Source organism: Grammomys surdaster, unplaced genomic scaffold (genome assembly GCF_004785775.1).
Source record: "Grammomys surdaster isolate TR1022 unplaced genomic scaffold, NIH_TR_1.0 188, whole genome shotgun sequence".
In the NCBI taxonomy this organism is placed as follows: Eukaryota; Metazoa; Chordata; class Mammalia; order Rodentia; family Muridae; genus Grammomys; species Grammomys surdaster.
Window position 1 is genome coordinate 10889043 of NW_021604633.1, and position 65348 is coordinate 10954390.

General features: G+C 40.3%; 1 protein-coding gene and 1 non-coding gene across 2 annotated transcripts; one reads left to right on the plus strand and one right to left on the minus strand.

Moving 5' to 3' along the window:
- Nucleotides 1-39028: 39028 nt before the first annotated feature.
- On the plus strand, nucleotides 39029-43227 carry Sostdc1 (sclerostin domain containing 1). The gene is made up of 2 exons (XM_028768890.1): nucleotides 39029-39287; nucleotides 41810-43227. The coding sequence occupies exons 1-2, from the start codon at nucleotides 39083-39085 to the stop codon at nucleotides 42223-42225; spliced, it is 621 nt and encodes a 206-aa protein (XP_028624723.1). The 5' UTR covers nucleotides 39029-39082; the 3' UTR covers nucleotides 42226-43227.
- An 11238-nt stretch (nucleotides 43228-54465) lies between these two features.
- LOC114622476 lies at nucleotides 54466-54608 on the minus strand. Its single transcript, XR_003711601.1, has one exon. It is a non-coding gene; the product is annotated as a small nucleolar RNA SNORA48 (small nucleolar RNA).
- Between the last annotated feature and the right edge of the window lie 10740 nt (nucleotides 54609-65348).

The window sequence follows — 65348 nt, forward strand, 5'->3', positions numbered from 1 at the left end:
CCTCTTCTCCACTCAGGAGTCTTTGTCTCTGCTCTGCGGCTCCATTCAGAGGCTTTTCCAAGAGTGTGATATCGTTTCTCTGTTATCTCTAGTGAGACTCCCTGAAAAGTCTGTAGCCGAGGCCAGATTTCTCCGGTACTCCTTATGGTGACTTCCCCAGGGACTTTTTGTTTAGTGAATCCAAGAAATGAGTCACCAGAGCCCTCCACGGTTAAAGAAAGCTCCTCCTTGTCTCAGGAGGCAGGAAGGGTGGGGGAAGCTTACCCTAAGCCCGCAGTCTGCACATTCCAGTGGAAAGTCTCATTATTTTTTCTCCTTCATATTCTTGCTTTGGCTGCCCTAGACCAGTTCCTTGTTCTACCTGCTTGGGTAGACAACAGACTGAACCAAGAATCTGTCTGAGCATGAGATCCTTGACGCCTCATTGTCTATTGCTTGTCAGTGGGAAAATGGCATGGCTGTATCTAGTGGAGTTTGATGGTGACACGCACATTTGTTTATATTTCTTATCTTTTGATGCCTCAAGACTCTCGGCTCCTCGGCGGTGGTTGCTAACCCTCCCACGCCCAATTAAATGACGATGGTCATTTTAATGTTAGGGACCGAGTGGGAAAGAGAAAATAAAAAACCTCTGAATCTCTGCCTGTGGGAAATACTTTGAAAATGATTGGCACTATGTTAAGCTATAACATATTTTAAAATAAGGCGAAGTCTGTTTCCTTCTTTACAATTTTTGAATATTACTTTTCTCATGAGCAAATATCTGATAAGAAGCAGCTAGAGGAGGCAAAAGTTTACTGTGGCTTGGTTCAAGGGCTACAGTCCGTCAATGCGAGAAAAGCGTGGTGGGGAAAGCATTGCGGCGCAGAGGAGACAGAAGCAGCGGCAACAGGAACATGCGCACACCCTAGGAGGATCAGGAAGCAGGAAAAGAGCAAGCTGGTACTCAAGTCTTTGTCCTCCTTCGTTTTAAATTCCGTCCAGAATCACTATCTTTGGGATAATGATGTCATCATTCCCTGCTCGGTTGTCTTGGGAAACACCTCGACACATTATACCCAAAGGTCTGCTTCCTTTATGCCTTTGCATTTCTCAATTCAATCCAACTCATAGTCAAAATCAAGTGCCAAAGTTACGTTTCAGTTGCTTCATAACAGTTCATTGTGAATATCTTTAAAGTGACCCATTTTTCTCAAAATAAGATTATCTTATTGCTTAATGTTAACTTCCTTTCTAGAGCAATATTTATTACAAAATAAACGATTGATTCCTTATCAGCCTGTTAAATACAGTACAACTCCAATATAATTTTCTGACATATTCCCTGTGTACTGTGTTATTTAAGGACAGCCCCTATTCTATGGCTATGAAGACGTTCCGAGTACTCCCACAATTTGTTGAGGTGAAGGGAGTATTGGCTGTGTTCTTCCTTGCCAGGTAATTTTCTAATCAGCATGATGCCTCAAGGCATGCCCTCATTATAAATTTAATACAAATTTCATATATGCATAAATATACAGGGAATAGTATTTTATTAATCTTGTATCTACTCTCTCCAATTTTTTCTGAAGGTCTTAAAAATAAATCCCAAATGTCATATCATTCCCTCCATAAGGAAGGAAAGTAAATGAAAACAGATTGAAATAGATATAAACCCATTATGCAAATCCTAATTTCATCTGTATTTTCTGTATACTGTCAGGTAAACTTGAGAGATGTCTTAGTTCAGGTTTGTATTGCTGCAACAAAATACCATGAACATATAGCAAGCTGAAGAGGAAAGGGTTTATTCAGCTTCTGCTTCATCATTGCTGTTCATCATTGAAAGAAGTCAGGACAGGAACTCAAACAGGACAGGAACTGGGAGGCAGGAGCTGTATGCAGAGGCCGTGGAGGAGTGCTGCTTACTGGCTTGCTCAGCCTGCTTTCTTATAGAACCCAGAACCTCCGGCCCAGAGATAGTAGCACCAACAATGGGCTGTCCCCCTGCCCCACACTGATCACTAATGGAGAAAATGCCTTACAGCTGGATCTCATGGAGACATTTCTCCAACTGAGGCTCATTTTTCTCTGATGTCTCTAGCTTGTGTCAAGTTGATCTAAAAACAACCAGCATAAAAGGTTTGATATACATTCTACCCAGAAACATGATTTACAGATGGCATCTGCCCTCGTTGAGCTATCATTCAGGAAACCCACCATCTCATCTCTTGCTCTTTTGGTGGTGCTGAAATTGATCTGTAATTTCCAGGGACATCAACCTGACTTCCTATCACCATGTTCTCCATGGAAATTTCTCCTAGACCCTTAAGTAATCTTTGATGCTTGTCTATTTTAATCTATTAATAATTGTAAAATAGAGATGTGGGGGTGTATTTTCTGTGCATTTACTAACTGCTATTCTTTTGTAAGTTACTTTTTTCTTGTCAGTCAGTGGCTTATCTACCCTCATGAACAGCTTTAGTAGGAAATGGAACAGGCTTTATTTTTCCCCCTCTGTCACTTCTTCCTCCTCCTCCTCTTTCTTCTTCTTCTTCCTCTTCCTCTTCCTCTTCCTCTTCCTCCTCCTCCTCCTCCTCTTCCTCCTCTTCCTCCTCTTCCTCCTCTTCCTCCTCTTCTTCTTTCTCCTTCTCCTCCTCCTTCTCCTCTTCCTCTTCTTCTTCTCTCTTCTTCTTAATTTTTATTGACTCTTTGTGAATTTCACATCATGCACCCTAATCCTACTTCTCACCTCATCCCTCCATATCCACCCTCCACCATTGCAACCTGCTCTCCCAAAAGAAAAGAAAAAAATAGTAAAATAAAATAAAATAAAATAAAATAAAATAAAATAAACCCTTCACCCTGGAAGTTGTAGTGTATCATGGTATGTCACACAGTTACACCCTATACAGCTTTACTTACAAATGTTCATTACAGTGAATCATTGGCCTGAGTTGAGGCCTTTGGCTTCTGCTATACTGTTAATATCAGATCCTTACCAGGACTTCTCTTAGATATCCTATTGTTGCCCTGTGTCGTGGAGATCCTACAGCTTTAAGTCTATAGGTTCTACAGCCCCTTCATGAGGTCCAATAGTTCATAAATGGGTTAGATGTTGGGGTGGGGCAATTCAGAGTTCTGGATCTGGGCCTGGATGGTAGCCAAGTTGGTCAGCCCACCAGCTCTCTGCTTCTCATGCCATTGCAGTCTGCTTTCCTGGACTGCCCAGGATGAAGCAAGGCCAGCTTTTCAGATCTCTTGTCTTCAGGTCCAGCTCTCTATCACCCACTGTCACCTGGGACAGCTCTACTGGTGAAATGTGGGGTCTGCTCTCCAGAGGGCTGCAGCATGTGAGCGGCAAGGCCAGCTCTCCCATCCTGCCCAGTTGGGGGTGGCAGTGGGCATAGAGTCAAGTCTCCTGAGTGCTGCAGCCAGTGAGGGACAGGGACAGTTCTGGATAACCTTAGGGCATCAACATGGCCCCAAGCAGCAGAAATGTTCAATAGCCTTTGGTGACAACTTGGGTCACATACATCAACACAGACCCCTGCTGATGCAGGGCTACAGACTCAGACATGGCCCTCATTGGCAGCAGGAGCCATGTAACTCACCATGGCCTTAGGAGGCAGTGCAGGCTACTCACGCCAGGCTCTTCCTCACTCCTGTGAGTCTATTTCTTTTTGTCTCCTATCACTCCACCACTTACTTGCTCATCTTGCTGGCACCTGGGCAGTCTGGGTGTGCTCTGTCCTGCCCAGACCATTTGCTGGTAGGTGGGGGTGGGGTCCTGTCAGTTCTTCTTAAGAAGGTTGAGCTGGCATGATGGCTCAGATGGTGCAAGTGCTACTGCTGAGTCAGGCAATGACAGTTTGATCCCTAGAACCTGCATGATGGAAAATAAAACCAATTCCTACTGTTGTTCTCTGACTTCCGTGGGCACCCCGCCCACCACCACCACCACATGCACAGTATTGGTCTGAGTTTTATTGCGACCACCTTTGCTCGGGATTAGTCTTGCCACCAGCTCCTTCTGGCTTCCCATTTGTTCTACCTGCCTTTAGTTCTGGGGGGTGACCGAGCTACCAGTCTTCTCCCAGTTTTCCTGAATCTGATGATAAAAGACACACACACACACACACACACACACACACGCACACACACACGCACACAGAAAGAGAGAGAGAGACAGAGACAGAGACAGAGAGAGACACAGAGAGAGATACAGAGAGAGACAGAGACACAGAGAGAGAAACAGAGACACACACACACATACAGAGAGAGAGGGGGATTGAGAGAGAGAGAGAGAGACAGAGACAGAGAGACAGAGAGAGACAGAGACAGAGAGAGACACAGAGAGAGATACAGAGAGAGACAGAGACACAGAGAGAGAAACAGAGACACACACACACATACAGAGAGAGAGGGGATTGAGAGAGAGAGAGAGAGAGAGAGAGAGAGAGAGAGAGAGAGAGAGAGTTTTACTTTACAACTTGCCTTATAGGCACAATAGCTGGGCGTTACTATCTCCTGCCTGGAAGATAGTATAACCAATGTATTATCTCTATCTCTCCATTTGCCTGAAACTTCAGTGGCTAGTCTCACCTAGCCCCTGCCAAACATCCTTGACCACCTGCCTGTATTGAAGGTCACTGCTCCCAGCTTCCCCTTGCAACATCACACAGTTGCTGCATTCTTCTTCCTCCAAATCATGGCAGAAAAACTTCCTCTCTCCTCCCTGGAGTCTCCCTTTTTTTTTCCTCCTGGGACCTGGAAGTTCCACCTATATCTTCTCCCAGCAATTGGCCTCTGACAAATCAAGAACCAACTGGGGAACAGGACATTAGCATCAAAACCTCCCCTTAACTGCACATACACAAACAGAATAAACAAAATGTAAACTAAAAGAAAGATGAGTTGGAACCATGTGTCTCCAGTAGCAAGTGTTTTTGTTTAAGTCTATTATGAATTTATAGATTCTTACTTGTTTGATACATTATACACCCATGCTTGTCATCATTATTTTTATCTATTATTATACTATAAAGCAAAATATAAACCTTTTTCAAATTTTTATGTCTTTTGGTAATACAAAGCTACTTGGTAGAAATTCTCAAGACAGTTCTTGTGTGAAGCTGTGGGGATAAGGGCTGGAAGTTTTATGGTGATCAAACAGGCCTGGTGTGGTACAATCACAAGGGTACATTATAGTCAAGGTAGTGTGTAATAAGCATTCATTCATCATCAACCCGTCATGAAAAGGCAGGGGGGAAATGGACACTTGGTTCTAAAAACTGAAACTCACTGAGTGAACACTTTGAAAACCACAGTACCTCAAAGGGAAAGGGAGACAAAGCTTATTTAGATTCCATATCTAAAGGTAAAATTTATCTAATCTTTCCATTAGAACCATAACATTTTCAAAATGGTGCACTCAACTACATTTTCTGTTGACCTCTGGCATTTTTCTCAAGTGAAATCAAGATGATTTAACTATGGAAGGATAAAACGGTCTTGATTTGTTTGAGAAACACATTTGGAAACATTATGATGAACTTTAATGGGAAACACACTTGTGTAGAGGCCAGGGCATGAGATTGAAATTGGTCATCTCATTGTTTGTTTAGAAAAGAAAACATAACATTCACAGACTATGTTAGAAGCATTGGGTTTCTTCACATAGAGAACACACACATCGTCAATGACAAGGCTTGGAGCAAGCATCAGTTACAGACTTTCTTCCTCTTTTTTCTCTAAGAGTGTTGAAGTTTAAAAACATACGTATATTATTGCATACACTAAAAGTTAATTAGGACATTTTTCATGGGGAATGCTTTTGTAAAAAAAAAAAAAATCCAAAGTAATAGAAACTCTTTTTTAAAAAGTACAAATGACCAGGCTTTGCAAATAATTCTACAAAACGAAACAATGAAGATGACAGACAATTCACAGCAGGGCACATATGTAGATTTTAGGTGGCAGCCTATCATTGCTCTTTGTGGGTGGTCTCCCACTTCCCAGAAGAGGGGATCACTGAGCTTTGAGATATGGTCACCAAATATTCTGTACCTAAGGGCCTTTGTCGGGGTGGTGAGAGTCAATGGGTAAGTTTTTAAATAGTCATGGAAGGGTGTCAAAAAAGCATACAGGAAACTCTGTGAAGTTATATAAACCAATTCACTTGCCCCCGAGAAAAACCACACCTAAATTCTTCCAGACAGATTAGAATCTATCCTGTTTCGAAGGACCTCCTGAGAAGGATTTTCCATTTCCCCCAGTCTGTATTTAACAAACTTCACTCTTCTGCCGGTTAAATCCTTCCTGATTCTGCCAACAGCTTTATTTTTTTTCTAATCCTGTCAAGGAAGGTCAGCACAGTGAGTTCATTTCCAGCACTGTCTCTTTGCTCACCCCCCCAACCCCAATCCCAGAGCTCACTTCTTTAAAGGAGGCACTGAAAGTACCTTTGGGGAACAGTTAGATACTATACAATTGGTAGGATTTAAGACTGCAGGAAAACACAAAAAATTAAGATATGTTAATACAAGAAAAAAAGGCTGGGATGTGGTGGCACAGTGAGACCCCTGCTCTTCTGAAGGCGTCTACCTGTGCTACTAAATGCATTGATTAGGATATGCTAACAGGGCTTGGATAGAATCCTGCCTGAGAGCCACTCCCAGGCACCATGGCTTCACTTTTCTTCTCAATGCAAGAGGCTTGGCAGGAAGATCGAATTTGCCTACAAGTCCGAAGTAAAAACGTAGGTTTAATCCAGTTTTTACAAAAGGTGGTTCTTGCCTGTGTTCCGTAGTTCAGACAGCAATACTGCAGCATGACTTCTGATGCTAGGACATTGAAACTTTGTCTTTAAGCTGCTTGTTTCACAGGACCATGCTGTGAAGGTCCTCAAGTAGCTCTTGGCAGCAGATCTGGAGCCTTCATTCAAGAGCTAGCACACTCATTTGCCAGTCCAGTCAGACAGCCACCTTACGGTGGAGTCTCCACATGCAGTCAAGACTTCACATGACATACTAAGGGCAGCTGACATGACTCCAGGAACTCCAGGGGCTCCAGGTGAGGACAGGCCCTTCCGCTGTTCCCAGCCAAGAGGAATTTGATTTAGAATGTGTTTATCATCATTTTAATCTGCCATATTTCAGGAGCAAACAGTTCGGCAGCAACACATGATGAACAGATTTGGCAGCCTTCCAGCTAGCTATGCGCCCACAGCTGCAGGCATCTACCAGTTAAAATGAGCAGTCTGTTCAGTCCTAGTCAGCTGCTTCTTTTGGGAGTCTTGGAAGTGGGGAAGTAAAGTGGACTGGGAGAATTATTAGAAAGCAGGTGGTTTTACATGAATATACACCAAGTCCACTTTTAATTGAAGGTCAGCAATAGCTCATATTAAGTGAAGCTGTACTGTGTGGTGGTGCTGTGCTGTGGGCTGTGCCTAAGTAAGTAGCACCTATTGTAACGGTTACCTGTTTCTTACATGAAAACTATAAGGAGCTGTTGAAATAAACTCATGTCCAAGAAGCTGTTCTCACAAAGCACAGCTCTCATCTAAACAGGAATAAAACTTTATTCTGGAACCAAAAGTGAGTGACTAGGACCTTAGATATGGATTCTGGTTGCCCAAAGTATCATGTTCCAACGTGGTATCAGGTTCATGAAGTTTCTGTAGTTACAAAGTATGGTGGCTTGAATAAGAACACCCCTTGTGGGCTGATATAGTTGAGTGCTTAATCATTAGGGAGTAATACTGCCTGAGAATTGTTAGGAGGTGTGGCATTGTTGTAGGTGTGGTCTTGTTGGAAGAAGTATGCTACTGGGGGTGAGCTTTGAAACAAGGCCTGGCCAATGAGTGTCAATCTGTTTCTGCTACTTGGGGATCTGGATGTAGAACTCTCAGCTCCTTCTCCAGCATCATATCTGCCTGCAAGCTGCCATGCTTCCAGCCACGATGATAATGGGCTAAACCTCTGAAACTGTAAGCAAGCCCCTAATTAAATGTTTTCTTTCATAAGAGTTGCTTTGGCCCAACTCTTCCATAAGACTCCCCAAGCTCCATCTAATACTTGGGTGTGAGTCTCTGCATTTCTTTCCATTGGCTGCTGTGTGGAATATCTCAGAGGACAGTTATGTTAGGTTCCTGTTTGTAAACACGAGAGTATCAATAATACTGTTAGAGATTGGTTCTGCCCATGGGATGGGTCTCAATTTGGGGCAGTCATTGGTTGGCCATTCTCTCATTCTCTTCTGTATCTTTGTTTCTGCATATCCTATAGGCAGGACTCATTTTGGGTCAAAAGTTTTGTGGGTGGGTTGCTGTCCTTATCCCTCCAATGGGAGTCCTGCCTGGCTACAGGAAGTGGACACTTCAGTATCCATATCTCCCACTGGAAGAGTCTCAGTTAGAGTCACTCCCATAGATTCTCTGGGGCTTCTTCCCATTCCAGGTCTCTGGCACATCCGAGAGATTGACACCACCCCCTTTCTGGTCTCTCTTCCCTCTCTCCTGCTCTGCCTACAAACTATCTCCCCTCCCTCCCCTTCCCCATCTCTCTGCCACCAAGTTCCCTCCTTCCATTGACCTCTGACATCTATTTTGTTTCCTTTTCTGAGAAAAATTCATCCATTCTCTCTTGGGCCCTCCTTGTTACTTGGTTTCTTTGGGTCTGGTATAGCATGGTTATCCTGTACTTTATGGCTAATATCAACTCATCAGTGGGTATATACCATGAATGTCTTTTTGGGTCTAGGTTACCATATTCAAGACAATATTTTTTAGTTCCATTAGCCTGTGAGATTCATGATGTCTTTGTTTTTAAGGGCTGAGTAGTATTCCTTTGTGTAGATATACTAAATCTACTGTATTCATTCTTCAGTTAAGACACATCTAGGTTGTTTTCCTTTTCTGGTTATTATGAATAAAGCTGCTTATGAACAAGCACATGGTCTTGTGGGATAGTGGGGCATCTTTTGGATATTTGGGAAGAGTTAGGAGAAGGATTGAGGGACCTGAAGAAGAAGACCAACAGAGTCAACTAACATGGACCCTTGGGGGTTCCTAGAGACTGAATCATCAACCAAAGCACCAGCATGGGCTGGATCTAGGTACCCAGCACCAATGTAACAGATGAGCAGTTTGGTATTCATGCAAGTCCCAAACACAGTGGAAGAGGATGTAACTAGTCCTGCAGTGACTTGATGTGCTGGTTGGGGTCATGCAGTAATATCCAGAGGGGAGAACTTGCGTGAGAGAGTACTGAGAAGAGAGGAAGGGTTGATATTGGGTTCTAAAGTGAATAAATAAATAAATAAATTTTAAAAAGAGTTGCTTTGATCATGATATCTCTTCACAGAAACAGTGACCAAGACACAGAGACATGACAAAAGATCAGCTAGGCAGTACAACAAAGCTGGGAGATTTCTATAGGTTTTAGATGTTATCTCGTTACATTCTTGGGTTTTAGGTTGGTGGAAACTAGTGGCTTGTTAATTCATCTTAAACACTCTCACACATTTACAAGGGCATAGGCACGAGCAATAAGTGGCTATTAAGGGAGGCAACGATAGCCCAAGTTAATTTGGCTCTGGAACAGCAATATTACAGTTCTCCACAGTTAGAAAGTTATAGTGTTGTCCAGTTAGACTTGTGGAATCTTTAACTCAAGTGAAGCCCCTCCCATCCCTGTACCTTCAGTTCACACAGTGATTTGGGGGAAAAAAAAAACTGGTGCAAAATTATCTCTGTTTAAAACATCTCAGCAAACCCGAGTTCTCACATTTACTTAAATTTCATGAATATTCTCACATTTACCTACATTTCATGAAGAATTCTCACATTTACTGAAATTTCACCAATAGCAGCCTCAAGTATTTTCAAAATTAATTTCTGTCTTAGTCTGTGCTGTATTGCTGTGAAGAGACACCATGACCAAGTCAACTTTTATAAAAGAAAGCATGTCATTGGAAGCTTGCTTACAGTTTCAGAGGCTTAATCCATTATTATTGTGGTGGGAAGCAGACAGGCATGGCACTGGAGCAGTAGCTGAGCGCTTTGCATCCTGATCCACTGGCAGCAAGAAGAGAGGGACACTGGGCCTGGTTTGGGCTTCTGAAGCCTCAAAGCTCACTCCCAGTGAAATTAGATGAGAGCTAATCTGATATCAAATTCATCATTTTTGTAGTATCTATGGGTGATAATAAACATAGTAATTAATTGTCTGTATGATTAATTATACAATGTTAACATATGCCAAATCATTAGACTGTACACCTAGAACTGCACATTTGCTAATTAACTATTTTAAGACAAATCCACAAATGGTCTCTTAGTCACCGCCACCTGTCTTTTTTGGATGCTTCTCCCATCATTGGTCTTTTTAGGCTCTTCCCCAGTTCTCCCCTCCATGTTTCTTACCAGTGTTATTGCTCCTAATATGTCTCACACACAAGCCAGCTGTGATCTGGCCTCTGCTTCTCAGAGTGCCTGAACCAACTTGTGTGAAACAGCCAGAACAGCATTGTGACACAGAAACAGAAAAGTAGGGGGCCTGAGAAGCCTCAGAAGATGTAAACTGTTGTCTAATTTGATAAAGTAGAGCTGTGCTGTACAGAGTCAAAGGGCTATGAGGTGGTAGGACACTGCTATCAACAGTAACAGGAATACCGAGTACAAAACAGTGCTGCCTGATAGTGAATCTGGTGATCTGAATGGCAAGAGAAGTTGAATTGGTCTTCATTTAAAGCAATAATAACGTGAAAAAGGAAAGCATGGAGAGCAAGAGTCTTTCAAGGCCTTCTAGCACTTTCTATTGACCATATAGACATTCTAGGAAGCTGAAGGAATAGGAAAATAATTTCTTTGTTTTATTGAAAATAGACTTCCCATACAATATATCCTGATCACAGTTTCCCCTCCCTTTTCTCCTCCCAGATACTTCCCACTTCCTCTCCCATTTGCTCCACCCTTTTTCTTATTAGGAAACAGACATGCTTCTGAGGGATTATAATAACATAATATAATAGTATGCTATAGGATGCAATAAACAAAACCTAACACATTGGAATAGTACAAAACAAGCACACAAAAGAAAAAGAGTCCAAGAAAAGGCATAAGAAACAAATATAGATATAGACACCCACTTGTTCACACACTCAGAAATCCCATAAAAACACAAACCAAAAACCTTAACATATTTGCAAAGAACCTGGGGATTAAAAAACAGATGAAAAATATCAAGAAATAAACAAATTAAATAGAAAAGAAATAAGAATGGAAAAGTAAAGACCTGAGATGACATTATCAGACAATGACTCTCTAAAGATGATACTGAGTTTGTTTTCTGTATTCCACCCAGGTTTCTAAGATCCTTTGATTCTAGAGGAGTCCAGAGCAAAGAGAGAAACAAGTAAACTAAATATATCCAGCAGATTGGACCTGGCCTGACTGGACCAGTACTGTCTGTGAGAGAGGGAAGAGTAGAAGAAGACAGAGTATAGAGCAAAAATAGCTAGAGAAGCAGGGGCAGAGCAGAGAGAGAACAGTAAGATTAGCAAGGGAGGAAGTCTGTGTGCAGGGGGGAAGCTTTAGGCAGGGGAGGAGGTGAGAAGGGCAGGATGCTAGCCTGGACTTCTAAATGTGCCACAGGTACTTGTGATACTGAGGGAACCTGGAGGCCAGCAAGAGCTTTGACATGCTGAGAGGAGCCACAGGTAGCCATATGTACCCTCTGCCAGAGATAAGGAAAATAATTTCTTTTGGTTGATGAGAACTAGTTCCACAAGTTCCTGGGGGAATGATGGCTTTTATCTAACTGCTGGCAATCTTCCTATAGTCCAGGTTGAGTTCATTTCTGGATATTAAAACTTCCTTTCAGAGTCTGGAGAATTGGCGTTTCCTCTGGATCTGACAACCAACAATTCAATTAGATGTAGCCCATTCCCAATAATAGAAACTTTATTTGGTGACAAGAAACACCCAGCTAAGGTTCTGTCTCCCACATTATTTAGTGATTCATTTAGATTACCTTCATAAATGTATATATTTTAGGCAGACAATACTGTATTAAATTTCCATACCACCCTCAAATAGTCTTTACTTCAAGGGACTCTCCCAGTATTTCCTTCTCATTTCCCTTTCATCTGACTCCTGACTTGATCCTCCCATTTCAGCCCCTCCTCTCCATCCATCAGTATATACTTCTATCTCTCTTTCCCAGGGAGATCTATCTGTGCTCCCTATTCCCTTACTCTATACCTAACCTTTGTGGTTCTTTGAATTGTAGCTTGGTTATCAACTGACTTAACAACTAATATGCCCATGTAAGAGAATACATGCTATATTTGTCTTTCTGGGTCTGGGTGACTTCAAGCGGGATGATTCTTTTTTCTCATTTTCCCTATTTATCTGATTGAAAATTTTACTGAATATGGTAGTCTGGCTGGCATATGTGGTCAGTTAGAGTCTGTAGGCCATCTGCCCAGGCCTTCACACTTTTACAGTCTCCATAGAGAAGTCTGGTGCTATTCTAATAGGTCTGTCTTTTTAAATGTCACTTAGTCTTTTTCCTTGTAGCTTTTAATATTCTTTCTTTGTTCTGTACATTTATTGTTATGATGATTACGTGCAGCAGGGACTTTCTTTTCTGGTCCAGTCTATCTGGTTTTCTGAATGCTTCTTGTGACTTGATAATCATCTCCTTCTTTAGGTTAGGGGCAATTTCTTCTATGGTTTTGTTGAAAATGCTTCCTGTGCCTTTTACCTGTGTTTCTTCTTCTTCCTCTCTTTCTATTATTCTTAGATTTTTGTCTTTTCATAGTGTCCCAGATTTTCTGGATGTTTTGTGCCTGAATTATTTTTAGATTTAACATTTTTTTTGATTGTGGTATCCATTTCTTCTACCATGTCTTTAATGTCTAAGATTCTCTCTTCCATGCTTTGAATCTGTTGGAGAGGCTTGCTTCTGAGGTTCTTGTTGGATTCCTATTTGTTTCATTTACGGATTTCCCTCTGTCTGTGTTTTCTTTATTAATTTTATTTCCACTTTCAGCCCTTGAACTGTTTTATTCATTTCCTTTCCTCTTTTCTTTGCTTTTTCATAGGTTTAAAAGATTCATCCATTTCCTCTTTCCATATCTCTATCATATTAATAAAGATTGGTTTAAGGGTTTTTTTTTTTCTTTGTCTTGTGTTTCATCTATGTCAGGGCCTACTTTCCAGTAGGGTTTCCATTAGGGTTGCTGGTAGAGACATGTTGTTCTGGCTGTTACTGTGTTTTTATGTAGAGGTACCTGGGTTGAGAAATTTTAATTCTAGGTGGCTTTGTTGGGTTCGTGTTTTGTTTAGTTTCTGTTGCCCTCTTTGACTTCTTAGAGGGTATGGTAACTGTATGTTGCCTAATAGAGAATTCTTCTGGGATTCTGGCAGTTATGGCTACTAGGACTTCCTGGTAAAATGTGCTTCTAGGCATTGGGAGCTCACACTTAGGAATGGGGAAGAGCTAGGTGGCAGATGAACGGATCTACAGGAGGGCAGACAGCAGGGTGTTCCACCAGGATCTGCTTGGTCCCCTGGAAATGGTGGGCAAACTTCGGGATACTATAATATGTAGTCTGCTACAGAGCTGAGCATGCGGTGGAGGGGTTAGAGTTAAAGGCAAGAGGGAGAGAGAGAGAGAGAGAGAGAGAGAGAGAGAGAGAGAGAGAGAGAGAGAGAGAAGGTTTCACGGTTGCCCATGTGCTTAACTGCCCCTACTTGCTTCTCTGGAAAGCTTGGCTTGTAGGTTCCCAGGGAATGTCCTCTGGAGTTGGGGTGTATTATAACAGGATGAATGAGGAGGAAGGTTGAAAGAAAAATTTTGTATAAGCAACTGGAGGTGGGGGCAGAATTGGGGAGGCTGCACCTGGTGGTATGCTGTAAAGCTGAAGGGGAAGACTGAGGGATTTGCAGGAGAGGACAGAGAAGAATATCTCCAGTTAGCTTACTTGCTTTTCTGGCCTGCACGGCTGCCAGATTTCCAGAAAATGAAGAAACTCTAGAAGGAGAAGTTTGCCATCAGAGCTCCAGAAAACAGCAGCAGTGTGCATAGGAGTAGGAAGGAGTGTATGCTAGAAGAACTGCTCAGAAGTCCTGACAGCCCAGAGCCCCGACTGAATTTTCTGGGGGAAAAACTCCAGTACTCTATCAGTTATGTCCTTAACTCCCTAGAGTCCGAATCAGCAATAGGTACAAGGAAAATGGAAGAACCAAAGCCAGGGCCCTGGGTTTCCAGGAGGAGATTTGTAAGACTCACTTGTCCTTCTCTAGACCACCAAAAGATGTCTTTTCCCATGGTGGAGGTATTTGGCAGTGATTTTGAAGACAGACTGGTGGTACAAGGTTCAGAAGAAGAGGGGGAAGGGGGAGGGGGAGGGGAGGAGGAAGAGGAAGAGGAAGAGGAAGAGGAAGAGGAAGAGGAAGAGGAAGAAAAGTCACTCTAGGAATGAGCAAAGTTTTCAGAGGCTCAGGAGCCTTCAAAATGAAGGGAACGGTCCAGAAAAAGCAATGTTCTAGTGTTGGAAAAGGGGGCTGCCGGCACTCCAAAAAAAAACTCCCCAAAACCTACCTGGAAAACTAGATGGTCATGGTACACACTCCATGGTGATATTTCACAGCCTACCTTTAGTAAAAAGACACTAACACGCACAAATAATAACAAGAGGATTACCCTATGGCACAAGACATTTGTCTTTCCTCTCCTTTTAACTGATCTTGTTTTAACTACAGTAGTGCTGACCAGTCTGAGTCTCATGCCAACTGGATCCCACTTCAAGTATGTCATGGAGATAGAGTTTCCAGATGTACAGGAAAAAGAAAAAAAAAGAAAAAGATACAGTTACATTAGAATTTTGGGCAAATAATGAATTAATTAGGGTGTGTCTTATATAAATTATTGATATATATACATATATATATGTGTGTATATATATATGTATATATATCAATAATTTAAGGATTTGTTTTATTTTTAATTGTATGTGTGTGTGAGACAGGAGTGAGGTAGGGATACTCTATGTGCACATATAAGTGCAGATACTTGTGTAGGCCAGAGAGGGTATTGCAACTCTTGGAGTTGAAGCTACAGGTGTTTGTGGGCCACCCAGTGTGGGTGTCAGGAATCAAATGTGGGTCATTTGGGAGATCAGCACTTTTATGACCAGGGAGCACTGAGCCATCTCTTCTCTCCTGTTCTTATCATTTTAAAGGTCCAGCCTCCCCCCACCCCCCAGAAATTCTTATCCCACTGGGAAGCTTGTGTTTATGTGGCAGGACAGGGCAGGGAGGGCAGGAGTGGCTCACATTTGGTACTGGAGCTTCCTCTGAAGCCATAAGGACTTCCTTAGAAGTGCTTAGATTCCAAACATCCAGGGCCAGGGCGTAGCAGGTCAAAGAAGTTGTCCCGAGACAACCCTCTGTGAATGGAGGACAGCGGTTGGGAAAGAGACAAGCCCCACCTGTCCCTTGACAGAGAGTGTGGGCACGCTGTTGCTCAGCGGACCTGGCAGCACGGCCCTATTGGCACAGCAACCATGTCAGTTCTGCATGCCAGTGCTGGCTCTGCCTTCTCCCTTCACAGACCCCCTGCCTGCTCTCGCCTGCTCCCTATGAAGTCCCTTCAAATAAGCTTTCTTCCACATCGTGGGATCTCCATTTGAGGAACCCTGAACAAGCAGAACACATTTGTGCATGGAGGCAAATATCAGCAATTTATCAAATATATATATAAAGACATCAAAATCCCCCTCCTTCCAAATAGCTTCAAGTATTCAGAGATTTGAAACATAAGTTTGTAGGAATAAGTTTAATAATTAAGAAACAAATGCCTACCTGATTGTATGACAGTATCATTTTAGGTAAACGAGAAGAGCCTTTTTTTTTAAATTTAATTTTGGAAAAAGGACATATTTCTTGTTTAGTAGTTAAAAATGAAAAGGGTACCTTGTTCATATTTTCCTACAGCCCAAAAGGAAATTATCTTTTATCTATCTGGATATCAACTATCGTCTGTCTGTCTATTTGTCTGTCTGTTATCTACCTGTCTATATCCAGTACTCTGTCACCATGCACAAACTGACAGTGAGTCTATGCTCATTGTTTATAGTTTGAATGTTTGCTTGGGACGCTTGTGATCACTACTCCTCAAGTGCTTCTGGTCACCAGTGTCAATACTGTGGCAATGTCTGAGATGCAGAGTTCCCTTTGTGGTTTGTGTTTTATGATCTTAGGCTTTCAGTACCTGGAGACTGCTGGGCTCTGCACGCATCAGGCATCTCCTCTGGGCGGTTTGGCAGAGAAGGCGAATGACTTGTTCTGTCATGAACTGGAGTCATAGATATTCATGAGGCAGGAGAAGCGCTCCATTGTTCCAGATTGTTTTGTTATTTTAAAATAAATCATGAAGGCATCATCCCACTCAATCGCTGGCAAAAGAATATTCGTCCTCACCTTTATGGCTTTGTAGTGTTTTGACTTGTATAGTTTACACACACACACACACACACACACACGGTTGGAATCAGTGTGTGTGTGTGTCTGTGTGTGTGTCTGTGTGTGTTTCCCAAGAAGTAAGTGGCATAGTTTTTAAAAAGTGCTATCTGTCCATGACCTTTGAGCAGCATAACTTAGAAAGAGGTAGAATGTACACGACCCCGAGTTACAATGATATAATTTTTCACACACTGAGTTTCAAGGTACAATGAACCTTGTTGTACATGGTGCAGCCAGGTAGGAACAACACATGTGAGTTCCAAAATTCTCTCAATTTCCCTTTTCTATTGCTTCTTTATTCGTGGAAATCTTTCAATAATTGCAAATTTTAAAACTCTGCGAGGTGACCTGTGAGAGTTTCAATAAGTACCCCCACTCTATCTTCTAACCCTCCCCTCCATCTCCCAGTCCACCCTTCAGAGAACTCATCAAAAGCATCCAGAAAAATTAATTTAGACCTCCTAATGAACAGGGAAAAGATGAGTATTTCCATCTAAAACCATCTTTTATCCAGACTTGAGTCTGCCTCTCTGATTCATAGTAATTCTGTATGGTTAAAATTCCCAGAAAACCCAGAAAGTCTGTGAAATAAAACTAAGAGATAACAAATTTCAGAGACAGGCATTGATAATCCCTGATCATCCACAGAGTGGTTCTCACTGAGACAGTTTATTGGGTCTTTCCTGACTAAGCCTTTGCTTTCAGTAACAACACTGTATCCAGCGTTGACTGCTTCACGCTCTAACAATGCCTATTTGTTTGAATGGCACTCTGCCCATTTAGAACTTAGTAAAATTCTTGCCATAGGGATTGGCAGTGCTCTGTAGCTCCACACAGTCACATGGGGTTGGAATCAGATTCCTTGAGTTGGAATCTTGGCTCTGGTATTAGCTAGTGAACCCAGACAATTCTGATTTTTAACCCTACATTTTTCCCAGTACTTCTTTGACTGTTAGGAGATGCTGTGTGAGCTCAAAGTAAGGAATGTGCAGTTTTAACTATCGTTTTTATTTTGTCATAATGCCTTGTTGCTCAGTTGCAAAGAACAGAGCACTCCTCAGCTAGATTAAACAGAAAGGGGATCCTTTGTAAAGGTGGGGGGTTGTGGGACAAGAGGAGCGGGTCATTGGAGCCTGGCAGTGATGTGAAAGGGATGATGCCATATCACATCCTAAAGGTAGCTGCAGAACACTGTGAAACTCACACAAGAGCTGCCTGCGTAGAGCCTACCTAGTGCAGTGTGAGCATGTGGCAGTGGGTACTTGTTCCGACAGCAGGAATCCTTCTACTCGGAGTACCAGGACACAAAGCTCTTGTCCCTTTTCTTCACTTTCTCTCACAACTTTATTAGGGGATTTTCAAATATGCTATACGTTCTAAAGAAAGTGAAAAATAAAAACGATATAAAGCTAGAAATTCCAGGATGTATTTTCTTTCATTTTTATATCGGGTTTGAATGCAAATGTATGAGCATTCAGTCACATGGAAGAATTGAAAAGTATCACAGTGTATAAATCATAGCTTAGCTGAGTGTATTCTAACAGTCCCCACTTCTGACATACCCATGAGGAAGGGGGACAGGAAATAAAGGCACTATGTCTTCGCTCATCTTTCTTTGTTCCTATGCCTCTATTTTGTGGGTAAGTAGCTAGCCATTGAAGAGAAGTCATGAGAGGAAGAAAACTGAGTTTTAGAATCTCTCAGAAAGGCATAGTGCTTTTCTGTGTTGGAATCAAGCTCTGTTTCAAACAAAACCTCTATCTTCGAGGATTGAGTCTTTGAACATGTCTGCTTAGTTGTGGATAGCAACAAAATGGCTTTTCACCTGCATTGAGCCTCTGTTTGTTGAAATGCTGAGATTGTGGGTGGTACCCGAGTAAGTAGTTAGGAACACATGCGTGTTGTGCAAACCATTGCACTTCTGGTAATCTGGCTGGGGTGCACCTCAGAAGATTTGAGTTCCCCTTGAAAGAAGTTTCACTGGCTATAACTATGTTTTTCCAAGCAGGAAAATGTGAATGCTAGGAAGTGTGTCTATTTATTTTATTTAAAGAAACATGCGTACAGGCTGCCTAAGACTAAGTAAGAGAAGCATGTGTACAAATCCATCATTGTCCTGTTAGGAAGAAAGAGCCCAAGAACAAAAGTCACCTGATATGGCATGTTGCAGAATCATAATCCTGAGCTGAATATTGCCTCTTGGCAATGTTCACGCCTGTTACACTAGCACATCAATTAGAAAGAGTCACACCTTGTCGCTCAGTTCCTGTGCTCGTGTATTTATAAACTACCATCAATATTCTCCTTCAGTATACAGGGATGAGTCAAAGTAATGTCAATCAAATACTTCTCCTCAAGTAATTAAGGCTGAATGCATAAATTCTCTTTAATGGACACGAGACTATGCATTTTTGACATTCATTTTTCCATTTTATTTTAGCCATGCATTCATCTTTCAAATAAAATTTGCTTTCTAACTTCAAAGTCAGGTTAATCTTGCTGTGTAACATATATTTCATTCTACCATACACATTATTCAGCTTAGGTGAAAATATTTATATAAACTATAAATTGTTTAGATGTTAATGTTAATTGACTTTGCTATTTCATTTCATTATTATAAAAGTCTTTCACCCTAAATCCCAGAACAATGAATTAGAGTTAGAGATACACAGTTTTTAAAATGTTAGAAATAATGTTAGTAAGCTAACTTCTACCTCTCAAATATTTACAAAGTCAGATGGGGATGAAATCACATGCTGTAGATACATGAAGCCTGACTTCCCCATTAGATACTTTGCTTCTTGTGTATTTGTCAGAACTGCTGTAGGTGACATTGTTTAATGAATGCTGATTTGAAAATGGTTTTGAATAGGTCATCATGGCAATTCCCTGAAAATGTAGGTCTAGTTCAGAAGAGCCAACAACCTTAGAAAAAGAAAGTTTGTAAACTTCAATTTTCTATTTTGGATTACTAACATCTTTAATAATTTTCTAAAAGTTTTATAAAAGAAAAAAAAACAAGATTTGATCAATGTTTAAAGAAAAACAGCAATAAAGGCAAAAAACATCCCCCCATGTTTCCCCAAGTAGTTACAGGAATCTTATCTAACCTGAATATAGCCTTGACACATTAATTAATTTTCCCCATCATCTTCAGCAGCAGACTACTTAGCTGGATTCATGGGCGACCAAAGATGACATTTCCTAGACTAGGGAGATGTGAACAAACACTGGTGATGGCTTGACCAACACTTGGATTGTGTTGCTCATGAGAAGAGGGCAAAGCCAGTTACTTCAGTCTCTATGAACTTGGCTTTATGCTATATACAAACAAATCCTCATTCTAGATAATGCAACACTCAAGGCAGCAGTTCTTTGCAAACAGAAATGTTGTAAGAGCCCACTAATAAGTTAATCAAAGATGTGAATATTTAGATTTTATTCACACACATACAAATATATATGTACATATATACATACACAGCTGTGTGTATTAATATGTATTAATTAGAGATCTATGTTATATTTGTCTAGCTCAGCCCTGGACTTCAGGACCACATGACAGTATTCACTCATAACTGAAATGGTCAACAAAGAAGAGTTACATTTCATTGTTATGAAAGCTACTACAATCCAAATACTCATAAAGGTACTGATAAAATAAATTCTAGTATAGATGCATTTAAAAATACAAGATAGAGCAATATAGAGCTTTAAAAATAGTGAAGTTGATTTTCTTTAACTTTTCCATAAAAAGTGTTCATAATATTTATCTCTAATGAAAAATATTTGGGACTTTGTTGAAAGCTAGAATTTACCATTTTATCCATGCTGTTTGAAAAATAGGCAAAGAAAATACATTTAGAACCTCCCCCCCTTCTCTCTTTCTCTCTGTTTTCTCTGTGTGTATTCTCTTTTTCTCCTTGTCTGTGTATGTGTGTTGTCTTTCTCTCTCTCTGTGTGTGTTCTCTCTTCCCCACGTGTGTGTGTGTGTGTGTGTGTGTAAATAAATGATAAGTATATGAATATGAAGAATTCAGGAAGGCCCAGTCTGGTTATCTTGACTGGAGGATGAATTTTTAGTTATTTGTGTTCTTTTAACTTTAGAGTCAACTATCCCTACATTCCCTCCTGACTGAATAAGTAACCAGTGTTGATACTTGTAAGTTATACGTGTATATGCATTGAAAAATATAGGGTTTGCTGTTATTTTGTAGTGTCTCCAAAGGTTTTAGATCATATTACCAAATAGTAGGGTGTTGCCATACTATTGCATGGTACAGAAGATACACTTAGCAGCTGGCTATTACTCTGAGGATGTTGTCAAAGAAGGGAAAGCTGAAATAAAATCTTTCTGATACATAATGATAAAAGTTAGATAGAAAAGGAAAGGACACTTGACAGGAAACGTAAACAGTACTTTAAATTATTATACCTGTAAGTGAATTTATTGAAGTTACATTTAAAACATGTTTTATTATGTAATATTTTGGATCATGATCAAGATATACTAAAAGAGTTCTAGCCATAACAGAGAAGTCAGTAAGAACTAATGTAAGACTGTATACAAAACTTAATCCATAAGTCCAATACAATCACAGATTTACTATAAAACATGTAAAAACACTTCAATAAATTTAGAGTGACTTCATGTTCCTAAATGGAATAGCCGAGTATTGAGGTTTTCTCAGTTAATAGACAGCTGATATAGTGTGTATTCCTATAATCCCAGAGGTAGAAAGGCTGAGGCAGGAGGATTACCTTGACACGGAAAACAGCTCAGACTACATTTGGAATGCACAGCTCACCAGGGTTATATATCAAGAGGTACATCATGGTATAACTCCAGGCCTGACCACAGTTTGGGGAGATTTAGAGAAGATGATTTTTAATATGAATCTGGGAAGATCAGAAGAGAACAATAGCTATAAAGGAGAGTTCTGAGCAGGGGTCACTCTGTCAGTCAAGGAAACACATTTAAGGAGTAATTTTTGGTGGTACTGTCACATACACATCTCAAGAACCCTAGTATGGAGGCCAGAAACACCATCCTGAACATATAGACAGGTACTTAGGGTTGTGGGTCAGAGAGTTTGTTGTCTACTTGTTTTTGCTTGAGATAAGAGAAGTATGAAGGCAGTGACATCATTCCTGATTCTTGCAGCCTAGCCTCATGTGGCTGTGACCTTGCAGATAACGATGTTTACTGAAAATAATTTAAATTAAAAATTATGCTCATAAAGTATCCATAATTAGGACAATTATAGTTTTTAATGTTAACCTCTCCTAAAATTGGTGCAGACGTAGGTATGTGCTACTCAGACAGAGCAAGTGTCTGGATGTTTACTGTGCTATGTATGACAGACCTCTATGCGGAGTGCTAGAGAGAAAGAGAGATCTGTAGCTGCGATACCTTTTAAAGCATGGAAGTTTTGTTCTTTGCATCTTTACACTTCTGCACACGAGGTTTACAAATACATAATTATTACACAATGAAAAGTAGAGAACTTATGATTGAGTTCAGAATAATTCTGAAATGTTAATGAACTAAAGGTTGGAAGACATGGATGTTTGGTAGACCCTGTTTCAAAATTTATATAAATACTAGAGAATACATAGCAAAGGAGGTCATTATCCTCTACCCTATACTAAATAAACTTAATAATACTAAAGGCATATTTATATAAAATAATAAGTGACAAAGACCTAACATGCTTGTAAACACTTATCTGAAATTGGAGATAGGCAAAGATTCTTATATCATACAAGTATAATAAGAAACTACAAAGTGTATGAATTATGGATACATGATCATATGTATCTATTGTACCCATACAGCAAGGCCATGGTTAATAGTCACTGTTAACTTCACTGAATTTTGAATCACTTAGGAGATACACCTTTGGGCATGTCTATGAGGGCACTTCCAGAGATGTTTAAATAATGGGAGAAAGACCCACTCTGAACAAAGATGGCACCATACAGGATCCTGGGGTGAATACAAGAGGAGAGAAGGAGGCAGCCAGAGGAGCTCCAGTACTTTTCTCTCTACTTTGTCACAATGGACACAAAATGACGATCTGCTGATACTCCTGCCAACATGCCTCCCCTGTAATGATGAACTGTAATGTCAAACTGTAAACCAAAATGAATCTATCTTCCATTCCTTGCTTCTTATTAACTATTCTGTTGTAGGAATTGGAAAGGTTAAAAATACATTTCTTATGTGAAATGCATACAGATTAGCCTCGAAGCACAGTCTAAGACAAAGATTTTTTGTGTGGGTAGTTTATTTATGAATGTAATGTCAACCAGTAAGAGTAAGGAGAAAATATCCTAGAAGAGAAAGTTAATAAAAATATACATTATGTAACCAGCTACTCACTATGTGTCAAGTTTCACTATTCCAAGGAGTATTCCAAGAAGACTCAGAATGTTCATTGTAGCCGGGCGGTGGTGGCACACACCTTTAATCCCAGCACTTGGGAGGCAGAGGCAGGCTGATTTCTGAGTTTGAGGCCAGCCTGGTCTACAGAGTGAGTTCCAGGACAGCCAGGACTACACAGAGAAACCCTGTCTCGGGGGTGGGGGGGATGTCCACTGTAAGATCAGGAGATCAGGATATCTATGAATGACAACAGGTAAGAGGTGATGATTCCTGCAGATTTTCACAGTGTGCCCCGTCCTGAAACACACATGAATTCCTGGGAACTCTTATGGAGGGGTCACTGGTACCCAAGAGCAAGAAAGTACAAAGTGTGGAACAGAAGCAAATATATGCAAAAGCTCTCAGGTGGCATTGCTGCACAGCGGGGCCAAGTTTCCAGGGACTAGACACTGTAAGAGTGGGTGAGAGGACGGGGAGGCAAGAGGATGGGAAGCCTGTCATGAGAGTTAGTTACGGCAAACAAAACAAAGTATAATTAAATGGCAAAATAAAAATATTTTCTGTTCATAATAAAGCAGTTATAGCACAAAAGGGGAAGACCACTTACAAATACACAGAAGGAACAAAGTGAATACAATTTTAAGATGAATAGGCAAATAAAAGAAGAAAAACCCATGATAAACATGAAAAATGACCTCATTAATTCACAGTTTTACAGATAATAATTCAATTAGCTATTAAACTGACAATTCAATTAAAATTATTATTCTCAGTTGTGGTGTGGGCAGAAAATGACTGCTTTCTCATACGTCTGAAGATTATTCAGTATGGTTTTTTTTTTTTTGAAGGGCAACTTGGCCTTATTTGCAAATGCTGTAAAATGATAGCCTGCCACATTCACAGAGGTGTTCTCTTCTGTCGAATTAAAAATATTTAAACTGCACTTTATCAGCATAATGCCTAATAATCTAAACATTTGTCCTGGTACCCACACAAAAGTGTAGTCTTCTCCCACAATCAAGGAGACTTCTCTGTGTAATAGTTGGAGAACACCCCAGAAAACCACAACAAATCAAAATGCAGAGTAATGGAGCCTAGCCCCAATGGATACCTCTACAAAGTACTCCTGCATCTAAAGCCTAGGAATACTGTAGAAGGGGGGCCAGAAAGATTATAGGAGCCAGAAGATCAGAAGTTTGCTATGAGATTGCGTCTCCTAGTAACCTCAGAAGGTATACCCATAAAATCTCACAAACGTGATTGCCCAAACTGAGTTGAACAAGGATGATATCAATGGACATGTATACCAAGATGAAATTAATAAACAAAGGAGCCATGCAATTGAAAGAGATCAAAAGAGGTAGAAGGAAGAGGGAAAGGCTGTGATATTATAATCTCAAAAAACCAATAAAAAGCTAATATTGACATATTAAAAATGAAAGATGTCATAGTTACAATAAATGGCTTGGCTAATAAAGAAATAGTTAATTTGCACAAAATACAAGTGACCTATCAAGTGAGAGGTAGCCACACACTGATGGGGATTAAAGTTCACGTAGGTCCTGATGTACCAGAATCGTTTAACTCTGATAATCGCCTCTCATCTTAAGGCATGTCATCCGGAGTAAATGTTAATAATGAAAACTATGAAAACTTTCTAACATAGAGCAGTCCAGAATCACATGAATTTGCTCTTCAGTGCTTGTGAGTCTTTAAGGAAGAGGTAGCACTAACACTCCTCAGACTGTTTCGTACACGAACAGGGGAAAGAACAGTCCAAGTCACTCCATGAAGCCACTATTACTCTGATACAAAAACTGGAAAAAGAGACAAATAGAATAAAATTATATAATAATTTGAGGAACACAGATATAAAAAAAACCTCAAAATATTATCAAATTGAATTAAAGTTCAAATTAGTTTCAATCTAGGAAGGCAAGGGTGATCCAACATTATACAAGGGAATAAATTTGACATAATACATAAATAAACTTAAGGACATAAATCACATGGTCATCTCAATAGATTCAGAAGAAGCCTGTGACAAACCTCAACCTCTTTTCATTATAAAAGTCCTATGAAATTGTGACCAAAGGAATATTTCTTAACAAACATTTCTTAACATAACAAAGGCCATATGTAACAAAGCTACAGCCAATACTATATACTAAATGAGCAAAATCTGAACACATTTTCTTTAAAATTAGGAACAAGACAAGGATGCTCTCTCTTACCAGTCTTTAAATATAAAATTCTTCAAGTTTTGTCAAGAAACAGAAGAGAACTGAGGAAAGGGAAACATACAGGAAATATATAACCAAGGGAGCCCTATCTGGAGATGATATGATTCCAAACTTAAAAGATTCCATACTTAAAGAATGTACCAGAAAACTTTTAGGACTGCCAAGCATTTTTAGAAGTGCAACAGGATTAAAAGCTGACAGCTTTTAATAACAGTAAATGAGCTTGCTAAGGAATAAATCAGGAGAGAAAAATAATTAAATTTTACGTAGGTAAACTTATATAGGTAAATAACTAGTGATATAGCCATTGGCAATGTGTTTTGAAAAATAAATATACTATTTCAAGAAATGATCCCAATAATTAACTAGTGAGATTGCATGAAATTTTGAAGTTTTTTTATAGCATAGGGGACAAATACCAGAGCGAATAGACAGCCTATAGAGTAGGAAAAACATTGTTTCCAATTGAGGTAGGAGATTAATATCTAGAACATGTGAAGAACTCTGAGCTGGGCATGGTGGTGCATGCCTTACTACTCATGAGGGCTCAGTTGCCTGGTTTCTTTCCATGTCTGGGTTTATAGTCCAGGTATTCTCAGTGTTCCATAGTTTGATCTGAGATGCGATGACTCTCAGCTATGAGTAACTACGAGTATTTTGAATTCGACTTTCTTTTACAGTCCTCTGCTGTTATCTATGGCTACGTATGTACGGATCACATCCCTACTTTGCTCAAAATCCTTCTAAGAGTCCCTCCCACTGACTTTAGAATAAAACTCAAACTATTCAGCTTTGGAGAGGACAAACAATGGTGCTTGAAGTCTCCCACCTCTTCTGTAACCACTCCTCCACGGAAGGCATTGCACAATAGGCATTCAGCATGTTCTCACTGCCAGGTCTGGGGATTCACTCACCCTACCATTGCCGATACACAGCGCTCTCTCACTTTCATCGTCTGCCTGCTCTTGTTTATCCATAATGCTCTACCCAGCGTTCACTTCCACTGGAATCTTCTTGGCCCCTGCTGGTGGCTTGGAGCCCTGCTTCTCTGTCTGTCATGACCTCACCCTAATTTAAAACCTTCTATCGGTAATTATCTGTTTAACCGACTGTCTCCACCTTGCTCTGTGAATTGGTGGAGGTAGCTTTGTCTTGTGAATAACTGCAGGGCAAGTCCCAGTGCTAGTGTTTTCTAAGTACCCCATGTATGTTTGTTCAAGGGATGAATTAACGAAGGGAAACAAAGAGAAACTTCATCAATCCCACAGGGCGGTGGGGAAATTATACTCCCTTTTCACTGATAAGGTAAATTGGTTTTTAGGTTGAACATGGGGAGGTTAGACAAGGCAGATGAGGATTTAAGATGTGAATTCTTGAAAGGCTCTAGGCCTTATTTTGAATCATAGGATGATTTGACTGGATCAAAGAGTGGTTTGGCAAGCAGTTGTTTGAGAGCCCTGAAACTGTGCCAACATTTCTGAGCTGATCTGTTCAAGAGTGAATCCATTTGAAGGAGCCATAATTATCATTGTGCACTAGCCACCTTTATAATTGGGAGGCAGAACAGCACAGGAAGAGAACTGTACATGACAATGTTGATATGCTTCGGGCTTGTCTTTAAATGCTCAATCTTACAAAGATTTGATCTGCAGGGATCCAAGCCTTTCAAGTGCTTCAGCCTAGGACTTGTAAGGTATTTGGAGACAGTCACCCTAGGGTGTGGCTCTGCACAGTTGCATTTGGTTTAGCTCGACTTCTGAAGCTAGCCAGATTCCTGGGACAATCTAGTATGGCTGCAAAACCACCAGGACATTTCACTGGCCACTAAACAGCTTGTGATGTCCTGGCAGGAGTAGACTCTGCAGCCTGTTTCAAGATCCTTTTTTGGCTGTTTGTCAGGAAGCTGGACCTCCCCAAATACTGGCAGTCGACAGCCCCCAACTACATTAAAAACACAAAGAACTACGTCCCAAAACGGGATCAACTGTTGCTTCACATACAAAAGCCCAAGTCATAGGACATTTTAAGGATCCTCTTTTGTCTTTTCTTGTTTAAAGTAATTTAATCTATGCCCCTTAATCAGAGAATAATTGCTAAAGTGTGTCTGTGAGATTTTTATTTAATTTAGTCTTTACCAACCTTATATGAGGGTATGGCCTTAAAAAACCTTTACAAAAGTACTGAAGATAAGGGCCATGACTGAAAAATAAAATAAAATAAAATAAAATAAAAAAATAAAATATTAAAAGAATGGGGTCACCATGCAGGCGTTGCCTCCCTGGAACACTTTTTCTTCCTAATAAACTATTGAACCTTATCTGTTCATCTGCACTTCATAGCACACATGAGATCAGTTCAATATCAAAGTGTCACAATAGGTTGCCATGACTGGAGGCTTAGTGACGCCACCCTTTGTTTCTATAGGATTTTTCAAAATTTTAAAATGAAAGGATGGACATCAGTAGATAACAACCCATAAGGAACATTATTGAAAACACATGGTTTCTCTTTAATCGAGGTAAATTAACTGTGCTCTTAGGACTCAAAAGTGTCCAAGTTAAAAGTGTGACTGTAAGCTGGGAGTTGGCAAGATGGCTCAGCATGTAAACATACTCACCGCCAAGCCTGATGACCTGAGTCCTATGACTGGGGCCTCTATAGTGGACGGAAAGATCTGACACCAGGAAGCCACTTTCTGCCCTTCACATACACCATCGTGTACATGCACAGATACACATGCAAAACAGATCAAATTGCTTTTTGTTATATTTTAAAACCAATTTCATTTAGAGCCCTGGCCTTTATTTTCTTTTTTCTTCTTCCTGGGTTCCTCATCAAAGACTTTGCCGAGTTTGCTCCTGTGGTATCTGTCTTGGTACCAGTTGCCCCCAGTCCATTTGTGCGTCTTCCATAAGCCCATCAGGACTACAGGCTCTGGAACATCATAGTCTCCTGGGCTCTAGGAATGTTTGATGAGTGTGCCATCCACCCCTGGGGAGGCCTGTCCTGTATTAGTTATGTTTGTGATGTTGTGACGAAACAAACAAACAAACAAACAAAAAACAAAAAACAACCTCGTACAAACAACTTTGGTTTGTGGTTCCATTATTGCCAGTGAGGCCTGACAAAATTCCTGACTGGGGGAACAACAGGGGCCTCAGCTCTTCCATCTTGCAGATCAAAAAGCAGAGTATACTCTGATTGAATACCTGCAATCAATGACAGGTACAACATTCAAAGTCTTTCCCCTATTGACTTACTTCTGACAGACAGACCTCACTTCCTTTTTTTTAATTGATATTTTATTTATTTACAATACAGATGTCATCTCCTTTCCTCATTCCCCTCCCTAGAACCCCCATCCTATACCCCCTCCTCCTTTATGCTTTTATACCATTTTGATTACATGCATGTATTAAGGTCAGTTCTAGGTTGAGGGTCTAGGAATACAATAAATGCAAATAGTCAAGGAACAAGCAATACAATAAACACAAATAGTCAAAGAAAAAGCAAGGCATAAAACCCAATTACGTGAACACTCCTGTGATAACTGTTTCCAAAGGCTTATCAGGATGACCAAAGTATCTGAGCCTATTTCTCTGTCCTAGCCCAAGGTCATTTTCATGTCTGAAATTACTTCTTTGTTTTAGCCTAATATTTCAATTCCTGTCTGAGATTACTTCTTTGTTGTAGCCTAATGTCAGAATGTTGAAGCCTACTTCCTTGTCCTTGGCCAATGTCATATTCCTGCCAAGCAGTTCATTTCCTTATCCTTGGCCAATGTCAGATTCTTGCTAAGCAGCCCTAAAGGCTTCTCCCCTTTTTTAAAATTTCATCAACAAGACTGAGCCTGTCTTAGGTCATTCTGAAAAGAATGCCTTCCTTACCTGTCACAGAATATGCATTATCAAAAGCAATTCACTTATGTCTTAGGTTGGTAAGGCTCTGTGCTGAATCTTACCTGTCCTTGGCTTGCCAGCCTGTTAATTTAGTAACTCTGTCTGGGGGTCCATTTTTAGGTTCAAGCCATGTACTTTGGCTGCCCACATGTTGATGTTGTTAAAGATAAGCTTTAACACGATGGGCAGGAATAAAAGTATTCCCAGGACAAGAAGGGCTAACTTGATTAAGCTATATATGCCATTCTTGAAGCTTGACCAAAATGGAAATAATGACCTCACGCCATGGATAATTTTATTGGCATTATCTGCAGCATCAAAGCTCAACAGAGCAGCATTCTTTAAATTCATAATCTCACTTTGCAAAGTTAATACACCCAGAGAGGTGTCAGTATTATGCCAAATATCCTACAGGTCAGACCTCACTTCCTAAAAGCTCACTACCTAATGTTCAAAATATGAGCCTGTATGGGACATTTCAAATTCAACTCACCATGCCTCCTGTCTGTGGCAATGTCAAGGGCCAGGGGTTGGCCTCTGTTCTCTTTACCTTTCCTTTATATTTCCAACCCTTCCTCTACTGAGTTATGAGAATGTGAAAATATAGAAACCAGAGGAATAAAAAGAGTTGACTAAGATGAACATTCTTTTAGATTTATGAATGAGAAAACTTGGAAATGTTCTAAATATCAAACAAGCAAGAACTAGATCAATAAATTATGTCACATCCCTGTAATAAATGGTTATAAAATGAGGCAAATGTAAATGTTCTGATATGAGAAAAAGTTCAGTGTAGTTCCTTAAATGCAAGGGGTAATTTGAGAAAAAAACATGATATGATCTGTATGAAAAGAAAAAAAAACTACATTTACACGCTTCTAAATGCAGACATTGTTGGCAATCAGCATAATGAACTCATAATTGTGTTTATCTTTGAAGAATGAATTGGAGGAGGGATGGTACAAAAGTACATTTCATCATTCCATTTAATGAACCATTTACAGTTTTTGAATATACATGTACTTTTAAAAATAAGTTTTGTAACAAGATTTTAACACATAGGTTTATTATTCTTTTTGATATGCATGAATGTTTGGCTTACATGCATGTATTATGTATCATGTGCGTGCCTGATGCCTAAGGAAGTCAGAAGAGGATATCTGGTTCCCAAGGTTTAGTTGGTTCCCAAGGTTTAGTTAGAACCCAAGGTTTAGTTGGTGGTGAGCAACTATGTAGGTTCTGAGAGCTGAACCATCTAGGTTCTGCAAGAGCAACAGGTACTCCAACCACTGCATATATCTTTCTAAACTCATAACTTCGGACTTATAAAAGTAGTATCTATGTGGATCTTTCCCATAAAAAAGTCATTTTGTATTTCTTTAATAAATTTTAAGTAAACTTTGGTATTAAGTGATCATGCTGATTGGCTTGCTATTGTTGAAGTAGGAAAAATGGCACTTGTTTAGAAAATTTGAATATTTTGTAGACTCATAAATTAAGTCATTAATCTACAATAAAATCTGAATTTTTCTCTTTTTTGCTTTAATGCTTCATTTTTTATTGGATATTCAACTTATTTATATTTCAGATGTTATCCCTTTTTCCCATTCCCTCCAGGAACTCCCCATCCTGTCCCCCCTCCCACTACCTCCAGGATAGTGTGCCCCTACCCATATACCCACTCCCCCCTCTCTGCCCTCAAATTCCCCCCACACTGGGGCATCCCGCCTTCACGGGACCAAGGACTTCCTCTCCTACCAATGGCTGGTAAGGCCATCTACCACTGCATATACAGCTGGAGCCATAGGTCCCTCCATGTGTGTTCCCAGGCTGAAGGTTTAGACCCTGGGAGCTCTGGTTGGTTGGTATTGTTGCTCTTCCCATGGGGCTGCAAGCTCCTTCAGCTCCTTCAGCCTTCTCTCTACCTCCTCCGTTGGGAACCCCATGATCAGTTCAATGGTTAGATGTGATTAATGCTTAATTTTTATTGGTTTAACTTTTCATAAATGTGGTTGCAAAGCACTCAACCTCATTAATGTTAAAGTTAGTATCATTATATTGTTATAGAAGGAAATATTCAAGAATCCTCATCCCCCATGTTTTGAAAAACTTGCCTTTGCTCTCATTATCTTGCTTTTCTTATTGTTTGGTGAAATCTATATATACAATGAAGGATCAGGAGACAGACTTTTGATTTATCGTTTATTTATTATTTTTATATTATATAATATATATAATACTATTATATTATTCTAAAATGATGATTCCCAGGCAGAAAAGGTGTTCTGGACATGAGGAATAATGTCTGTAAAAGCATGGAAAGAAGCATTGAATAGAATGTAAGCTTAAGAACTCTTATTGAGGATAAGAGACTGACAAGAGTCCTGTGGGGGTCGCTGGCTAAAGGGATGTTTATTTTGAAGCAAGTAAAAGAAGCAACTGACTTCTTGGGGAGATGTTCAGATGTGCATTTTAAATGTTCATTCTGGAGAAAGTATTTCAGCATGAATAGAGTGGAAGTCAAGAGGTGAGTTAGGAGATTATGACAAAGGTTCAGTAAGTTATCATGAAAACAATGAGCATAGCCAATAGCTCCATCTGTGCTAAAAAGACCTGAAAGCATCACGCTATTTATGGCTTCACACAAAACACAAACCCTTCATTTTATAAACCTGTACAAGCATAGCAGGGCAATTGGTGATTCTCCGGGAGTTGCTGATAGCAGGGAGTCCAAACACTCTAAGAACATGATTGTGACTTTACAATATCAATGGAAGTCTTGAAGTGTTATCATGTGACAATTGGTTTTTAAACCAAGATCTACCATAATGTATAGGATATTTCCATAGTGAAGCTATTGTTAGTGTCTAGAAAGACTTCTCCAGCTTTTTCCGGTTGCCCCCTTGACTTTTCTTGGTTGTCCTTCAGCTCTTTGGCCTCTTCCTGACTGAACCTATGCTATTCATTCTCCTTTCCGATTCTGTCGGGTTCTCTCCCTATGTCATTCTCTCAGGCACCAGGGTTAAAATGTATTTTTACCTTTGTCATCTTTTCTAATTTAATGCCAAGCTAAGCCCATGGGATCTTCTCCCTACCCCCATCCCCACCCCTCACCCCTGGCCCTAGCTTTCTCCCTCCTTCAACTGTGGGGTCTTCTTTTTCTCTCAGGTTTTTCCATAACATCTCCTTTCCTTTTGTTCTAGTGTGCACACACAGCTAAAACATCTCACATGGTGTGGCTACATTTGGTGTCCCAAAGCATCATGTTGACCCTGTTTCAAATCTATGAAAGGCTCTGTGGAAAACTCTGGCATTATGTACTAAAACTTAACCTCCTGTATTTCATCCATTTCACAGCTAGATACATAAACTACAAATTGTCTTTCCATATGCTTCAAGAGACAAGGGTATTTATAGCAACATTCTTCAAAATAGCCAAGTTTTGTTCAGCTAATTGTGGTAGGCAGAACAAAATTTCAGGCAAGTTTATGCAATGCCATACTGTACAACAGTGGAAAGTCAGATTTCTCCTTCTTCTTCTTCTCCTTCTCCTTCTCCTTCTCCTTCTCCTACTGCTACTCCTACTCCTTCTCCTTCCTTTCCTCCTTCCCCTTCCCCTTCCCCTTCCCCTTCTCCTTCTTCTAAATCAAGTTTCTAAAAAAAAAAAAAACTCAAGAAAACAAAAATCAAAATTAACAACTGGTATTAGAACTATGGTGTAGCTTTTGTTAGGAACAAGAACATAAGCAGTTTCTAGGAAAGGCAATGGAAATTTGAGGTACAAGAACCTTTTTAGTATTTACCTTGGTAGAAGTTACTTGATTTTCCAATTATGAAAATAAAAGTAAATACTTACACGTGTCCACCAGTGACTCCTGCCACTGAGCAGATATTATCCAAATGTCCAAACCTACAAGACTGGATTAGTCAAGATCTGACCCAGTCTACCATTCCATTCAGCCTAGTCAAATGCTGTCTTCCTTATTAGATCCCCCTTTGCATAACTGTTCTCTAGGTGTGGGATACCCTACATCGTGGGATCTATTTATGTATGAATTGAAAATTATCAGATTAAAAATTAGAAAGCTCTTACACAAAATTGTTTTCTGAAAAAAAAAAGTGGAATCGTTGCATAAAATCCTCTACAAAATTCTCTTTTCCAGTTTTCTTGTACTTCAGAGAACTTAGAACTGTGCTGGCTCTAAGCATTAAGTCTGTACTGGTGATGTAATGTCATGGCTAACTTAACTTTGCTGGAAAACTTGCTGGTATTCATGGGACAATGCTGGTTCAGTTCATGCCAGGGTTGGGAGCCCAGTTTGGTTCTGGGATACCCTTAAGGCTTGTGGACAATAACCAAAACCTAATGATCAAAGTGTTTTGTCTATACCTGGATGAACATGGATTTCTCAGCAAATTTGGTATTGATGCCAAAATTACTACTGAGGAGTTGCAACACTGTGGGTAGCAATTGTCCGAGTTCTGAATACCTACTTCTGTGGAGTGGAACATTAGTCAATCACTAGGGAACCTAGCTTTTTCTAGGATTTTTGGGAAGTTCGTTAAAGCACAGGTTCCTGGTATCTGATCTATGGTTAGCTCTAGGATCCGCATGTCTAACAAGCTTTCAGGTGACATGCTGTTTTAGGACTGCTGTTAGGAACAAAACTATTTCCCTCTTTCAGTAATCAGTTAGGTTACCATATTTAATACTCTGTCAGCCTTGGTAAAAGTCACTTTGAATGGTGAGGACTGGGTGTCCTAGATGAGAACACTAATTTCTATTCCATAAGGTAGCAAATGACAGCAAAATCTGTGTGTAATTAAATGAAAGCCCCACCTCTGCTTGCCTAACCTTCATTCTATAGCCTTGATATGAGGCTTCTGGGTAGGTAGGTGACATCAATATCCAGTTGGCAGAACTAGCAGAGACTATTGGATGTTCTATGATATACAGACAGCTTCCCCTGTCTACTAAGAAAGAGCTCATCAGGCCCAATGTCACTGTTGCAGAATTTGCAAAGCTCTGGTTGACAATATGTATGTTGGATTTGGGAATCTCACTTGGGGTTTTGTGTCCGGTTACACAGGTCATTCATTACATGCAGACATCCCCACTGGGGTCATTAAAAGTAGAAAAAAATCCATTCTGAAAACAAACCCCTGAAATCTAAAGAAATTAAAACAAAAATAGGCAACCAATAGAGGCGGTGAGATGGCAGTTACTGCTGGACCTCCCTTAGCAGAAGCAAGGTTTTGGTAGCACTTATGAGAGAGTGTTTCCCTTTATCTCTGAGTGCTGCTGAACTTCTCAACAAGGAGGTCCCTCTAACATAGGCAGGCAGCGAGAAAACCACACATGAAGATTAAGTTAAAGGTATTTCTTTTAGTAAAATGGTCAGTTGAGCTTGGCGGGGATGGCCAGCACTGTTTTTGATACAGAATGACAGATTTGTGTGTCATAGCTGTGGAAGCTGACGAAGGAGAATGCCAAGCTGTAGTTCACAGTCTGGACAACTGCAAAACCAAACCAAACCAAACCAAACCAACAACAAAATATGTTGATGCAAAATGAGCAAAAGCCATCATACATACATGCTCTTCGGGGGGTAGGGGAGCAGGGACAGAGCTCTTATCTGATTGTTCAAGACAGGGACAACATCAAGTCTCTTCTTAAATGAATGAAAATCTTGTATTTGTTCAGTTTTCCCCATAAACTTATAATGGTTATTTACTTTTTTTTTTTTTGATGAACAAGTTCTTTCTATTCACTGGAACCATATGAAAATAATTAAGACCATGAAATCGCAGGTGTAGATAAGACATGACTACAATGAATATTTCTGTATGTATTTAACTCAATTTTTCCCTTGTCAAAGTTGAGAAAAACAAATGGTCAGGCTTCAGTTACCTATTTGGTTGGGGCAGACAACCTCCATCCTTCTGGCCTTCCATTTGTAACTTACAAACCTGGGTAAACCTGGGCATACCCAGAGCTCATCCAGTTTTTATGTCATGTTTATAATTTGGAGGCTATAATAGAAATATTACTTTTAGAGTCATATTCAAGACATAGTTTTCCCACATTCTTCTGTGTTTAATTGATTTTGTGTGGCATTTTAGATGGGGACTTAGCCCATGACAGAACTAAGACTCAAGTGCAGGAAAATATCTACTTCATGGAATGAAGAACTGCCTCACTCTAGAATCGAACATGATTAGTAACTGTGATCTCCAAAGACACATTCAAAATCAAATTCTCTGATCGCAGCTCCAGGAGTCACATGGTGGACAATTGTATTGGAACATGAAAATTACTGTGACACATCTTGCCTGTTAGATCAATAGCAGAAAGTCTAATGCCATCTTTTTGCTATGACCAGTTGACAATATTGATGACTGAGCTATGAAGTAGAAGGCAGGTCCCAGAGCCTGCCTACTGAATGTACTCACCAGGTTTCATGGTTCAGTATGTGACAGTGCCATGGCCCCGGTATGAAAGTGACGTACTGACGACATCATTTCTAAACACACTATTATACAGATTCCCCTACCTCCAATTAGTTAAAAACAACAGGTATGGCTTAGCTCTGAGGATGTTATTGGTTCGGAATCATTTACTAGGCTGCATTTGGGGAATGATCCAGAGTTGAAACCTCATCTAAAAGAATGGCTGTAAGGAGTTGCTCCCAAATGCATCTGTGCGGTGACTGAGAATTCTGGACTATTTGTCTGAGAGTCTCAGTCCCTGAGATGCAGCCTGGGAACTCACATGACAGCTGGCTTCTACTAGTGAAAGGATGTGAAGGAGCCAGAGCAAGTCACCATCTATGGAAACCTAACCTTCACAGTTATATCCTGTTATGTCAGCATGCATATCACATTCATTGAAAAGCAGCCATTAGATTCATCCCACAGTCAGGAAAAGAAGCCTGACACAAAGGCATGACTACCATGGGGGGAAAATGTATCTTGTTCCATATTGGTTACTATCAACATTGAGCAATCTTTTGACGTGTTTGAGGGTTTTCTTATAGTTGAAATATTTAATTTCTTTCAATATAATGCTCATAAAATAAACAAAAAATTTCTAGCTCATAAGGCTTGCCAATCTACTGTTCTGGAGCAATAGATGTAAGGGCTCAATCCAGATATGAAAGGCAGAGGGCAAGGGGGCGAGTCCTAGTACTATCCAACGTGGACTTGAAGGAAAATAGCTTTAACCAAGGAATAAGGGGGAGGAAGTATGCCACAGAAAGAGGAGAACAGGTGGTGGGAAGACCTGAGTGGGAGGAAGAGTCAAGGGTGATGATGTTTAAGGCCTACATCTACAATTCCGCCAGTGTAACAGTGGACCATAATGATTCTTTTTTGTTTGTTTTTTTTTGTGTTTTTTTTTTGTTGTTGTTGTTTTTCGAGACTGGGTTTCTCTTTATAGCCTGGGCTGTCCTGGGACTCATTCTGTAGACCAGGCTGGTCTCGAATTCAGAATTCTGCCTGTCTCTGCCTCCCAAGTGCTGGGATTAAAGGCGTGCGCCACCATTGACCGGTGACCGTAATGATTCTTAATAAAGTTATTACTCTGGTTATTAAATACCCATTAAGCATTACATTTGTGATGGTTTCTATTTTCTCAGAGTAGTTTCCTAGATGAACTACTCATGCTGTTGTAGGTATATGCAAGCACACTCCTTCCCCTCTTCATTTGGCTGCTTCCTAGACAGAACGCAGAATACAAAAAGCTACACAGATTTAACAATCTATAGTAATTTTTTTCAATATGGAGCCCAACCTAATAATTAAATTCAAACTAAAATGTTTCCTAATACACAAAAGGAATGCACTGTGGGGAAGGGTTTGATTATTTTGACTCCTGCTTCCTGTAGGCATTGGATCAGCTGTCAATATGAACATTGTATAATTAACATGAAGTCCCTTAATGCAGGACAAGAATTCTTCATGTCATTTTGGAAGGATGCTTGACATATAACCTACAAAATAATCTGATTTATTACATTCCAGGAAGAATCTTATAATAATAAATTATCATACACAACATAAGAAATCCAACTACTGACCTTGTGTTACATTGATTGTTTGGCTCTGATTTTTAATTTTTTTTTTCATTGTAGAATTTTTAAGATCTGTAAGAGTAAACAGAATGCATCACATTCTATCAGCCCTCAACCCATGTGAGTTTACCAACATCGGAATCCTAACTACTCCCCACTGTACTACTTTGACGCTTATACCTGACATCATCTTGTTTTAATGTATGGATACTTTATATAGCTAAAGGATAAGCAGTCATACTTTCTAAAATAAAATCAGAGTACAGGTTTCCCCTGGAGAAAAAAGGACACCATCCCCTTGTTATTTAATACTTAGACTTCTATTATTCTTATGCTTTCTTTCTTTTTATAATGATAAGTGGATAGAACATTGTTAGTTCTTAATCAAGGACGGTTACGACATGCCGGGAGAAGTTTGGCAGGAGTGGGATTATTTTTCCTTATAACAGGGAATTATTGGGTAGAAGCCAAGGACTGTAGTAAAGATGCATAGCAGTGTCTATATAATAAGTAATTCCTTGTTCCAAAATGTCAGTAGGTGCCACTGTTGTTGAGCACAGTTAAGGAAGAAGGAAGGGGAGGTGGTGGTGAATAGTAGTTACAATGGACAGGAGAGGTACAAAATACTAAGACAGTTTTCTAACATCCACACTAACCATTACAGTTGGATTTATGATTGAACAAGCAATTTTAAAGTTGTCCCAATCTAAATGTTTAATAGATCGGATGAAACTTGCTTTTCTTTTTAAATAATTTCTTTATCTCATGCTTCTATACTCGTGAAGGCCAGAGGACAAATTCCCAGAGGCCACTCTCCTTCCACTACGTGGGTCCCTGATACTGAACTCAAGCTTGGCTGCAAGTGCCCCTTACTTGCTGAGTCATCCTGCCAGCCCCTTTTCTTTTCAGAGTTAAAGATTAGTGACCTAAACATGGAATAGCTGTGTCAGGTGGAAATAAAGTAGCCCAGACAGCTACCGCACTTACTGCTTGGGCAGCAGACTCAAAGGAAGTTACGAAAACCAATGTTTGACAAATACAAATATAACCCAGGATCTGCAGTACATGAACAATCTAGAAATATTTTGAATTGGTAAAGGAGAATTCATAGAAAATAGCTCTCTTTTGAGTAAGAGACACGCCGAATGTTAAACCCTGTTTTCATATTTCAAGATGAAAATTGATATAAGTTAATTCAATTCAGACAGAGTTCTGCTCATTATGCTTCCCCCCTCCCATAGGACCGCTGGCAGTAATTTACCTAGCAGGACAGTTGTTCACGTAGATCAAAGCGGCATTATTTAAGTGTGTCCAGAGGGCAGGTTTTAGCTATGTGCCTTCCTTGTTATGGGAAAAAGGGAGGGAAAGGTATTCTTCTTGAGAGACAAAACGTATTTAACCAAATAGACCCTTTACTCAAGTCTGACACTACTGAAAACTCACATGGCTTCTTCTAACTATTGAGGAAGAAGTTCCAAATTCTCACAAATCTGAGGGGCCTAGAGAACGAAAGTGTAAACAAACAAACAAACAAATAAATCAAGTCTCTTTATGGGAACAGTAACCTACTTTTCCTTCCATTAAACTTGGCCGTGAACCTAGGCTCCGGAGAGGACGTGGCTGAGGAGTGTTAGCAGTTGTGACAGAGCTGTTGTGCCTTGCCTGCTTCAGCTCCTCTCACACCCGTAAAGCCCAACTCTGAAATCAGCAGGCAGTTTGTGTAGCAAGCCCCTCCTCTTCTGCAGCCGTCTTCTCCATTGGTAAAATTCTTTTGCAGGGTCAAGTAGGGATCCCACCCCTTCTCTGTGTTTGCACTCCGAAGCCCTACACAACTTTACACCTGAATGAACGCCAAGCCTCTGGCTATATAAAGGGAACCTTGGGGAGGGATTCCACAGTCAATAGTGCAGAAGCAGGGGGAAAGAATTAAAAGGCTCCTCAGCCAAGAAAATCCTCCACGCACCATGCTTCCTCCTGCCATTCATCTCTCTCTCATCCCCCTTCTCTGCATCCTGATGAAAAACTGTTTGGCTTTTAAAAATGATGCCACAGAAATCCTTTATTCACACGTGGTTAAACCCGTTCCAGCACACCCCAGCAGCAACAGCACCTTGAATCAAGCCAGGAACGGAGGCAGGCATTTCAGTAGCCCTGGACTGGATCGCAACAGTAAGTGTGTTTTACTTGTACAGATTTTTTTTTCCTTTTGGGGAGCATCAGCTCCCACTCCTGTAGAATGCTTTTGCTGTAAACTAACGTGAACCATCTATGTTTTTGCAAAACAATCTGGGAGCAATCTGGTACATGTGTAGGCTGGCGTTCTTTCCTGGGTAGTGATTTTAGAGTTAATATAATTAAACCAATGGCTTGATAATGCAAGCACAGACATGGTTTACCCAATGCCCACAGAAAAATGTATCTAGGTATTGAGCTGCTGCTTTAAAAAAAATTCTGCAAAAGGAGATTTCTTTAAAGTGTTGTTCTGTACAGTTTCAGCTCATGTTGTCTTACACTTGGTTAATTTCAGATCATGCACAAATTTGGTCTAAAGGTAACTAACCAGAACTGCGTATAGGGAATCACAAATAATGAAAGGAAGCTTTCAGGAAATATAGAATTGCTCACACCAATGTCTTAAATATGCCTAGTTTGGAGAGGTGCAAAGACTTGATGTTCACTGGTAAACAGGTCTGTACTTACCACAAATTGTTGGAGCATCATGGTTTTCTAAATTGTTCTTTATTCAACAAGTCACATTGAGGTAATTGTGTGTTTCTGTGAAAGACTGAGGATATATTTGTAACAGATTTTAAATAATAGTATGCTAATGTTTGGCACAGGGAGTATTTCTTTACCCTTTTCAGTTTGCTTGATTGACATGCGTGCCAAGTGACTATTAGTTAGAGGGGTTCAAATTTCTTCCTTAAACTTTTGGTTACTCTCTTCCTTTAAAAGATTTCCTGTTAGTAACCAACGTGAAGAAAGACAGAGAAACAGTATACAGGAAACCTTACACAAATCTCTGCTCCTCCACCTTAAACTCCACCCGACTATGAAAAAGAGTTTTGATCTTTGAAAAGTCATATCATAAATGACTGGTGGTATCTCACTAAGAAAACCAAAGGGCTTGACTTGCATGTAGATGATTTCAGAGCATAGGAAGTGTCTGGTCAGTATTGGGTTACTGAACAGTGTGGTGAGTACTCATTGTCAGTGAGAGAAATGTCACCACAAAAATGCCCAGTCTTATACATGCAGGAACAAAAAGGCAGGAGAGTCAAAATAGTTGCTGGCTGTTTCCAGGTACATGCCTAAGGCAGCTGCAGGAAGGTGAGCTGGAATCAAAAGCAGGCAAGCCTAGCACACTGTCCAGCCAAACCGTTAACCCTTTCATGTTAGTCTCTAGCTTCAGCTCTGAATGTACAGACATATGGATGCATATGCTACACACTTCCCTTAAGCTATGAGCCTTAAACTAGACGTTCAGGGTACAAAATTGGAGTGAAACTTCTCTGACTCACTGACCACTTTGAAATAGTTCTCAGGAGTCAGAACAACAGTTTCAACAGGTTTTATTAGTTTTGGCTTGGACACTTCATCTTCCTGTGTTGTTAAGCCTTTCCCTGTCTTTCCTAGTTAATAAGCCCTGATTTTTTTCAAGTTTGTCATAAACAATTCTCATTTAGATAACAAAGGATTTGGATATCAAAGTAACGAGAAAGAGAGCTTGAAGTATTTTAAGATTAGTTTTGTTTTAATTACACGAGGCACGTGACCAGAAGCAACCAATTAGAGAACACATTTATCAAATCCAAAAAACTAAAATGAAAAGTTTTCTATGCCTGATATTCAGGAAATGAACACCGTGGTTCCTTGTGCAGTTGTAAATCAGATATGTTAGGTATTTTTCTGCTATAAAATTCATGGAAATGTAGCCAAGTTGTTATGGCAACCATACGTTCCTAATTTAGGGACGTTTGTATTCTTTAAATGCTGAATTGTGGTGGCATTTTGCATTTCAAACATTTTGCTGCTTATATTTTAAAAACACAGCTTGTGAATTTATGTTTAGAATATAGTTATTAAGTTTGATATGCAAAATGTCATTGGTTGTACCCATATGCATGTGTGACCATGCAGCTGAATTCTATAATGAAACAAAATATTACAGCATGCATATGCACGGTACACAATATTTAAATACTTTCCACATTTTCTCAAGAGATTTTTGAAAAACTTAATTAAAAGCACTTGCCGACATTAACCAGCATGATCCATGAGAATGCGTACATTAAAGTGGACTCTTTGAAGAGTGAATATTACAGGAGTGGAACCCATATTGGGAATGAGACTAAGAGTATGTGACTTTTCCATACTTTAGTAAACAATCAGATATTGAATCACATGAAAGAAATGAGTCTCTCTCTCCCTTGCTGTCTCCCTCTCTATCTCTCTCCCCTCCCCAAAGTTACAGCCTTTATGTAGCCTGACCATCATGATGAAAGCGTATTCCAACCCTCCCTCAGGCTTTCATTGTTAAAATAAAGTATATCGCCGTTTGCTGCAATATGGATGTTATATTATATACATATTATATACATAGTCACTGCAATTTACTTATAACAAGAACAAAACCCAAACACCTTCCGTTGCTTCCTGTCTCTGATGCAGTTCTGTCCTGTTTCCTGCAGGTCGAGTTCAAGTGGGCTGCAGGGAACTGCGGTCCACCAAATATATTTCGGATGGCCAGTGCACCAGCATCAGCCCTCTGAAGGAGCTGGTGTGCGCTGGCGAGTGCTTGCCCCTGCCGGTGCTTCCCAACTGGATCGGAGGAGGCTATGGAACAAAGTACTGGAGCCGAAGGAGCTCCCAGGAGTGGCGGTGTGTCAATGACAAGACACGCACCCAGAGAATCCAGCTGCAGTGTCAGGACGGCAGCACACGCACCTACAAAATCACTGTGGTCACGGCGTGCAAGTGCAAGAGGTACACCCGGCAGCACAACGAGTCCAGCCACAACTTTGAAAGCGTGTCGCCCGCCAAGCCCGCCCAGCACCACAGAGAGCGGAAGAGAGCCAGCAAATCCAGCAAGCACAGTCTGAGCTAGAGCTGGACAGACTAGGAAGCATCTGCTACCCAGATTTGATTGCTTGGAAGACTCTCCCGAGCCTGCCACTGCTCTTTCTTCACTTGAAAGTATATGCTTTCTGCTTTGATCAGGCCCAGCGAGCTGTCCTTCTCTGAGACCTTCTCTGGGACTAGCTTTTCCTTTGCAAGTTTCTCAAGATGTAATGAGTAGTTTGCAGTGAAAGCCAGGCATCCTGTAGTTTCCACTCCCCTCCCCCAGTCTTTTCTTAAAAAGCACCTGATGCTGCTTCCTGTTACAGTTTAAAACGCTCCATTCCCTAGCCCACCCTTAACCCTTCCCAAACTAAATCCCTTCGAACGGGAGAAGCTCATCGAAAAATGTATCTTCACAGAACATTTAAGAAAGGGGCTTTTCCGGTAGTTTTTATGGGAACAGTTTGACAGCCAGGGGGTTAGCTTCCTTTGAAAGAGAGTCAAACCTTGTGACATTTCAACTTCAAAACTAAGCCCGGTGGCATTTTCCAGTCTCAGTGTGAAATTTTCCCCCACATGTTGACCTCTCTTGGAGTGGAATGTCAGCAATGCATGGCAGCAGCTAATAGGTAAAGCTGGTTATTTATTTGTCAATGTTATTATTTAATGAGCTCTCGCATGTGATTTTTTTTTTCAAAAATGTTAATTTTTTTATGTTTTGAAACTTTTTCATGTACCTAAATATTTCCCAATATGATTTGTGGTTGGTCTAGAAATATGAAAATACATGTTGTAGATATGTAAAATATTTTAGTCTTCTTATATATTACATGGTTCATCATACACTTTGTCGTTAGCATGGTTCTCTGTAAAGCTGAAGTATGTAGTACGTTATTATTTAGTTCATGAAATCAGAAGGCAGCTTGACCTTCAATGCCATTGGCTTCTTTTAATAAACATAAGCACTGCTAAATGCTGTCTTCCTTGCCTCTAACATGTATAAAAAGGTATATGCTTGCAACATTGTAAAATAAAGTTATGAGTGTAATCGTTGCTTTCTGTTATTGCTGGAGATCAAACTTAGGTCCGAGGAAGTGCTAAGCCTGGATTCCACTCCTGAGCTAAGCTCCCCTGCCCCCAGAAAATGGCCTTTCCCCCAAGTCACATTCAAGTTTTGCTAAGACTATTTCCATGAAGAGGGGGGAGGGGGAAGGAGGAGGGACAAGGCATGGGGCACCATATCTTCAGAAATTGAGGTAGACTGGAAAGATGGGCGGTCCAATGGTGAGTTGTAAGGAGCACATCCGTTTCTAACCTCTGGGTGGGAGAGACAGTTAAAAGGCGTCCATGAAGTTACCTCAGAAGTTCTGGGTGCGGGGGGGGGGGGGGGGGGGGGGGGGTTGAGGGGTGTGGAACTCACTGAGCAGCTAAGTTTGAGAGGATAGGAACAGCGATGAGGAGAGAATCTTACTTTAGGGAACTCTGAACACTCTAACGTGGTCCCAATCACAAAATGACACATTCCCAGCTTATTTTATAGTTTTGTCAGTTTGGCATACTGTTAGACTGAGTAACATGACAGCTGGACCCGATCACCTGGTCAGATGATTTATGTTAACTCACGCAGGCGATTGAATTTTCTACAAGAGAACAATCACAGTGGCTGGCTTTCCCCTTAGCTGATGGGCAAGGAGAGCTAAGGAGTCCTCCAGTGAGCTGAGTTGTTCCTGTTTGGTAGTCACAAGTCTGAGTGTCACGTGTATATACAGAATGCTGTCAGAGGGGAACACCGAAGCACCGAAAGAGCTCCAAGTTAGAGAATAATATCAACTGTTGCATTAGCGATAAGCAAGTGTCATTTTACTACTGATTTATCCTCCAGATCTTAAACTGGTTAAAATTACATCATACCAACGCACCAGACATTCACAATTATATCACTATACCAAAATGTGTGATTTCATACCCCGGTTTTGTTTGCTTGGTCGCAGAAACATGCCCGGACAATGGTTTCAAATCCAAGAAGACTCTGTCCTTTACTAACCAAACACTGGATGAACATCTCGGTGAAGAAAAACAAGGGCAAATTCTGATTAACCAGGGCACAGGGTGTGGAATAAAGTAAGCCCACAAACAAGACTTCCAACAGTCTCCACTGAACGAATGACTGCACCTAATTTTCATGCTCACATTCAATTTGCCAGTCCGTATCTGGCTGTGTTACACTGGCGATGAGCTCACTGTGCAGTATTTAATGAAAAACGAGAAGAAAAGCTTGGCAGTCAGTTGGAAGGGCCTGGAGTACAATCTCTTCCAGTGAAGTAAAAATTAAAAATCAACCAGAAGAGCAGATTTTAGTTATTATCTTTTTTTTTAAGTACTGTGTCTGAATTGCTGTTTATACTTTGGATATTTTTTTTGAACAGTCAATTCAGGTTCCAATTTGATAAGTTGTACACAACTTTATTATCACCTTACTAACTATCATTTCAAAAGGATAGATTATGGTCATTTTTACCACAGAATGGCCTCTGGTTTACACTCAAAAGATCTACCCATGAAAACATTGACTCAGTACATTTGTTTTGGTTACTATGGGTAAAGGGACATTTTAAGTACTTTGGAAGATATGTAGGTGGATATATTGATAATTATAGCTATATTGGACAGTTATACATACATACATATCAGTAAGGATAGGGAAGAATAATTACTATGACATATGCAAATGGATAACATGTATAGTGTGCTGCCCTTAAACCAAGCCTTTCAAGTGTCTATTTGCAGGGCCAGCAACACTGGTGCCGGTTACCAAGGCTGACAAGCGTAGTTCAATCTCCAGGGCCTACATGGTAGGTAGGAGGTGAGAACTCATTCCCTCACTAGGTTTGTCTGCATACCCCCACACATATTAAATAACAAATAATAGATAAATAAATTTAAATCTATTTGTAAACAATTAGCATTTTAGTTGCTAGTCACTATTATTTGCTAACTATACTAATTATAACTAACCAATCTGCACTGGAAGTGGAAGTTCAAGACTACAAACAATAAAGAACAAAAGATCATAATTGAAATGCTTAATCTTTTTTATTTTACTGCATTTTTTAAAAAATCCATCAGATGTAGTGTATAAGCATATTTAATTTAACAGGCAGTATCTCTGATGGAGATTTAGATTAGTATAGTGCTAGTCTAACACACACTGGGTTCAGTTGCCAACACTACAGAAACCCTGGGCGTGGAGATGCATGCCTGTAATTTCAGTTGTTTAGATGATAAAGGCAAGGATATGCTAAATTCAAAGTCATCCTTGGCTATTTAGTGAGTTCGAGGTCAACCTGGGCAACATGAGACCCTATCTCCTAATAAAAACAAAAAATAAGCAAACAAACAAAAAAAACTCCAACCAAACAACCAAAATAAACTTTAGTCAATTCCTGCCCTTTCTTAAATGGGTAAAAGGTAACAATATTTTATTATGTAATATCAAATATGACATTTTTATTGAACACTAATATTTACAACAAGAGCTTGTAAGTGAAGAAAATAATGTGTAGCAGCAGGAAAATAAAAATTACCCAATGTCAAAATTAGTGTTTAGTAGCTTCCTTTTTATACGTTTGATTTTTTTTTTATTATCATTAGGAATACCTAGGTCTTAAAATCCACCTTATTTTATTTGGAATTAGAGCACCGTCTGAATTATATTTAAATTTCAACAGTACTTGCTAATCTTAAAATAAAAATTTATACCAGTTGATGGTGGCACATGACTTTAATCCCAGCACTTGGGAGGCAGAGGCAGGCAGATATCTGAGTTCGAGGGCAGCCTGGTCTACAGAGTGAGTGCCAGGACAGCCAGGGCTGTACAGAGAAACCCTGTCTCGAAAAACAAAACAAACAAACAATAACAACAATAATAATTCATTTCATGCCATGAGATTTCCTCAGAAGACAGTTTTAGTAAGAAAAGAAAGTCATGTAGGTGGCCACCACAGATATTTGAACAAATGAGAAAAATCTCAATATTTATTCAGCCACAAAGAAATAAAAACTGGGCCAGTGAGATGGTTAAGTACAGGAAGAAGTGCTTATCTCCAAGTCTGATGGCTTAAGTCCCTAAAACCCAGAAGGTGAAAGGAAGGAACTAACCCTGCATATCGTCTTCTGCATGTGTGCTATAATATGCAGGTGTGTACATGTACTCGTGCACAGACCCTCGTGCACACAGACACGTACATGCACATTTTTAGGGCACTGATTTGACTGGAAATGAACACATTAAATGAAATAAGTCAGATTCAAATACTTTATGAGATATAGGTTTAAAATAAAAGATATGCAAGTATAAGGGAGAAGGAGGTATACGGAGAAAGGAACAGGAACGGGTTGTGAAGGTGCAAGGGTTGGTCTTGATTGTCAATTTGAAGGTTCTAGAATGACCACAGAAACAAATCTCTGACACTTCTGTGAGAGATTATCTAGACTGTCTTAACTGGGATGGGAAGGTGCACCGTAGACCTGGTTGTACCACGGGCTGAGGTCCTGAACTGAACAGAGAAAAAGAGTGTGAGTGGACCCGAGCTTTCATCTCTCTCTGCTTCCTGACTATGCACATAATGTATCCAGCTACCTCCTGCTCTCAGCGATACCTTCTCTGCCTTGAAGGACTGTAGTCCTCAGAACTGTAAGCCCACATTAAACTGTGCTATTTTGTGTTTGGTCAACTTGACACAAGCTGGAGTCATTTGGGGAAGAAAAAAAAAGGGATATCAGTTGAGGAAATGGCTCCATTAGTTTAGTCTTGGGCAAGTCTGTGGGGCTTATTTTTGATTGATGATTGATATGGGATACCCCCAGCTCACTGTAGATAGAGTTCTTCTCTTGGTTTCCACCCACATGGACTATGATCAGGTCATGTAAGCCAAGTAACACTTTCCTGCCCAGTTTGCTTTTACGTATGGTGTTTATCACATAACTAGAAAGCAAACTAGGACAAATCCTTCCTTAAACAAAAGAGAGATTTTCTTTTTATCTCTATGTACATGTATGTGTTTGCATGCAAGTATGTCCATATGTATGTGGGTACACAGAAGAAGCTGACAGATCTCTTGGAGCTGGTTATAAACTATTGCAAGCCACCTGACTTGGATGTTGCTATTTGAACTAACATCTGTTTTAAGAGTACAAAGCACTCTTAACCTCTAAGCCACCAGTCCAGCCTGCCTTCCTTTTTATTTTTAGTCTTTGTGAATATGCATGTACACTCATGTGGCCAGCTCACATGGAAGTCAGAGGGTCAGGTGTCACTTGTCTGAGATAGGACCTCTTGTTTGCTACTGTATACACTAAGCTGGCTGGCCTGCTAGTTTCCAGGAAATCTTTCTCTATCTCCCATAGGAGCACTGAGGTTACAGACACATTCTACTGCCTCCAGTCTTCTGCTCATTCTGGGGAGTTGAAACTCAGTTCCTAATAGTTGCTCAGACAGGTTTTATCCGTGGGACCATGTTCTCAGCACACACTCTTCTTTGAGTTGCTTTGACATGTATTTTATATCACCAATGAAGCAAGAACTTAATATAAGGGAACTATGATGAATATTATATGCCTGATTCAAATATCATAACAAGTTCCACCATTTTCCAATATATATATATATCTCACATCTTAAAAAGCATGTCAGTTTCCTGGTGGAATCCTGATAGAAGCCCAGAAGTTTTGTGAGACGACTCAGTGCCAGAGAAGAGCATCCTTCATTTTTGAACACAATTCCTTCCCTCAAGAACAGATAAGCCAGCATGTTTCCACTGGAACATTTTTTGAATTCAAGTGGTCCATTTCTGAGCTAGGCAAATAGTTGCCAAGTCGAAATCTTTGTTACATCTGAGAAGAAAGGCTGCTACAGCAGAGATCCCAGCATGCATTCTGGTTACTGGTGTCCTTTAGGTGTGTGAATCATTCCCACAATGCACTTGATATATTGGCCTAGATAGTTTACAAATTGTTTCGAAAAGCTGTATCATAGGTGTTATGGCAAAAATGCTCATGGAGAGATGGTTCTGTTTCCAGGATCAAATATTAGTCACATGAATTAATACCAAGCTGACTGCATACTTATCTCTAGAGAGAATCCAACTGAGTAGTATTGTACCACCAGGTATAGCTGACTTGCTGAGTTATTTTCTGTTAATTGAGTTAAACAGTTGAAGAACTTCTATAAAGAAATGAGATATTTTCTTTAACATTAGTAACTGAAAATCAAGACTTGTCCTATATTACTGATTTTATTTTCAGCCACGAAAATAAGGACAGGATGTTTAAACTGAACGACTTTGTCAGAGGCTCACAAATTTTGTCCCTAGTTTAAGGTCATCAAAATGACAAATTGTTTGACATGGCTTAAGGATAAGCTGCCGTGGAAGCTCAGCCGTACTTTTGCTTTCATTTTTTTTTAAATTTTGTGCATGTGTGGTGCATGTATATGTATGTGTGCGCTTGTGTGCCTGCGAATTTGTGCACGTGTGTGTGTGTGTGTGTGTGTGAATGCACGCGTGCATGCACGCACGTGTGTAGGCCAGGATTGAATGTGGAATATCTTTCTGTCACTCTCTTCCTTGAGATAGGTTTCTCACAGACTGGAAGCTCATTGATTGGCTAGGCTGGCTGGTCAGGAAGATCTCAGGGGCATCCTGTCTCTGTCCCCCAGCTCTGGGATCTTGTGGATGCTGGGGATTCACACTCAAGTCCTCATGCTTGCTGAAAAAACACCCTTACTCACTGACCCATCTCTTCAGTGCCCCTTTTGTATTTTTGTCCCTTTTAATTATATTTTTTAGTTTGTATCCAAAACAATAGATTTCATTCTGATATACATATGTTATATTTTATTTATTTACAATAGAGATGTCATCCTCTTTCCCCATTTCCCCTCCCTAGAACCCCTATCCCATCCCCTCTCCTCCTTAACGCTTTTATACCATTTTGATTACATGAATGTATTAAGGTCAGTTCTAGGTTGACGGCCTAGCAATATGATAGATGCAAATAGTCAAGGAGCAAGCAATACAATAAACACAAATAGTCAAAGAACAAGCAAGGCATTAAACCCAATTATGTGAACACTCCCATGATCACTGTTTCTAAGGGCTTATGAGGATGACCAAAGAATCTGAGCCTACTTCCCTGTCCTAGCCCAAGGTCATTTTCATGTCTGAAATTACTTCTTTGTTCAGCCTAAGATTTAGATTCTTGCCTGAGATTACTTCTTTGTTCTAGCCTAAGATTTAGATTCCTTCTGGTATTGGGTGACCATTCTCTGATGGAGACACACCAGAAGTAGCCCAGAAACTCAGTGTGTTTATTTTATACATCTGAACAGAGTTGGTAGGTTTTGGTGGGTGGTGTCTATAGGGAACAGTTTGATATTGCAGTCCCCTGAGGAGGAAGCTGCCATTGATATTGTCTACATACACTGTCAATAGGCATACTTGGACCAGGGGAATGCTTTGCTAGTTCCGTGGGTCTGAGACTTTGGAGTCCATTACATGGCTGTACTCATGTCAACAACTCCCATGTACTCACGACTTCATTCACGCTTTATGTATTCTCTCAGGCTATTCTCTTCTTCCCATAACTCCTATTACCCTCCTCTCCTGTGGCTGATTTGCCTGTATCCCACAAATAGCTGCCCCTCTGCTTTTATCTTTAGAGTCTTCAAGTGAAAAGGCATCCATACTTCTCTTTCTGAGTCTCACTCACTTTTTCTTAACAGAATGATCTCTGACTCCATCTGTTTTCCTGCAGTGTTGTAATTTTGGTCCTCTTTAGAACCAAATAAAACATTATTAAATGTGTGCACAGCACTTTCTTTATCCATTTATCTGTTGGTGGGCATCTAGGCAAAGAACACAGCAAAGAACATGGGTCCGATTCCTTTGGCTATATGTCAAGGAGTGTTTTACCTGGAAAATATAGAAGTCCTGCTATTAGGTGATTTCAGAGCCTCCACACTGACTGCACTAGTAGGCACTGTTCTTGTTGGTATATAAGTGCTTCTTCACCAGTATCTCCATCCTTCTTTATTATAGACATTCCAATGGGGGTGAGATGGATTATCTCAGTTTGCATGTCCCTCGAACTCATTATGTTTTCAATAGAGATAAATTCTTGATTTGACATTTATTTTTCATAATTTGTACAAACTTTAACTTAAAAATAATCTTGCAGGGAGAGTAAATATGCTACAAAAGGATCAGTGAGCACTTGGATTTGCAAAGTGGTTAATTTAAATTTGACATTTAGAGACAGCTTAAAACACTGAGCACGGCCATAAGGTAATCAGAGCTTTTTAAATTGTTCTCTACAGTATGCAATTGACACTTCATTTTATTTAAAACACACGACAATTTTGCTGTCTGAATGTCCTAATTGTTTACCTCATTTCCTCTTTTACTTTTCATCCATGGTTCATAAACGATATTTTTTTTTGCTTTAAACATATTTTATTTGTATTATTTTGTGTTATTCTGCATATGTCCATGTTTATGTGGGTGCCTGTGGACTCCAGAAGAACGTATTAGACCACACAAAGCTGGAGTTACAGGCAGTTGTGAGCATGAAACTGATGTCAGAGCAGAAAACTGAACTCTGCTCCTCTGCAAGAGCAGCTTTTGTTCTTAACAGCCGAGCCATCTCTTAACCCCAAGTTTTTGCCTTTTGAAGAGATGTCTCAATCTCAAAGAATTAAAAGAAACTTTCATGTCATGGTTTTCCTTATTACAAATCCAACCCCAAACCTGCCAAGTGCACTAACAACCTAACGAAGGGGTTTTAATCTACTTCTGACAATATTTTTTCCGAGTTATTAAGTCGGTCTTCTTTTTATTGCAATAAGTATTTCATATTTAATCTGTGATTGTTTGGTATTTCAAAAAGTAATAACATTGTCAACTCAACCAGTTTGTGGTAGATAAAATGCAGACATGACTTGGAGGCCAGCCTATCTGGCACACTGTGTTCCTAAACAAGAAGCCCGTTGAATTATGTTTCTGAGTGTGCCTAGAAGTCAGAACACTGGATTCTGAAGTACCATAAGTAACTGGTCTGCTGAGCAGTCTGCACTCTCCAAGCCTCCTTTTATGTGCTTCTTCCAACCAGAGGTAATGTGCTAATCAACCATAGTCAATAGCCTTCCACTATTTAAGTAGTTATTCACATACTATAAAGTAGATGTGGCTCCCAGGCGCGATCTCTGGAGTGGTTTTCTCCATGCCTTTTACCTACCTATTGGCATTTTGTTCTTGTAAGGTGACTCCTGATAGCCCAATTGCAATGGGTCTCAGAATGTGTGGACTTGAACCTAAAAGTCTGTTGTGCTGCTAATTGGTTGAGTGAACTCATAACTGTAGCTTCAGCTTCCTCTGTCTCTGTTATTTGACCAGTAAGATAAAGTGACTGAATTACACGATATCTAAAATGTCTAGAGGCTCTCAAGCCTTCTCTTATCTCAAACAACATGATTGCATTTCCATCTGTAGTGACAGACACAAACAAGGTTTGATTTATACTACGCTCTAATTCTGATTATGTTTCTAGTTCACTCAGTCATGTAATTTCAGAGTAAGATTTTGGTCAGAGTCTTTATGAAGGTTGACATATTCTCTCATGTTTACTGTTTCTGGAAGTTAGGCAACATATGTTGAAAGTAGAGAGCTGTCAACCTCAGAGGACCAAAACTTGAGCATCTTTCAGGCACTTTCTACTCTGTACAAACACTGGGATCATATTAAGGACCAACAAAAAGTGGGAGAGCTTTGGAACAAAACACATTAGAATTTTCTTTCTTATTAAAAAGTTTTCCTGCTGATCTATTACCTATGTGATTCTAGAGAAAATGACAAGAAAACGGGAGTATAGCTTATAAGGTTTTATTGTAAAATAATGTTATGATTTTATTAAAACGTTTTCTTTGAAAAAATGCTAAGCATGTATATTGTGACAGCAACAGAATAGAGATCTTTCTAGCAGAAAAAGTTATGCTTCTTTAAAATCATTCGCCAATCAGTTCCTTCATTTAGCAGTTGCTGGGAACGTAGTCTGTGCCTATCAGGTTCTAAGAATACAGCAGTATACAAATGGTAGTCCAACTGGGAAAAGAACACTGTCAAGTGTGAAGGCAAATACACACCATCCTGTTCTTGACAACATTGCTGTCATGCATTTCCTGAGTTGAACTATTTGGACAAAACAGCAGAAAGAATATATTTCAGAAGACAACACTGATATTACTACATTTGAGTTTAACGTTTGATTTAAGATTTGAGTGAAAGTCTTGCAAGTAAGAAAAATCTTGCAAGAAGAGTGGGGGGGGGAACTTATCTGTTTTTGATTATGAAGTCTGCCAAGTACAGCTGAAACCTCTATTTTTAGTTCATGTAATCTTAGGAAAGATTTTCAAAAGCATCTATCTTCGTATATAAAAGTACTAGATTAAAGACATTTAATTTTCGCGTGTGTGTGTGTGTGTGCGTGCGTGTGTGTGTGTGTGGTATATGAACGTGTATGCATATGGGCATGGGTGGGTGCGTGAGTCTGTATGCATGTTTGCAGCAACAGGATGTTAACATCACACGCCATTTTCTAACCTCTACTATTTTTGAAACAGTTTTTTTTAAACTGAATGTGGATGGTGATGTTTTGACTAGTTTGTCTGGCTAGCAAGTCTTCAGGATCTGCCTGTCTTCAGGCTCCCCCCCCCCTCCCCGCTGGCTGTGATGCCCAAGTTTATTACATAGGTGTAAAGCCAAAGGTCGTTGTTGTCAAGTGTCTTCCTCAATTGTTCTCACCCTGATCCCCTCTTTTGAGTTAGGGCCTCTAATTAAACCTGGAGTTTGCTTGCTTGGCTAGGCTTGATGGCTAGCAAGCCCCAGGGATCCTCCTGTCTTCACCCCTGGAGTGCTAGAATGCAGCCGGATGCCTCTCTACCTAGTGGTGTATGTATGTGTGAGGGGCTCCATCTCAGGCTCCCATGTTTGAGCAGCAAGACCTTTTCTGTCTAAGCCTACCCCAGATTCCAACTCTTTATATTCATTCAGTTGCTTTTTGAGATCTTTCCTCTTCTAACCTTTATACTAAAATTGAAGGTTCCCATTTATTAGTTGAAATCATTTTCTTGTTGGAGATAACATGAGGGTGATTCTTTGTGAGTTTTATATCATGCACTCCAGTCCAGCTCACCTTCCTGTCCCCTCATATCCACCCTTTGTCCTTGCAATCTCTCTCTCTCTCTCTCTCTCTCTCTCTCTCTCTCTCTCTCTCTCTCTCTCTCACACACACACACACACACACACACACACACACACACACACACACACATTCACACGAGCATAGAAAACATCTCATTGTGGAAGCTGTAGTATGTCACAGTGTGCCCCACATCTTCACTCACAAATCTTCATTGCCATGAGTCACTGGTCTGGTTCTAGAGCTCTCTCTGGCTTCTGTGACAACATTAATATTGGAACCTCACTGGAACTCCTGGTTATCCTGTTGTTGCCCTGTGTCATGGAGACTCTGCAGCTTTGGCACAGCAGGAATGACCCTTTCATACATACCGACTGTTTGTAGATTTTGGAGTGGGCCAGATCAGCCCTGAATGTGGGCCTGGGTTGTAGGTGAGCTGGTTAGCCTGCCAGCTCTCCCTTATCAGAATCAACAGGGTGAGCTCTCCAGCACTGTTTCAGCTAGGTGACCCAATGTTGCCATCAGCAGATGGCAGGGTCCACTTTCTTGCTCTTATGCCCTTGGGGCTGGCCAACTAACATCTATGCCTCCAGAGCCAGCTTTTCTTTGCTGCTCAGTCTTGGTTTGGGGATTACTTTCCTAGTGCTACAGTCTGGAAGAGGCTAGGCCAGCTCTCTGGTTCTTATACCCTCTGGGCTGTCTTACCTGTGCATTAACCATCAGGGTCATCTCTACTGTGCTGCCCAGGCCATGTGTAGAGCCCATCTTCCTGAGAGCTGCAGCCAGCAAAGAACAGGCCAGCTCTCCCATTTTCATGACCCCAGAGCCAGCTTTCCAGTCTGCCACAAGGTGGTGAGGGAAGTGGCAGGACATCACTCCTGTACCCATTCCTGGTGGTGGTGGGTCCAGCTCTCCACAACTTTTGCTTTGCGGTTGGCTCACTTACACCCCTCCTGCACCATGTGGCCTGGCATGGCGGAAGGAAGGTTTCTATCTTCCTCCTCCCATCAAGAGTGGCCTGGATTTGATTTGATTTTTGTATGTCCTAGGCATCAAACAGTTCCGGCCACAAGACAAGCATCAATCTAGGGCCAACAAAGAACTGCTATCTGCTCTTCCCCTGACTGATATAAGAATACCACCACCATTAAAGTGTCTCTTTGTCCATTGCCAGCGGATGATATCATGAGTTTTAAGGCAATAGTTGCAGGCAACTTTAACAACTATGCAGAGCTGTTCATCCGTGCCATTACATATTACTGGCGTCTACTAGTTAGAAAGACATTTATAAACAGCAGTACCCTTTGAAACACAGCCTCTGTAATCAGTTTGCTCTGGACAGGGGAGTGTGGTGATAGGATGGTGTCTGGCTGGTTACAGAAATCTTTAAGGCTATGGAATGTTTTATAGACTACACTGGGTACTTGCAGGGCTATCAAGCAAGCCATGTTATTGTCTACGTGACATTGATTCTTAGTCATTAGCATATGTCTTGTGTAAAAATAAAGTTAAGAGTTGAATTTCATTTGTGTAAATATATATTATATCTGTGTTTCTTAATCCACACAGTAAGGGAAGAATCCAAGAGACTGCCTCCAGCAGATGTTGGAGCAGGAACAAAGCTCCTTTTTGATCATTTAGTTCTTTCAGAGTCGAGACATTTATAAATCTGTAATATTCTTAAACAGAAGCAGGTGTAGTTACTGGACATTGTGGGTTATGAATTTTTTTCTGTTGTATTTTATTATCACTCTATGAGCTGTTGTAATGATCATCTTGTTCAATGGGAAGACAAGCACAGCATCAGAGCTGAGGTTGAAGAGCTGGGAGATGCTGAGGATGGCGAGATGACTGGAAGGGTCCATTGTCAGCACAGTTGGATGGTACTGGGCCAAGGCCTGGAAAGCAACCATCTCTCTCAATGGCTGCCCAGAACAGGAACCTTCAAACACTGCTGTCAGAAGCCCCGCTGCTCTTTCAGCCTGTTTAAGGAAACAAAGCACAGCAAAACAGCGCTCTCTTTCTTTCCAGCAACTACTGATATTCCACCATTATAGGATTAGCTCTGTCAGTTTGTATTCCTCTCAAGGGAAAATGATGTTGTCTACAGAAAAAAATACAGTTTCCAGTCTGCTACCACACAGAAGCCAAATATATGAAACCTGTGTATTTCATATAAATTTTACTAACTTTATATCTTAGCAGTTAATTTTTTTAAAGAAAAAATTGTACTTAACAAAGTGGACATAGACACACATCTGCTGGATCCGTTTTATCTGTTCTATGGGCCAATGGTTGCTTACATGATCTCTCAGAAGTTAAGGGACCTGAGTTGTAATCTTAAATATGCCACTATTGTTAACATAAGTCTGAACTCAGTGACGTCACATTCAGGCACCAGGTGACTTCTGCATCGTTGCTGAGGCAACCAAGATAATCACTCCCAGAATTCACCTGTCTCGTTCACCTGTACCTGCGAAGAAGTTACACATCATCACCCGCTCAAATAGTTGGGACCGCCCCAACCTCTTCCTCTCTCCCTCTCTCTCTATCTCTCTCTTCCTCCCACCACTTCTCCCGCTCCTCTCTCCCATCCCCCTCCCTAAATAAACCACTTCCTGTTGAAACGGGTCGACCTTGTGCTGTCTGTCCAAACCACGCCAGAATCTTGCAGCTATGGAATTCAGCTGGATTGTAAATTCCCTGAAAGCCAAGTTGAGAATTCTGTATTAGCATATCAAAAGAAATGCTGGACACACTCTGAAAAATTGCAGGGGCTTATTTACAAGAATTCTGTTTGTTAAAGGTCTGAGTGGGAAGGTATAAGGCTTAGTGCAGAAGTGCAGACTGGGCTAGCAGCAACAGAGCTGTCCCTGGGCTCTGCTAAAGGAGGAAAGAATGCAGGTACAGGAGGTTGGAAATTTCGGGCAGGCAGAAGGACTGTAATAGGCCTTGGCCAGTCTGAGCCCATCAGAGGGACCTGCAGAGAGAGGAAGCCAGGGGAGTGATTACCTTGTCACTCTCTTCCAATTGATCTCCTGCCAGGGCTGCCATCAGCTGACTCCATCTGGAGCCCATGGGCCTGGGAGCTGCTGAATTTAATTCATATCAGTTATGGGCTTACCTTACTTTACAACATCTGGAAGAATGGATTGCACTTAGTTGGCACAGAATCACAGTAGAACCTCTTGGTCTTTTGAGTGTCATTCCCCAAATGCAGATATTAAGATGCTCTTCAAGGGCCCTCATCCGTCTTCCCAACCTATTAATTCATGCTGAAATGAGAATGTGACAGTCTGGGGAGAAATTCTGAAAACTATGAGTACTTTACCATAAAGTCAAGTATCATGTGTCTCAAGAAACAGATTAATCAAAAAACCAAGATAACATTTGTTTTGAGCAATATACTTTAGGATAGGAGACAGGGAAATGTTTCCTGTCGACTCCTATAGAGTCTGAATTTCTATACATTATGTTCTGCGGCAGGGGTAGGGAAAGGATACTTCTGTTCTTAATGCTGTCAGATGCTTTCCTAAAAATGGGGCCACTAGAATGTGCCATCTATGAGTGATTTGGTGGGTGCTATCTACCAATGCAAAATAAAAGGTTTGCTGCAGAAAGGTTACTATAGCCCTAAAATGGGATATTAATTCAAAGAAAAGACCGTACAGTCTTAAAGTGCCATTAAAATGAATAGAGAGAAATGATACCTCAAATATGATAATGTCCATCAAACTGCATTACCAACACCACTGACAACAAAATGTTTCAGGCTAGATTTATTCTTCAACTTTAGGGAAGCCTGCATTTTCATTTAGCAGTTCTTAAGGTTGGCTGCCATCATCCACAAAGGCAAGGACAAAACTTCAGAAGGTTGAAGGTCTACAGCTTTGAGATACGTTCACGGCGTGATGTCTCCTGTGATTTCAAAATGTGTAAATGTCACCCCTCCCTCCAACAATGTACCCTCTGGCGGCCATCAGCATAATCCATGAGCTCCTTGAAGTTGTAGAAGGACATCCTCATTGTTCATGTGCAGCTGGTCTCCTCACGTGGGACGGTGATGAGCATATCACAGTTTCACAGGGAGACAGATCCAGGGAATGACAGCGGGGTGCTTAGCCACTTTAGATTCACATCAAAGCCAGTCTTGGAACTTGGCATAGGTGTGGAATGATGGGAAAGGAGGCACTCAGCTTGCAGAATTTCAAAGGCTCCCTTCACTTTAAGGGGAAAGCACTCCATAGATAAAAGACAACAGGACGACAGGAACAGCTGTGCCAGGCTTTGCTTCATGCTTACACTGCAGAGGACACCCGTTAGATGTACAACGCGAGGAAAGGACTGCCAACTTTGTGATTTCATTTTCACCTACTTCTGAGTGCCTGGAAGCAACAACATCTGTAGCAAGAACGGCCCCCTTTCCTTCTCACTCCACTCCTTCACACTTGAAAGGCATCTGATGGGTCTCTGCCATTAATGCTACGCATTACTTGATAAAGTCCAGACTCCAGAATGTTAGGATTTTAGGACTAGGAAAACAGGGAGAAGATTAGAGAAGAAACGCATTCTCACTTTCGTCTCATATTATAGTTTTTAGGTAGTGGGGCACAGTCGTCAAAAGCCAGCATCAGAACTGAGTAGCTGGGACTGAATCTGTATCTCCACGCTTCCGAGTTGGTTACTCTGAGTAGAACGTGTCTCCATTCCCTCAGCTGTAAGAGCGATTAGTTGTGTGGATCTTAGATGAAGTCCTGCTTGTTGGGACTGCTATTATTAGGTACACTGTTGGTGTTTCTTTGGTGGGAACTAGCTCAGCGAGGGGGAATGTTGACTTGAGCAGGACTTCCTCGTGCCCGTGTTTGGGATAGGAGTAGGGCACAGAGAGGCAGAGGAGAACAGGAAGTATCAGCAAAGTGGGAAATGGGAAAGGACAGAAGGGACTTGGGATTTATTTTGGATTTATCAACCTCAGCTTTGCCAGGCAGACCCTTGTCCATCTCCTTCTGTTCCACCTTCGGTTTGTTCTTCTTGCCGCTGTTGTACAGTGTCACCACCCCAAGCTGGTGCAGGCTGTGTTCTATGCAGGCGTGCTTGCTCCTTTTGTGCTCTTCCGTAATTTTTTCGACTCTTGCATCAGCTTATGTGTGTGGTGTGTTGCCTCAGGGCTTGTCCTTGTATGAAAGGATAGGAGTAGCTCTCCCTTCATTTCTGTTTTTCATAATCCTAATACAATTTGTCAATGCTAGCCTAAGTCTTCAGATTACTACTTTGTTCTGGCTTCTCACTTTTATTATCCAGGTTTGGTAATGGCTCCGTTATTCCTGAAAGTCAGTCTAATTATTTCTAATACGTTCTCCACAAGAAGAATAATTTTGAGCATATATATATGAATTATATTTGGTAATAGTAATATCATAAAACTATTAAAATTGTAAAACACACATGAGAGTGCACTTTTGTTAAATTCTAATATACGTATTTTTGGTCTGAGCATTTGTGCCTGCTCTGACTCACAGGCTCAAACCTAATCCCCCTGGTGACAGTGGTAAGTGACATGGTCATGAAGGTCCTAGTAGCATGCACAGATCAAAGACATGTGTCCCTGTGAGGACACATCTAGTCATGCATCCCTGAGGCACAGAACCTCAGCCTCAGTGTTGAACTTCCCAGGCTCCTGAACTGTGAAAAATAAAGGCTTGTGTTTTAAGCCACAACTGATGGTGTTTTGACATATTTCTCTTAAGGGACTGTGGCAGATACCAAGAACAAAAACCAAAGCCAGGTAGATCTGAATGTATTACCTGTAAAGAGTAGACCCTGTAATGTAGGGACACTTGCGTATCATGTGACAAACTGAAATTCTAGGTGAATTTTTTGTCCATACTTCATTTCATTCTTGGTAACCGCTGAGGTGCTCAGGGTCACCTTGGGGTCACCAGTCTCTGTGTATTACAAGTTACTTTTCTTTGATATCACAATTGGATAAATTCTTCCCATTTGCTACCTATTTTTCTTCTATAAAACCAAGGCAGTTTCATATGAATAAAACTCAGAAGATGACAACACATGGAAATGGAATATTTAATACCATTGTGAAAAGTGTATTTCATGTTTGGTTTTATTAAAGGATGTTTTAAAGGAAGCTAAATACTGGGTTTGTTTTTAGCACTGTTTGCTAATTTAAATAATGTGATGATTCCTTCTTCCAGTATACCCTCAACATACTTGGCAAATTTGTCTGTGTTTCAAATGAATAGCTGTATTTTATACAGACATTGACTTTTATTTTCTGACTTTTCATATAAAGATAGGGAGGAAACATTAGAAATATTAAAAATTTCATGTCTACAAATGAAAACCTTCATTTCTTTAACTTTTCTGTGCTAGAAATGTTGGACTGTAAGATCCAAAACCAGGGGACACGCTCCCACAGAAACGCACATCGACAGGACTCTCTGTAATTACATGAGGTTCAGTTTAATGAAACTAGTGCACTAGGACTCTCTCGTATGCAGGCAAGAGAGTGCCGAACAAGAGCTGGGTACTGTATTTATGAGTACAGTATAGTTCACGAGGGAAAACCACAAAGTCTGACCTTTCAGGGTTCGGTCCCTAGGTGACTCAGATTATGACAAGGAGTGTCAGGTTTATTACATTAAGGGCTCAGCTTCCTGATTCCTGGAATGTATCTATGCTCTGGGGCCCCCTTACCCACAGGTGGGTTCCCTCTCCTGTGGTCTAAGGAATGTTAATCAGCCTCTCTCTTCCTCCTCTGAATGTTAATCCAGCAAGTGTCCTCTAACTAAGGAATGTGCCTCTCCTGGGATGTGTCCTGGGACAGTAGGATTCTTGAGACCCGAAAATCCTACATTTAGACCCAAAAGTCTTACAGAAACAGACATAACTTGGTAGTTTAAAAATGGTGCCTGTACCAGTTAGCTCTCTATTGCTGCAATAAAGACCATGACCAAACAACAAGGGAGGAAAGAATAGTCCGTCACTGAAGGACTTCAGGGCAGGAACTCAAGCAGGACAGGAACCTGAAGGCAGGAACAGAATGAAGTAGAGACCATGAAGAAATGCTGCTTTCTGGCTCACGGCTCAAAACTTCCACAGTGTGTTTTTTTATACCACCCGTACCTCCTGCCTAGAAATAATCCACCCATGATGGGATGGTTCCTCTCACATCAGTCATCCATCAAGAATTGCTTGTAGGCAAACTGATGAAGGCAATCACTCAGTAAAGGTACCTTATTCCTTGATGACACTAGCTTATATCAAGTGAAAAACAAAACAAAACACACACACACACACACACACACACTAAGAAGCATAGGACCCAGTCATTTTCTTTTCTGTTCTTAGGTGAAACCGCCACCATCACATAAAAGTGAAGTCAGATCTGAGTATTCAATGTTTTCTCCTACAATAAAAATACGAATTGCAGATTAAATATTGAACTTTGAGGATGAAAGCAGAAATGATACGGCTGAATGCCAGTCCCATCTGCTGCCCTATGAGCTGTTACTAGCATTAAGCACTTAACCACCTTGTGTTTTAGGGGGAATTTTGGCTGTTGTTTAGTTAGATGGAATGTGTTAGAGGGTTTGGCCATGGTTTATAGGATCTGTATAGAAGTGAGCCTGGTGTTCCAGTCCTGATTCTAGGCCAGCCAAAGTAAGTACCAACATCCCAACTAAAGCTAGCGAATAGAACGGTGACAAGTATGAGCGCGGCTTGTTGGCAGATGCAGCTCACCATCCAGGCTGGATCGGACACACGTCAAGCTTTTATGTCTGCTTCAAGAATCCCTTGTTTTACTTTAATGTTTCTTATCTTCTTTTCTTCTGATATTTTTTTAAATAAAGAACTACTTTCTCAATATGGAGTCACGCTTGCAATCATGGTCTGCATTTCTTGATTCTGTAATTCAATACTTTCTGAGGTGAAAGGCAGCATTCCCAGCAGGGTTGAGACTCTCAGATGACTACAGGCAGTGAGCTTGCACCACCCCGGACACAAAGCACCATTGTTTCATGGTACAGAAAAATCTCAACAATGTAGAGGAAACAAAATAGGTTTCTGTGTGGGTCAAATTGATGAGCGTTCCTTTGGTATGGTCCGTATCCATCAAACTAGGGTTCAGGGTTCATTGCATCAGGCACTCTTGTGCTTGTTTTACTTCGGTTTAAGGTCTAATCTTCTTTTAACAATGCTTATGAAATAGTTCACAACCGTAGCAGAAGGCATCAATATTGACATTATTTTCAACTTGATCCTTGAGAGAACGGAGCCAAACCTTTTACTTCTGCCATTAGACAAGATAATCTGTTGTTTCATAGTCTTTCCCACTACAGTGAAGATGAGACCTGAGGTTTAATGGTTGGCAACGGCCTACAGTAAATACGTTAGAATAAGATCAACTGAACAGAATGCTTTTCCAATTCCTAAGCCCAACTCCATCACTAAGCTGTCTTGATAAAAGTCATTACATAGTTCTTCCTTCATTTCTTTACTTTTACTAAAATTTGTCATTTGTAGGAGTAAACCATATGTATTAAGTTATTAAAACAGATTCTATCATAAATCTATTATGCTTTAAGGACCATCATGCAGGCTCCGGCTAAGTTGATTCTAAATGCCATGCTTGAATTCTATTTGAGTTCTATCATTGTTGGCCTTGGATTTATTAAGCTAAGGATTGTGAGTATAGTGTGGAAAAAGAACGAGGAAAAGTCTGAAATAACCCTGACATGATAACCTGCATGAGGCTTATATGAAGCCTGATTTCGCCAACGTGCTAAACTTCTTCCACAGAAGGCATTAGTGAATGATGGAGAACCCGAGGTTGTAAACAACGTGTCTTCCATTCTTTAAGATAGAAGAGGCCTCAGCCCAAAGTGAGAACTTTTTTTTTGTTTTTGTTTTTCAAGACAGGGTTTCTCTGTATAGCCCTGGCTGTCCTGGAACTCACTCTGTAGACCAGGCTGGGCTCGAACTCAGAAATCTGCCTGCCTCTGCTTCCCAAGTGCTGGGATTAAAGGCGTGCGCCACCACCGCCCCAGCCAGTGAGAACTTTTTAACAACCTAGATCCTGTGGTCACTCTCTTGATCTCCCGAATCAGGAACTGGCTTAGGAAATGAAGTATCTTAATGAACCCCTCAACTTTCTGTGCTACTCAAGTGTGGCTGGGTTTTGGCTCAATGGAAAGAGATGCACCTGAGCAGGTATTAAGTAAGTCACTAACTGGAGGTCAAATACACTCCTGAGGTATTACCAAAACTGCAGATTTCCTATGAAGCCTGGGGCTTTTGTTCATATTTTTAAGGAATTTTATTTTTAGACAAGCTTTGGCTCGTCTCAAAAATTAATAGGAAATCGGGAGCTGTTGGAGATCAAACTTGGGTATCTATTCTCTATCCATCGTGTGTTTTGATACAGGGTCTCTCCCTGGGACCTGAAGCTTACCAATGATACTAGCCTAGCTGGTCAGTGAGTCCAGGGATATACTTGTCTCTGCCTCTCAGCTCTGTGATTTCGACTGTGTGCCACCATATCTAGCTTTCTATGTTGGGGGCTGGTGGTTGAACTGAAGACCTCATGCTTTCAAGATGAGAGATTTATAACTGAGCCATTTTCTTAGGCCCCAGTGTTCCCCAGCAAAGTCTGTATCTTTTTCTTTACAAGTTATTTTTCTTTTTGCTTCTAGAATTTCTTTTTAATACTTAGATTATCTGCCTGTTCACATTCTCCACCTGGCATTTTTTAAACCTAGTTTTACTATTAGTCTTATAAAATATTAATCATAGTTTAAAAATGTTTCCCAGTTTGACAATTTCAAAACATTTGATCACATTTTACCATGGTTCTGAAGATTTTTTGGGTATATTCTCTATCTTTTGGTTCAGCAATGCTTGGCTGAAAGGGAGGCATTGTATGCTGGAAAATGTTGCTGTTGTAAGTTTAATAGTAACATTTAGTGTTATGTAGTGCTATGGTAAGTCTCAGGCTTTGGTACCTCTGATTGTGGCTTTCTATTTCTCAAATGCTCCTATTCTACCTTCTCTTAGCGGAGAGATCAGCTGACAGTGACTGACTTTGCTGTTTCCCTTCTTATGTTAGGCATGGTAAAGTTTAGATTTGAATAAAATAGTCTTAAGGCCTAATTCAAAAGAACAAACCAGTATTGCTTTGTGTGTGTGTGTTTTGCATAAAATGAGTTCCTTTTATACTCCTCTGCCAGAAGCATGAAGTGTTCCTGTAGCTATTCAATACGAAGATGTAATAAAAACTCATCAGAGAAAAAGGATGAACAAACTCCCAACTCTCTAGCATATTTTCATCCTTTGTATTTCTGTTTGCTTCTGCAATATTAGAAGGCAGAAATTTTCTCTGTGAGCTCTCTTGTCTCTCAGATCTAAAAGCTGTTACAGTTTTTCTCAGTTTACAGAGAAAGGTGACATCAAACTTCCGTATAAGTTATCGGGCTGTACAGATAACTTGCATACTAATCTTGATTATAAATAAATTGTCATTGCAGTGGTACCTGTCTCTTTCAGTCTCCTATAAAAATAGCTGCTCATTTCTTATTTTTATTTAAAATTTTTATCATTTAATTGCAAATAACACAGATTACAAACACAAAAACTTACTGATGTATCATTGTCTTGGCATGTCCATGGTAAAACATGAAAAAGGCTGCTCCTAATACAGTGGAATGTAAAAACAGACATAAATGTTGTCTTCTGACCTCCTTGCCATTGGCAAGCTTACACTCACATTGACTTCCACATACACAGATACACAAGTGTGCATACATGTGCACACATGATCACACACAGAGAAGATATCACAATCCAGATTTTCCTTATCACTAATCCATAAACAATAGTGTAACAACTGTTTTTACTTAGCACTCACATTGTAGTAGAAAACAGGCAAATACTAAATAGTTTTATATAAGGTACTTGAGCATTCTCAGAGTCTTGAATTGGTCGCATTTCATGAACCAGCCCCAATAGATCGTGGACAGCACTCTGTCTCTTCACTACAAGGAGCTATAAAGTACTATGTATGAGGGTCGAGGTGCATAAGCAGAAGCCACCAGTAGAAGTGACTCTTTACTCAATCCCAGTCGTTGCCCTGGGTTTGGAGCGTCACAGTGACTCAATGCTTAGGAATGTATTTTCACTTATCAATTAGGCACACACTGAAAGTGGAACTTTATTTCTCTCAGCTTTCATTTAATTCACTATAAAGTATTTATCCTTTTGAGTTAATTAAAGCCTTATTCTGCGACATATTTTTTTTTCATGGAAAAAAATGTTAAAAATCCTATTTTTAAAGAAAACCATTCATCTTCAGAATCTAGAAGGAAAATGGAAAAAAGAAAGAAATCTAGGGGTGGAGAGAGGGGTCAGTGTTTAAGAACTTGCATGCCTCTTGGAAAGGACTTGAGTTAAATTCTGAACAACCACATCAGGCAGCTCATAACCAGCTGTATATGCAGCCCCAGGGTATGCAACAGTTCTAACCCCAGTGGGCTCCTGCACTGGCCTGCACATACTTATACAGAGACATACTCACATATACAAATTAATGTTTAAACAGAAATATATTTCTCTCTTCCACAAAATAATCATTTACAGAAACAGAAAGAAACATATTTTACTGAAGTAAGGAAGTATTTAGGTGACCAATGCAAATAACAATGTTAACACAGCATCAAAAGTATAAGAATCAAAAATCTACCATTGCCCAATATATTATTGTATATAGGGGGTGGGTGAGATGCTAAGGTCCTGTTCCCCAATTAGTTCTTGATCTCTTAGTAAATAAGCCATGGGACAATTGCTGGGAGGAAGGAATAGGCAGGAATTGTGGGTACTGTAGGCAAGCAAGCTAGAAGACACAAG

Bases quoted from the DNA above. Each gene is read 5' to 3' on its own strand.
- Sostdc1 (XM_028768890.1), top strand. From the start codon at position 39,083: ATGCTTCCTCCTGCCATTCATCTCTCTCTCATCCCCCTTCTCTGCATC. The intron at 39,288-41,809 runs GTAAGTGTGTTT...TGTTTCCTGCAG, and splicing joins CCCTGGACTGGATCGCAACA to GTCGAGTTCAAGTGGGCTGC.